The sequence below is a fragment of the Pseudophryne corroboree genome, unplaced genomic scaffold, assembly GCF_028390025.1.
Source record: "Pseudophryne corroboree isolate aPseCor3 unplaced genomic scaffold, aPseCor3.hap2 scaffold_306, whole genome shotgun sequence".
NCBI lineage: Eukaryota > Metazoa > Chordata > Amphibia > Anura > Myobatrachidae > Pseudophryne > Pseudophryne corroboree.
Genome location: NW_026969736.1, coordinates 472,529 through 544,617, shown reverse-complemented (window position 1 = coordinate 544,617; position 72,089 = coordinate 472,529). Strand labels below are relative to the sequence as shown.

At 35.4% G+C, this 72,089-nt stretch overlaps 7 non-coding genes and 1 pseudogene across 7 annotated transcripts; 1 reads left to right on the top strand and 7 right to left on the bottom strand.

The window, feature by feature from the left end:
* Positions 1-36,584: 36,584 nt before the first annotated feature.
* On the bottom strand, positions 36,585-36,712 carry LOC135016942 (U1 spliceosomal RNA; annotated as a pseudogene).
* A 671-nt stretch (positions 36,713-37,383) lies between these two features.
* On the bottom strand, positions 37,384-37,545 carry LOC135016941 (U1 spliceosomal RNA). The gene has a single exon (XR_010214909.1). It is a non-coding gene; the product is annotated as a U1 spliceosomal RNA (small nuclear RNA).
* Positions 37,546-37,697: 152 nt separating this feature from the next.
* Positions 37,698-37,861, bottom strand: LOC135016957 (U1 spliceosomal RNA). Its single transcript, XR_010214923.1, has one exon. It is a non-coding gene; the product is annotated as a U1 spliceosomal RNA (small nuclear RNA).
* A 646-nt stretch (positions 37,862-38,507) lies between these two features.
* Positions 38,508-38,670, bottom strand: LOC135016966 (U1 spliceosomal RNA). Its single transcript, XR_010214931.1, has one exon. It is a non-coding gene; the product is annotated as a U1 spliceosomal RNA (small nuclear RNA).
* A 152-nt stretch (positions 38,671-38,822) lies between these two features.
* On the bottom strand, positions 38,823-38,986 carry LOC135016960 (U1 spliceosomal RNA). The gene has a single exon (XR_010214926.1). It is a non-coding gene; the product is annotated as a U1 spliceosomal RNA (small nuclear RNA).
* A 671-nt stretch (positions 38,987-39,657) lies between these two features.
* LOC135016936 (U1 spliceosomal RNA) lies at positions 39,658-39,820 on the bottom strand. Its single transcript, XR_010214904.1, has one exon. It is a non-coding gene; the product is annotated as a U1 spliceosomal RNA (small nuclear RNA).
* Positions 39,821-39,972: 152 nt separating this feature from the next.
* On the bottom strand, positions 39,973-40,136 carry LOC135016955 (U1 spliceosomal RNA). Its single transcript, XR_010214921.1, has one exon. It is a non-coding gene; the product is annotated as a U1 spliceosomal RNA (small nuclear RNA).
* Positions 40,137-69,949: 29,813 nt separating this feature from the next.
* Positions 69,950-70,023, top strand: TRNAN-AUU (transfer RNA asparagine (anticodon AUU)). Its single transcript has one exon. It is a non-coding gene; the product is annotated as a tRNA-Asn (tRNA).
* Positions 70,024-72,089: the final 2,066 nt, after the last annotated feature.

Here is a 72,089-nt window from a genome sequence, read left to right as displayed (position 1 = left end):
GAGAACAAATTTGTTAGCATAAAAATAAAGCCAGAAAATGAAGAGCTGTTTAATCACTCAATCGGATTTTTTTGCCAGCATTTTTATTTTTCTCTGCAACCCACTGCTAAATTGTGCTTCCTAGCTGTTTTTATAAAATCACTGAATCAAATCTAACTCTGATTACATCAGAGAAGGCCAGGTACCCTACACTATAACAGGGGGTTTGAAATTTTGACTTGTCTATGTAAAGATCACCAAAATCTGATAACAAGGTCAATTAGGTCCCTGGGTGGGATTGAACCACCAACCTTTTGGTTAATAGCCGTACATACTAACTGATTGTGCCACAGAGACACTTTGCAAAAGTCTATACTGACAAAGGCTAATAAGCATTCATCTAAAACGTTTCCTAGAAAAACTTTAAAAAGTCAATAATCTGGAGAGTTTTTGTAAGATTTTTCTTCCATCAACCAACGAAGAAACACATTGGTACTTTCCCATGATGAGTAAGTGCTTCAGGATCTCTTGCACTTACATGTGCAGCAGAGTACTGCAATGGAAGCATGCTGGACCCATAAACCAGAAGTAGGCAGATTGAAACTATCCTTTGCTATATGCATTTTTTTTGTTAATTTAAGTAATCAAAACTGGGATTGATATTTTTGCTCTTTTATTTTTACTTAAAGTACAATAACTTTTACCATTTTAATTTGTTTTAATAGTATATTGACAGTATAGTTTTCTTTCAAAAATCCACTTAATTTTCTTTACCCTTTTATTAAAATGGTAATTGACAAAAACAAACTACATTGTCACCAGAAGAGCAATACAAAATGTACAAGTGATATATTAAAATCATCTTTCCAGCTTGAATTTCAATGATGCATTGGGGCAACGATTTTGTGAGAAACATCTTCACCCTTAAATAAAGATTTTCTTAATTCCTTACCTGTGTGCTAATTAGATATCACCTTGTTTTCACATTAAACAGACTTCCACATGAGAAAGCAGCAAGGATGCAGTGGCGTTAATGTTTCCTGGTGTCAACCTGTATTATTTCAGTAGACATTGAAATGAGGATGCATCTTGCTGCCTTTCCAATGAAGCAAGTTTAATTTAGTAATAGGTGAAAAACCATCCTTACAAAGGTGTTAATCAGAGACTTGGCTTTGTGGACACTTTTCAGAGAACAAATTTGTTAGCATAAAAATAAAGCAAGAAAATAAAGAGCTGTTTAATCACTCAATTGGATTTTTCTGCCAGCATATTTTTTTTCTCTGCAACCCACTGCTAAATTGTGCTTCCTAGCTGTTTTTATAAAATCACTGAATCAAATCTAACTCTGATTACATCAGAGAAGGCCAGGTACCCAACACCATAACAGAGGGTTTGAAATTTTGACTTGTCTACTTAAAGATCACCAAAATCTGATAACAAGGTCAATTAGGTCCCTGGGTGGGATTGAACCACCAACCTTTTGGTTAATAGCCGTACATACTAACTGATTGCGCCACAGAGACACTTTGCAAAATTCCATACTGACAAAGGCTAATAAGCATTCATCTAAAACGTTTCCTAGCAAAACTTTAAAAAGTCAATAATCTGGAGAGTTTTTGTAAGATGTTTCTTCCATCAACCAACGAAGAAACACATTGGTACTTTCCCATGATGAGTGAGTGCTTCAGGATCTCTTGCACTTACATGTGCAGCAGAGTACTGCAATGGAAGCATGCTGGGCCCATAACCCAGAAGTAGGCAGATTGAAACTATCCTCTGCTATATGCATTTTTTTTTTGTTAATTAAAGTAATCCAAAACTGGGATTGATATTTTGTCTCTTTTATTTTTACTTAAAGTACAATAACTTTTACCATTTTAATTTGTTTTAATAGTATATTGACAGTATTGTTTTCTTTCAAAAATCCACTTCATTTTCTTTACCATATTATTAAAATGGTAATTGACAAAAACAAACTACATTGTTACCAGAAGAGCAATACAAAATGTACAAGTGATATATTAAATTCATCTTTCCAGCTTGAATTTCAATGATGCATTGGGGCAACAATTTTGTGAGAAACATCTTCACCCTTAAATAAAGATTTTCTTAATTCCTTACCTGTGTGCTAATTAGATATCACCTTGTTTTCACATTAAACAGACTTCCACATGAGAAAGCAGCAAGGATGCAGTGGCGTTAATGTTTCCTGGTGTCAACTTGTATTATTTCAGTAGACATTGAAATGAGGATGCATCTTGCTGCCTTTCCAATGAAGCAAGTTTAATTTAGTAATAGGTGAAAAACCATCCTTACAAAGGTGTTAATCAGAGACTTGGCTTTGTGGACACTTTTCAGAGAACAAATTTGTTAGCATAAAAATAAAGCCAGAAAATGAAGAGCTGTTTAATCACTCAATTGGATTTTTCTGCCAGCATATTTTTTTTCTCTGCAACCCACTGCTAAATTGTGCTTCCTAGCTGTTTTTTATAAAATCACTGAATCAAATCTAACTCTGATTACATCAGAGAAGGCCAGGTACCCTACACAATAAGAGGGGGTTTGAAATTTTGACTTGTCTACTTAAATATCACCAAAATCTGATCACAAGGTCAATTACGTCCCTGGGTGGGATTGAACCACCAACCTTTTGGTTAATAGTCGAACACACTAACCGATTGCGCCACAGAGACACTTTGCAAAATGCACATACTGACAAAGGCTAATAAGCATACATCTAGAACGTTTCCTAGAAAAACATTAAAAAATCAATAATCTGGAGAGTTTTTGTAAGATGTTTCTTCCATCAACCAACGAATAAACACATTGGTACTTTCCCATGATGAGTGAGTGCTTCAGGATCTCTTGCACTTACATGTGCAGCAGAGTACTGCAATGGAAGCATGCTGGACCCATAACCCAGAGGTAGGCAGATTGAAACTATCCTTTGCTATATGCATTTTTTTTTGTTAATTTAAGTAATCAAAACTGGGATTGATATTTTTGCTCTTTTATTTTTACTTAAAGTACAATAACTTTTACCATTTTAATTTGTTTTAATAGTATATTGACAGTATAGTTTTCTTTCAAAAATCCACTTAATTTTCTTTACCCTATTATTAAAATGGTAATTGACAAAAAAAAAACTACATTGTCACCAGAAGAGCAATACAAAATGTACAAGTGATATATTAAAATCATCTTTCCAGCTTGAATTTCAATGATGCATTGGGGCAACAATTTTGTGAGAAACATCTTCACCCTTAAATAAAGATTTTCGTAATTCCTTACCTGTGTGCTAATTAGATATCACCTTGTTTTCACATTAAACAGACTTCCACATGAGAAAGCAGCAAGGATGCAGTGGCGTTAATGTTTCCTGGTTTCAACCTGTATTATTTCAGTAGACATTGAAATGAGGATGCATCTTGCTGCTTTTCCAATGAAGCAAGTTTAATTTAGTAATAGGTGAAAAACCATCCCTACAAAGGTGTTAATCAGAGACTTGGCTTTGTGGACACTTTTCAGAGAACAAATTTGTTAGCATAAAAATAAAGCCAGAAAATGAACAGCTGTTTAATCACGCAATTTGATTTTTTTGCCAGCATATTTCTTTTTCTCTGCAACCCACTGCTAAATTGTGCTTCCTAGATGTTTTTATAAAATCATTGAATCAAATCTAACTCTGATTACATCAGAGAAGGCCAGGTACCCTACACAATAACAGGGGGTATGAAATTTGACTTGTCTACTTAAAGATCACCAAAATCTGATAACAAGGTCAATTACGTCCCTGGGTGGGATTGAACCACCAACCTTTTGGTTAATAGCCGTACACACTAACTGATTGCGCCACAGAGACACTTTGCAAAAGTACATACTGACAAATGCTAATAAGCATTCATCTAAAACGTTTCCTAGAAAAACTTAAAAAAGTCAATAATCTGGAGAGTTTTTGTAAGATGTTTCTTCTATCAACCAACGAAGAAACACATTGGTACTTTCCCATGATGAGTGAGTGCTTCAGGATCTCTTGCACTAACATGTGCAGCAGAGTACAGCAATGGAAGCATGCTGGGCCCATAACCCAGAGGTAGGCAGATTGAAACTATCCTCTGCTATATGCATTTTTTTTTTGTTAATTAAAGTAATCCAAAACTGGGATTGATATTTTGGCTCTTTTATTTTTACTTAAAGTACAATAACTTTTACCATTTTAATTTGTTTTAATAGTATATTGACAGTATTGTTTTCTTTCAAAAATCCACTTCATTTTCTTTACCCTATTATTAAAATGGTAATTGACAAAAACAAACTACATTGTCACCAGAAGAGCAATACAAAATGTACAAGTGATATATTAAAATCATCTTTCCAGCTTGAATTTCAATGATGCATTGGGGCAACGATTTTGTGAGAAACATCTTCACCCTTAAATAAAGATTTTCTTAATTCCTTACCTGTGTGCTAATTAGATATCACCTTGTTTTCACATTAAACAGACTTCCACATGAGAAAGCAGCAAGGATGCAGTGGCGTTAATGTTTCCTGGTGTCAACCTGTATTATTTCAGTAGACATTGAAATGAGGATGCATCTTGCTGCCTTTCCAATGAAGCAAGTTTAATTTAGTAATAGGTGAAAAACCATCCCTACAAAGGTGTTAATCAGAGACTTTGCTTTGTGGACACTTTTCAGAGAACAAATTTGTTAGCATAAAAATAAAGCCAGAAAATGAAGAGCTGTTTAATCACTCAATTGGATTTTTCTGCCAGCATATTTCTTTTTCTCTGCAACCCACTGCTAAATTTTGCTTCCTAGCTGTTTTTATAAAATCACTGAATCAAATCTAACTCTGATTACATCAGAGAAGGCCAGGTACCCTACACCATAACAGGGGGTTTGAAATTTTGACTTGTCTACTTAAAGATCACCAAAATCTGATAACAAGGTCAATTACGTACCTGGGTGGGATTGAACCACCAACCTTTTGGTTAATAGCCGTACACACTAACTAATTGCGCCACAGAGACACATTGCAAAAGTATATACTGACAAGGGCTAATAAGCATTCATCTAAAACGTTTCCTAGAAAAACTTTAAAAAGTCAATAATCTGGAGAGTTTTTGTAAGATGTTTCTTCCATCAACCAACGAAGAAACACATTGGTACTTTCCCATGATGAGTGAGTGCTTCAGGATCTCTTGCACTTACATGTGCAGCAGAGTACAGCAATGGAAGCATGCTGGGCCCATAACCCAGAGGTAGGCAGATTGAAACTATCCTCTGCTATATGCATTTTTTTTTTGTTAATTAAAGTAATCCAAAACTGGGATTGATATTTTGTCTCTTTTATTTTTACTTAAAGTACAATAACTTTTACCATTTTAATTTGTTTTAATAGTATATTGACAGTATTGTTTTCTTTCAAAAATCCACTTCATTTTCTTTACCCTATTATTAAAATGGTAATTGACAAAAACAAACTACATTGTCACCAGAAGAGCAATACAAAATGTACAAGTGATATATTAAATTCATCTTTCCAGCTTGAATTTCAATGATGCATTGTGTCAACAATTTTGTGAGAAACATCTTCACCCTTAAATAAAGATTTTCTTAATTCCTTACCTGTGTGCTAATTAGATATCACCTTGTTTTCACATTAAACAGACTTCCACATGAGAAAGCAGCAAGGATGCAGTGGCGTTAATGTTTCCTGGTGTCAACTTGTATTATTTCAGTAGACATTGAAATGAGGATGCATCTTGCTGCCTTTCCAATGAAGCAAGTTTAATTTAGTAATAGGTGAAAAACCATCCTTACAAAGGTGTTAATCAGAGACTTGGCTTTGTGGACACTTTTCAGAGAACAAATTTGTTAGCATAAAAATAAAGCCAGAAAATGAAGAGCTGTTTAATCACTCAATTGGATTTTTCTGCCAGCATATTTTTTTTCTCTGCAACCCACTGCTAAATTGTGCTTCCTAGCTGTTTTTTATAAAATCACTGAATCAAATCTAACTCTGATTACATCAGAGAAGGCCAGGTACCCTACACAATAAGAGGGGGTTTGAAATTTTGACTTGTCTACTTAAATATCACCAAAATCTGATCACAAGGTCAATTACGTCCCTGGGTGGGATTGAACCACCAACCTTTTGGTTAATAGTCAAGCACACTAACCGATTGCGCCACAGAGACACTTTGCAAAATGTACATACTGACAAAGGCTAATAAGCATACATCTAGAACGTTTCCTAGAAAAACATTAAAAAATAAATAATCTGGAGAGTTTTTGTAAGATGTTTCTTCCATCAACCAACGAATAAACACATTGGTACTTTCCCATGATGAGTGAGTGCTTCAGGATCTCTTGCACTTACATGTGCAGCAGAGTACTGCAATGGAAGCATGCTGGACCCATAACCCAGAGGTAGGCAGATTGAAACTATCCTTTGCTATATGTATTTTTTTTTGTTAATTTAAGTAATCAAAACTGGGATTGATATTTTTGCTCTTTTATTTTTACTTAAAGTACAATAACTTTTACCATTTTAATTTGTTTTAATAGTATATTGACAGTATATTTTTCTTTCAAAAATCCACTTCATTTTCTTTACCCTATTATTAAAATGGTAATTGACAAAAAAACTACATTGTCACCAGAAGAGCAATACAAAATGTACAAGTGATATATTAAAATCATCTTTCCAGCTTGAATTTCAATGATGCATTGGGGCAACGATTTTGTGAGAAACATCTTCACCCTTAAATAAAGATTTTCTTAATTCCTTACCTGTGTGCTAATTAGATATCACCTTGTTTTCACATTAAACAGACTTCCACATGAGAAAGCAGCAAGGATGCAGTGGCGTTAATGTTTCCTGGTGTCAACCTGTATTATTTCAGTAGACATTGAAATGAGGATGCATCTTGCTGCCTTTCCAATGAAGCAAGTTTAATTTAGTAATAGGTGAAAAACCATCCCTACAAAGGTGTTAATCAGAGACTTTGCTTTGTGGACACTTTTCAGAGAACAAATTTGTTAGCATAAAAATAAAGCCAGAAAATGAAGAGCTGTTTAATCACTCAATTGGATTTTTCTGCCAGCATATTTGTTTTTCTCTGCAACCCACTGCTAAATTGTGCTTCCTAGCTGTTTTTATAAAATCACTGAATCAAATCTAACTCTGATTACATCAGAGAAGGCCAGGTACCCTACACCATAACAGGGGGTTTGAAATTTTGACTTGTCTACTTAAAGATCACCAAAATCTGATAACAAGGTCAATTACGTACCTGGGTGGGATTGAACCACCAACCTTTTGGTTAATAGCCGTACACACTAACTAATTGCGCCACAGAGACACATTGCAAAAGTATATACTGACAAGGGCTAATAAGCATTCATCTAAAACGTTTCCTAGAAAAACTTTAAAAAGTCAATAATCTGGAGAGTTTTTGTAAGATGTTTCTTCCATCAACCAACGAAGAAACACATTGGTACTTTCCCATGATGAGTGAGTGCTTCAGGATCTCTTGCACTTACATGTGCAGCAGAGTACAGCAATGGAAGCATGCTGGGCCCATAACCCAGAGGTAGGCAGATTGAAACTATCCTTTGCTATATGCTTTTTTTTTTGTTAATTAAAGTAATCCAAAACTGGGATTGATATTTTGGCTCTTTTATTTTTACTTAAAGTACAATAACTTTTACCATTTTAATTTGTTTTAATAGTATATTGACAGTATTGTTTTCTTTCAAAAATCCACTTCATTTTCTTTACCCTATTATTAAAATGGTAATTGACAAAAACAAACTACATTGTCACCAGAAGAGCAATACAAAATGTACAAGTGATATATTAAAATCATCTTTCCAGCTTGAATTTCAATGATGCATTGGGGCAACGATTTTGTGAGAAACATCTTCACCCTTAAATAAAGATTTTCTTAATTCCTTACCTGTGTGATAATTAGATATCACCTTGTTTTCGCATTAAACAGACTTCCACATGAGAAAGCAGCAAGGATGCAGTGGCGTTAATGTTTCCTGGTGTCAACTTGTATTATTTCAGTAGACATTGAAATGAGGATGCATCTTGCTGCCTTTCCAATGAAGCAAGTTTAATTTAGTAATAGGTGAAAAACCATCCTTACAAAGGTGTTAATCAGAGACTTGGCTTTGTGGACACTTTTCAGAGAACAAATTTGTTAGCATAAAAATAAAGCAAGAAAATGAAGAGCTGTTTAATCACTCAATTGGATTTTTCTGCCAGCATATTTTTTTTCTCTGCAAACCACTGCTAAATTGTGCTTCCTAGCTGTTTTTATAAAATCAATGAATCAAATCTAACTCTGATTACATCAGAGAAGGCCAGGTACCCTACACCATAAGAGGGGGTATGAAATTTTGACTTGTCTACTTAAAGATCACCAAAATCTGATAGCAAGATCAATTACATCCCTGGGTGGGATTGAACCACCAACTTTTTAGTTAATAGCCATACACACTAACTGATTGCGCCACAAAGACACTTTGCGAAAGGGCATACTGACAAAGGCTAATAAGCATTCATCTAAAACGTTTCCTAGAAAAACTTTAAAAAGTCAATAATCTGGAGAGTTTTTGTAAGATGTTTCTTCCATCAACCAACGAAGAAACACATTGGTACTTTCCCATGATGAGTGAGTGCTTCAGGATCTCTTGCACTTACATGTGCAGCAGAGTACAGCAATGGAAGCATGCTGGGCCCTTAACCCAGAGGTAGGCAGATTGAAACTATCCTTTGCTATATGCTTTTTTTTTGTTAATTAAAGTAATCCAAAACTGGGATTGATATTTTGGCTCTTTTATTTTTACTTAAAGTACAATAACTTTTACCATTTTAATTTTCTTTTAATAGTATATTGACAGTATTGTTTTCTTTCAAAAATCCACTTAATTTTCTTTACCCTATTATTAAAATGGTAATTGACAAAAACAAACTACATTGTCACCAGAAGAGCAATACAAAATGTACAAGTGATATATTAAAATCATCTTTCCAGCTTGAATTTCAATGATGCATTGGGGCAACGATTTTGTGAGAAACATCTTCACCCTTAAATAAAGATTTTCTTAATTCCTTACCTGTGTGATAATTAGATATCACCTTGTTTTCGCATTAAACAGACTTCCACATGAGAAAGCAGCAAGGATGCAGTGGCGTTAATGTTTCCTGGTGTCAACTTGTATTATTTCAGTAGACATTGAAATGAGGATGCATCTTGCTGCCTTTCCAATGAAGCAAGTTTAATTTAGTAATAGGTGAAAAACCATCCCTACAAAGGTGTTAATCAGAGACTTGGCTTTGTGGACACTTTTCAGAGAACAAATTTGTTAGCATAAAAATAAAGCCAGAAAATGAAGAGCTGTTTAATCACTCAATTGGATTTTTTTTGCCAGCATATTTTTTTTCTCTGCAACCCACTGCTAAATTGTGCTTCCTAGCTGTTTTTTATAAAATCACTGAATCAAATCTAACTCTGATTACATCAGAGAAGGCCAGGTACCCTACACAATAAGAGGGGGTTTGAAATTTTGACTTGTCTACTTAAATATCACCAAAATCTGATCACAAGGTCAATTACGTCCCTGGGTGGGATTGAACCACCAACCTTTTGGTTAATAGTCGAACACACTAACCGATCGCGCCACAGAGACACTTTGCAAAAAGTACATACTGACAAAGGCTAATAAGCATACATCTAGAACGTTTCCTAGAAAAACATTAAAAAATAAATAATCTGGAGAGTTTTTGTAAGATGTTTCTTCCATCAACCAACGAATAAACACATTGGTACTTTCCCATGATGAGTGAGTGCTTCTGGATCTCTTGCACTTACATGTGCAGCAGAGTACTGCAATGGAAGCATGCTGGACCCATAACCCAGAGGTAGGCAGATTGAAACTATCCTTTGCTATATGCATTTTTTTTGTTAATTTAAGTAATCAAAACTGGGATTGATATTTTTGCTCTTTTATTTTTACTTAAAGTACAATAACTTTTACCATTTTAATTTGTTTTAATAGTTTATTGACAGTATAGTTTTCTTTCAAAAATCCACTTAATTTTCTTTACCCTATTATTAAAATGGTAATTGACAAAAAAAACTACATTGTCACCAGAAGAGCAATACAAAATGTACAAGTGATATATTAAAATCATCTTTCCAGCTTGAATTTCAATGATGCATTGGGGCAACAATTTTGTGAGAAACATCTTCACCCTTAAATAAAGATTTTCGTAATTCCTTACCTGTGTGCTAATTAGATATCACCTTGTTTTCACATTAAACAGACTTCCACATGAGAAAGCAGCAAGGATGCAGTGGCGTTAATGTTTCCTGGTTTCAACCTGTATTATTTCAGTAGACATTGAAATGAGGATGCATCTTGCTGCCTTTCCAATGAAGCAAGTTTAATTTAGTAATAGGTGAAAAACCATCCCTACAAAGGTGTTAATCAGAGACTTGGCTTTGTGGACACTTTTCAGAGAACAAATTTGTTAGCATAAAAATAAAGCCAGAAAATGAAGAGCTGTTTAATCACGCAATTTGATTTTTTTGCCAGCATATTTTTTTCTCTGCAACCCACTGCTAAATTGTGCTTCCTAGATGTTTTTATAAAATCATTGAATCAAATCTAACTCTGATTACATCAGAGAAGGCCAGGTACCCTACACAATAACAGGGGGTATGAAATTTGACATGTCTACTTAAAGATCACCAAAATCTGATAACAAGGTCAATTACGTCCCTGGGTGGGATTGAACCACCAACCTTTTGGTTAATAGCCGTACACACTAACTGATTGCGCCACAGAGACACTTTGCAAAAGTCTATACTGACAAATGCTAATAAGCATTCATCTAAAACGTTTCCTAGAAAAACTTAAAAAAAGTCAATAATCTGGAGAGTTTTTGTAAGATGTTTCTTCTATCAACCAACGAAGAAACACATTGGTACTTTCCCATGATGAGTGAGTGCTTCAGGATCTCTTGCACTTACATGTGCAGCAGAGTACAGCAATGGAAGCATGCTGGGCCCATAACCCAGAGGTAGGCAGATTGAAACTATCCTCTGCTATATGCATTTTTTGTTGTTAATTAAAGTAATCCAAAACTGGGATTGATATTTTGGCTCTTTTATTTTTACTTAAAGTACAATAACTTTTACCATTTTAATTTGTTTTAATAGTATATTGACAGTATTGTTTTCTTTCAAAAATCCACTTCATTTTCTTTACCCTATTATTAAAATGGTAATTGACAAAAATAAACTACATTGTCACCAGAAGAGCAATACAAAATGTACAAGTGATATATTAAAATCATCTTTCCAGCTTGAATTTCAATGATGCATTGGGGCAACGATTTTGTGAGAAACATCTTCACCCTTAAATAAAGATTTTCTTAATTCCTTACCTGTGTGCTAATTAGATATCACCTTGTTTTCACATTAAACAGACTTCCACATGAGAAAGTAGCAAGGATGCAGTGGCGTTAATGTTTCCTGGTGTCAACCTGTATTATTTCAGTAGACATTGAAATGAGGATGCATCTTGCTGCCTTTCCAATGAAGCAAGTTTAATTTAGTAATAGGTGAAAAACCATCCCTACAAAGGTGTTAATCAGAGACTTTGCTTTGTGGACACTTTTCAGAGAACAAATTTGTTAGCATAAAAATAAAGCCAGAAAATGAAGAGCTGTTTAATCACTCAATTGGATTTTTCTGCCAGCATATTTCTTTTTCTCTGCAACCCACTGCTAAATTGTGCTTCCTAGCTGTTTTTATAAAATCACTGAATCAAATCTAACTCTGATTACATCAGAGAAGGCCAGGTACCCTACACAATAAGAGGGGGTTTGAAATTTTGACTTGTCTACTTAAATATCACCAAAATCTGATCACAAGGTCAATTACGTCCCTGGGTGGGATTGAACCACCAACCTTTTGGTTAATAGTCGAACACACTAACCGATCGCGCCACAGAGACACTTTGCAAAAAGTACATACTGACAAAGGCTAATAAGCATACATCTAGAACGTTTCCTAGAAAAACATTAAAAAATAAATAATCTGGAGAGTTTTTGTAAGATGTTTCTTCCATCAACCAACGAATAAACACATTGGTACTTTCCCATGATGAGTGAGTGCTTCAGGATCTCTTGCACTTACATGTGCAGCAGAGTACTGCAATGGAAGCATGCTGGACCCATAACCCAGAGGTAGGCAGATTGAAACTATCCTTTGCTATATGCATTTTTTTTTGTTAATTTAAGTAATCAAAACTGGGATTGATATTTTTGCTCTTTTATTTTTACTTAAAGTACAATAACTTTTACCATTTTAATTTGTTTTAATAGTATATTGACAGTATAGTTTTCTTTCAAAAATCCACTTAATTTTCTTTACCCTATTATTAAAATGGTAATTGACAAAAAAAACTACATTGTCACCAGAAGAGCAATACAAAATGTACAAGTGATATATTAAAATCATCTTTCCAGCTTGAATTTCAATGATGCATTGGGGCAACAATTTTGTGAGAAACATCTTCACCCTTAAATAAAGATTTTTTGTAATTCCTTACCTGTGTGCTAATTAGATATCACCTTGTTTTCACATTAAACAGACTTCCACATGAGAAAGCAGCAAGGATGCAGTGGCGTTAATGTTTCCTGGTTTCAACCTGTATTATTTCAGTAGACATTGAAATGAGGATGCATCTTGCTGCCTTTCCAATGAAGCAAGTTTAATTTAGTAATAGGTGAAAAACCATCCCTACAAAGGTGTTAATCAGAGACTTGGCTTTGTGGACACTTTTCAGAGAACAAATTTGTTAGCATAAAAATAAAGCCAGAAAATGAAGAGCTGTTTAATCACGCAATTTGATTTTTTTGCCAGCATATTTTTTTCTCTGCAACCCACTGCTAAATTGTGCTTCCTAGATGTTTTTATAAAATCATTGAATCAAATCTAACTCTGATTACATCAGAGAAGGCCAGGTACCCTACACAATAACAGGGGGTATGAAATTTGACATGTCTACTTAAAGATCACCAAAATCTGATAACAAGGTCAATTACATCCCTGGGTGGGATTGAACCACCAACCTTTTGGTTAATAGCCGTACACACTAACTGATTGCGCCACAGAGACACTTTGCAAAAGTCTATACTGACAAATGCTAATAAGCATTCATCTAAAACGTTTCCTAGAAAAACTTAAAAAAAGTCAATAATCTGGAGAGTTTTTGTAAGATGTTTCTTCTATCAACCAACGAAGAAACACATTGGTACTTTCCCATGATGAGTGAGTGCTTCAGGATCTCTTGCACTTACATGTGCAGCAGAGTACAGCAATGGAAGCATGCTGGGCCCATAACCCAGAGGTAGGCAGATTGAAACTATCCTCTGCTATATGCATTTTTTGTTGTTAATTAAAGTAATCCAAAACTGGGATTGATATTTTGGCTCTTTTATTTTTACTTAAAGTACAATAACTTTTACCATTTTAATTTGTTTTAATAGTATATTGACAGTATTGTTTTCTTTCAAAAATCCACTTCATTTTCTTTACCCTATTATTAAAATGGTAATTGACAAAAATAAACTACATTGTCACCAGAAGAGCAATACAAAATGTACAAGTGATATATTAAAATCATCTTTCCAGCTTGAATTTCAATGATGCATTGGGGCAACGATTTTGTGAGAAACATCTTCACCCTTAAATAAAGATTTTCTTAATTCCTTACCTGTGTGCTAATTAGATATCACCTTGTTTTCACATTAAACAGACTTCCACATGAGAAAGCAGCAAGGATGCAGTGGCGTTAATGTTTCCTGGTGTCAACCTGTATTATTTCAGTAGACATTGAAATGAGGATGCATCTTGCTGCCTTTCCAATGAAGCAAGTTTAATTTAGTAATAGGTGAAAAACCATCCCTACAAAGGTGTTAATCAGAGACTTTGCTTTGTGGACACTTTTCAGAGAACAAATTTGTTAGCATAAAAATAAAGCCAGAAAATGAAGAGCTGTTTAATCACTCAATTGGATTTTTCTGCCAGCATATTTCTTTTTCTCTGCAACCCACTGCTAAATTTTGCTTCCTAGCTGTTTTTATAAAATCACTGAATCAAATCTAACTCTGATTACATCAGAGAAGGCCAGGTACCCTACACCATAACAGGGGGTTTGAAATTTTGACTTGTCTACTTAAAGATCACCAAAATCTGATAACAAGGTCAATTACGTACCTGGGTGGGATTGAACCACCAACCTTTTGGTTAATAGCCGTACACACTAACTAATTGCGCCACAGAGACACATTGCAAAAGTATATACTGACAAGGGCTAATAAGCATTCATCTAAAACGTTTCCTAGAAAAACTTTAAAAAGTCAATAATCTGGAGAGTTTTTGTAAGATGTTTCTTCCATCAACCAACGAAGAAACACATTGGTACTTTCCCATGATGAGTGAGTGCTTCAGGATCTCTTGCACTTACATGTGCAGCAGAGTACAGCAATGGAAGCATGCTGGGCCCATAACCCAGAGGTAGGCAGATTGAAACTATCCTCTGCTATATGCATTTTTTTTTTGTTAATTAAAGTAATCCAAAACTGGGATTGATATTTTGTCTCTTTTATTTTTACTTAAAGTACAATAACTTTTACCATTTTAATTTGTTTTAATAGTATATTGACAGTATTGTTTTCTTTCAAAAATCCACTTCATTTTCTTTACCCTATTATTAAAATGGTAATTGACAAAAACAAACTACATTGTCACCAGAAGAGCAATACAAAATGTACAAGTGATATATTAAATTCATCTTTCCAGCTTGAATTTCAATGATGCATTGTGTCAACAATTTTGTGAGAAACATCTTCACCCTTAAATAAAGATTTTCTTAATTCCTTACCTGTGTGCTAATTAGATATCACCTTGTTTTCACATTAAACAGACTTCCACATGAGAAAGCAGCAAGGATGCAGTGGCGTTAATGTTTCCTGGTGTCAACTTGTATTATTTCAGTAGACATTGAAATGAGGATGCATCTTGCTGCCTTTCCAATGAAGCAAGTTTAATTTAGTAATAGGTGAAAAACCATCCTTACAAAGGTGTTAATCAGAGACTTGGCTTTGTGGACACTTTTCAGAGAACAAATTTGTTAGCATAAAAATAAAGCCAGAAAATGAAGAGCTGTTTAATCACTCAATTGGATTTTTCTGCCAGCATATTTTTTTTCTCTGCAACCCACTGCTAAATTGTGCTTCCTAGCTGTTTTTTATAAAATCACTGAATCAAATCTAACTCTGATTACATCAGAGAAGGCCAGGTACCCTACACAATAAGAGGGGGTTTGAAATTTTGACTTGTCTACTTAAATATCACCAAAATCTGATCACAAGGTCAATTACGTCCCTGGGTGGGATTGAACCACCAACCTTTTGGTTAATAGTCAAGCACACTAACCGATTGCGCCACAGAGACACTTTGCAAAATGTACATACTGACAAAGGCTAATAAGCATACATCTAGAACGTTTCCTAGAAAAACATTAAAAAATAAATAATCTGGAGAGTTTTTGTAAGATGTTTCTTCCATCAACCAACGAATAAACACATTGGTACTTTCCCATGATGAGTGAGTGCTTCAGGATCTCTTGCACTTACATGTGCAGCAGAGTACTGCAATGGAAGCATGCTGGACCCATAACCCAGAGGTAGGCAGATTGAAACTATCCTTTGCTATATGTATTTTTTTTTGTTAATTTAAGTAATCAAAACTGGGATTGATATTTTTGCTCTTTTATTTTTACTTAAAGTACAATAACTTTTACCATTTTAATTTGTTTTAATAGTATATTGACAGTATAGTTTTCTTTCAAAAATCCACTTCATTTTCTTTACCCTATTATTAAAATGGTAATTGACAAAAAAACTACATTGTCACCAGAAGAGCAATACAAAATGTACAAGTGATATATTAAAATCATCTTTCCAGCTTGAATTTCAATGATGCATTGGGGCAACGATTTTGTGAGAAACATCTTCACCCTTAAATAAAGATTTTCTTAATTCCTTACCTGTGTGCTAATTAGATATCACCTTGTTTTCACATTAAACAGACTTCCACATGAGAAAGCAGCAAGGATGCAGTGGCGTTAATGTTTCCTGGTGTCAACCTGTATTATTTCAGTAGACATTGAAATGAGGATGCATCTTGCTGCCTTTCCAATGAAGCAAGTTTAATTTAGTAATAGGTGAAAAACCATCCCTACAAAGGTGTTAATCAGAGACTTTGCTTTGTGGACACTTTTCAGAGAACAAATTTGTTAGCATAAAAATAAAGCCAGAAAATGAAGAGCTGTTTAATCACTCAATTGGATTTTTCTGCCAGCATATTTGTTTTTCTCTGCAACCCACTGCTAAATTGTGCTTCCTAGCTGTTTTTATAAAATCACTGAATCAAATCTAACTCTGATTACATCAGAGAAGGCCAGGTACCCTACACCATAACAGGGGGTTTGAAATTTTGACTTGTCTACTTAAAGATCACCAAAATCTGATAACAAGGTCAATTACGTACCTGGGTGGGATTGAACCACCAACCTTTTGGTTAATAGCCGTACACACTAACTAATTGCGCCACAGAGACACATTGCAAAAGTATATACTGACAAGGGCTAATAAGCATTCATCTAAAACGTTTCCTAGAAAAACTTTAAAAAGTCAATAATCTGGAGAGTTTTTGTAAGATGTTTCTTCCATCAACCAACGAAGAAACACATTGGTACTTTCCCATGATGAGTGAGTGCTTCAGGATCTCTTGCACTTACATGTGCAGCAGAGTACAGCAATGGAAGCATGCTGGGCCCATAACCCAGAGGTAGGCAGATTGAAACTATCCTTTGCTATATGCTTTTTTTTTTGTTAATTAAAGTAATCCAAAACTGGGATTGATATTTTGGCTCTTTTATTTTTACTTAAAGTACAATAACTTTTACCATTTTAATTTGTTTTAATAGTATATTGACAGTATTGTTTTCTTTCAAAAATCCACTTCATTTTCTTTACCCTATTATTAAAATGGTAATTGACAAAAACAAACTACATTGTCACCAGAAGAGCAATACAAAATGTACAAGTGATATATTAAAATCATCTTTCCAGCTTGAATTTCAATGATGCATTGGGGCAACGATTTTGTGAGAAACATCTTCACCCTTAAATAAAGATTTTCTTAATTCCTTACCTGTGTGATAATTAGATATCACCTTGTTTTCGCATTAAACAGACTTCCACATGAGAAAGCAGCAAGGATGCAGTGGCGTTAATGTTTCCTGGTGTCAACTTGTATTATTTCAGTAGACATTGAAATGAGGATGCATCTTGCTGCCTTTCCAATGAAGCAAGTTTAATTTAGTAATAGGTGAAAAACCATCCTTACAAAGGTGTTAATCAGAGACTTGGCTTTGTGGACACTTTTCAGAGAACAAATTTGTTAGCATAAAAATAAAGCAAGAAAATGAAGAGCTGTTTAATCACTCAATTGGATTTTTCTGCCAGCATATTTTTTTTCTCTGCAAACCACTGCTAAATTGTGCTTCCTAGCTGTTTTTATAAAATCAATGAATCAAATCTAACTCTGATTACATCAGAGAAGGCCAGGTACCCTACACCATAAGAGGGGGTATGAAATTTTGACTTGTCTACTTAAAGATCACCAAAATCTGATAGCAAGATCAATTACATCCCTGGGTGGGATTGAACCACCAACTTTTTAGTTAATAGCCATACACACTAACTGATTGCGCCACAAAGACACTTTGCGAAAGGGCATACTGACAAAGGCTAATAAGCATTCATCTAAAACGTTTCCTAGAAAAACTTTAAAAAGTCAATAATCTGGAGAGTTTTTGTAAGATGTTTCTTCCATCAACCAACGAAGAAACACATTGGTACTTTCCCATGATGAGTGAGTGCTTCAGGATCTCTTGCACTTACATGTGCAGCAGAGTACAGCAATGGAAGCATGCTGGGCCCTTAACCCAGAGGTAGGCAGATTGAAACTATCCTTTGCTATATGCTTTTTTTTTGTTAATTAAAGTAATCCAAAACTGGGATTGATATTTTGGCTCTTTTATTTTTACTTAAAGTACAATAACTTTTACCATTTTAATTTTCTTTTAATAGTATATTGACAGTATTGTTTTCTTTCAAAAATCCACTTAATTTTCTTTACCCTATTATTAAAATGGTAATTGACAAAAACAAACTACATTGTCACCAGAAGAGCAATACAAAATGTACAAGTGATATATTAAAATCATCTTTCCAGCTTGAATTTCAATGATGCATTGGGGCAACGATTTTGTGAGAAACATCTTCACCCTTAAATAAAGATTTTCTTAATTCCTTACCTGTGTGATAATTAGATATCACCTTGTTTTCGCATTAAACAGACTTCCACATGAGAAAGCAGCAAGGATGCAGTGGCGTTAATGTTTCCTGGTGTCAACTTGTATTATTTCAGTAGACATTGAAATGAGGATGCATCTTGCTGCCTTTCCAATGAAGCAAGTTTAATTTAGTAATAGGTGAAAAACCATCCCTACAAAGGTGTTAATCAGAGACTTGGCTTTGTGGACACTTTTCAGAGAACAAATTTGTTAGCATAAAAATAAAGCCAGAAAATGAAGAGCTGTTTAATCACTCAATTGGATTTTTTTTGCCAGCATATTTTTTTTCTCTGCAACCCACTGCTAAATTGTGCTTCCTAGCTGTTTTTTATAAAATCACTGAATCAAATCTAACTCTGATTACATCAGAGAAGGCCAGGTACCCTACACAATAAGAGGGGGTTTGAAATTTTGACTTGTCTACTTAAATATCACCAAAATCTGATCACAAGGTCAATTACGTCCCTGGGTGGGATTGAACCACCAACCTTTTGGTTAATAGTCGAACACACTAACCGATCGCGCCACAGAGACACTTTGCAAAAAGTACATACTGACAAAGGCTAATAAGCATACATCTAGAACGTTTCCTAGAAAAACATTAAAAAATAAATAATCTGGAGAGTTTTTGTAAGATGTTTCTTCCATCAACCAACGAATAAACACATTGGTACTTTCCCATGATGAGTGAGTGCTTCTGGATCTCTTGCACTTACATGTGCAGCAGAGTACTGCAATGGAAGCATGCTGGACCCATAACCCAGAGGTAGGCAGATTGAAACTATCCTTTGCTATATGCATTTTTTTTGTTAATTTAAGTAATCAAAACTGGGATTGATATTTTTGCTCTTTTATTTTTACTTAAAGTACAATAACTTTTACCATTTTAATTTGTTTTAATAGTTTATTGACAGTATAGTTTTCTTTCAAAAATCCACTTAATTTTCTTTACCCTATTATTAAAATGGTAATTGACAAAAAAAACTACATTGTCACCAGAAGAGCAATACAAAATGTACAAGTGATATATTAAAATCATCTTTCCAGCTTGAATTTCAATGATGCATTGGGGCAACAATTTTGTGAGAAACATCTTCACCCTTAAATAAAGATTTTCGTAATTCCTTACCTGTGTGCTAATTAGATATCACCTTGTTTTCACATTAAACAGACTTCCACATGAGAAAGCAGCAAGGATGCAGTGGCGTTAATGTTTCCTGGTTTCAACCTGTATTATTTCAGTAGACATTGAAATGAGGATGCATCTTGCTGCCTTTCCAATGAAGCAAGTTTAATTTAGTAATAGGTGAAAAACCATCCCTACAAAGGTGTTAATCAGAGACTTGGCTTTGTGGACACTTTTCAGAGAACAAATTTGTTAGCATAAAAATAAAGCCAGAAAATGAAGAGCTGTTTAATCACGCAATTTGATTTTTTTGCCAGCATATTTTTTTCTCTGCAACCCACTGCTAAATTGTGCTTCCTAGATGTTTTTATAAAATCATTGAATCAAATCTAACTCTGATTACATCAGAGAAGGCCAGGTACCCTACACAATAACAGGGGGTATGAAATTTGACATGTCTACTTAAAGATCACCAAAATCTGATAACAAGGTCAATTACGTCCCTGGGTGGGATTGAACCACCAACCTTTTGGTTAATAGCCGTACACACTAACTGATTGCGCCACAGAGACACTTTGCAAAAGTCTATACTGACAAATGCTAATAAGCATTCATCTAAAACGTTTCCTAGAAAAACTTAAAAAAAGTCAATAATCTGGAGAGTTTTTGTAAGATGTTTCTTCTATCAACCAACGAAGAAACACATTGGTACTTTCCCATGATGAGTGAGTGCTTCAGGATCTCTTGCACTTACATGTGCAGCAGAGTACAGCAATGGAAGCATGCTGGGCCCATAACCCAGAGGTAGGCAGATTGAAACTATCCTCTGCTATATGCATTTTTTGTTGTTAATTAAAGTAATCCAAAACTGGGATTGATATTTTGGCTCTTTTATTTTTACTTAAAGTACAATAACTTTTACCATTTTAATTTGTTTTAATAGTATATTGACAGTATTGTTTTCTTTCAAAAATCCACTTCATTTTCTTTACCCTATTATTAAAATGGTAATTGACAAAAATAAACTACATTGTCACCAGAAGAGCAATACAAAATGTACAAGTGATATATTAAAATCATCTTTCCAGCTTGAATTTCAATGATGCATTGGGGCAACGATTTTGTGAGAAACATCTTCACCCTTAAATAAAGATTTTCTTAATTCCTTACCTGTGTGCTAATTAGATATCACCTTGTTTTCACATTAAACAGACTTCCACATGAGAAAGTAGCAAGGATGCAGTGGCGTTAATGTTTCCTGGTGTCAACCTGTATTATTTCAGTAGACATTGAAATGAGGATGCATCTTGCTGCCTTTCCAATGAAGCAAGTTTAATTTAGTAATAGGTGAAAAACCATCCCTACAAAGGTGTTAATCAGAGACTTTGCTTTGTGGACACTTTTCAGAGAACAAATTTGTTAGCATAAAAATAAAGCCAGAAAATGAAGAGCTGTTTAATCACTCAATTGGATTTTTCTGCCAGCATATTTCTTTTTCTCTGCAACCCACTGCTAAATTGTGCTTCCTAGCTGTTTTTATAAAATCACTGAATCAAATCTAACTCTGATTACATCAGAGAAGGCCAGGTACCCTACACAATAAGAGGGGGTTTGAAATTTTGACTTGTCTACTTAAATATCACCAAAATCTGATCACAAGGTCAATTACGTCCCTGGGTGGGATTGAACCACCAACCTTTTGGTTAATAGTCGAACACACTAACCGATCGCGCCACAGAGACACTTTGCAAAAAGTACATACTGACAAAGGCTAATAAGCATACATCTAGAACGTTTCCTAGAAAAACATTAAAAAATAAATAATCTGGAGAGTTTTTGTAAGATGTTTCTTCCATCAACCAACGAATAAACACATTGGTACTTTCCCATGATGAGTGAGTGCTTCAGGATCTCTTGCACTTACATGTGCAGCAGAGTACTGCAATGGAAGCATGCTGGACCCATAACCCAGAGGTAGGCAGATTGAAACTATCCTTTGCTATATGCATTTTTTTTTGTTAATTTAAGTAATCAAAACTGGGATTGATATTTTTGCTCTTTTATTTTTACTTAAAGTACAATAACTTTTACCATTTTAATTTGTTTTAATAGTATATTGACAGTATAGTTTTCTTTCAAAAATCCACTTAATTTTCTTTACCCTATTATTAAAATGGTAATTGACAAAAAAAACTACATTGTCACCAGAAGAGCAATACAAAATGTACAAGTGATATATTAAAATCATCTTTCCAGCTTGAATTTCAATGATGCATTGGGGCAACAATTTTGTGAGAAACATCTTCACCCTTAAATAAAGATTTTTTGTAATTCCTTACCTGTGTGCTAATTAGATATCACCTTGTTTTCACATTAAACAGACTTCCACATGAGAAAGCAGCAAGGATGCAGTGGCGTTAATGTTTCCTGGTTTCAACCTGTATTATTTCAGTAGACATTGAAATGAGGATGCATCTTGCTGCCTTTCCAATGAAGCAAGTTTAATTTAGTAATAGGTGAAAAACCATCCCTACAAAGGTGTTAATCAGAGACTTGGCTTTGTGGACACTTTTCAGAGAACAAATTTGTTAGCATAAAAATAAAGCCAGAAAATGAAGAGCTGTTTAATCACGCAATTTGATTTTTTTGCCAGCATATTTTTTTCTCTGCAACCCACTGCTAAATTGTGCTTCCTAGATGTTTTTATAAAATCATTGAATCAAATCTAACTCTGATTACATCAGAGAAGGCCAGGTACCCTACACAATAACAGGGGGTATGAAATTTGACATGTCTACTTAAAGATCACCAAAATCTGATAACAAGGTCAATTACATCCCTGGGTGGGATTGAACCACCAACCTTTTGGTTAATAGCCGTACACACTAACTGATTGCGCCACAGAGACACTTTGCAAAAGTCTATACTGACAAATGCTAATAAGCATTCATCTAAAACGTTTCCTAGAAAAACTTAAAAAAAGTCAATAATCTGGAGAGTTTTTGTAAGATGTTTCTTCTATCAACCAACGAAGAAACACATTGGTACTTTCCCATGATGAGTGAGTGCTTCAGGATCTCTTGCACTTACATGTGCAGCAGAGTACAGCAATGGAAGCATGCTGGGCCCATAACCCAGAGGTAGGCAGATTGAAACTATCCTCTGCTATATGCATTTTTTGTTGTTAATTAAAGTAATCCAAAACTGGGATTGATATTTTGGCTCTTTTATTTTTACTTAAAGTACAATAACTTTTACCATTTTAATTTGTTTTAATAGTATATTGACAGTATTGTTTTCTTTCAAAAATCCACTTCATTTTCTTTACCCTATTATTAAAATGGTAATTGACAAAAATAAACTACATTGTCACCAGAAGAGCAATACAAAATGTACAAGTGATATATTAAAATCATCTTTCCAGCTTGAATTTCAATGATGCATTGGGGCAACGATTTTGTGAGAAACATCTTCACCCTTAAATAAAGATTTTCTTAATTCCTTACCTGTGTGCTAATTAGATATCACCTTGTTTTCACATTAAACAGACTTCCACATGAGAAAGTAGCAAGGATGCAGTGGCGTTAATGTTTCCTGGTGTCAACCTGTATTATTTCAGTAGACATTGAAATGAGGATGCATCTTGCTGCCTTTCCAGTGAAGCAAGTTTAATTTAGTAATAGGTGAAAAACCATCCCTACAAAGGTGTTAATCAGAGACTTTGCTTTGTGGACACTTTTCAGAGAACAAATTTGTTAGCATAAAAATAAAGCCAGAAAATGAAGAGCTGTTTAATCACTCAATTGGATTTTTCTGCCAGCATATTTCTTTTTCTCTGCAACCCACTGCTAAATTGTGCTTCCTAGCTGTTTTTATAAAATCACTGAATCAAATCTAACTCTGATTACATCAGAGAAGGCCAGGTACCCTACACAATAAGAGGGGGTTTGAAATTTTGACTTGTCTACTTAAATATCACCAAAATCTGATCACAAGGTCAATTACGTCCCTGGGTGGGATTGAACCACCAACCTTTTGGTTAATAGTCGAACACACTAACCGATCGCGCCACAGAGACACTTTGCAAAAAGTACATACTGACAAAGGCTAATAAGCATACATCTAGAACGTTTCCTAGAAAAACATTAAAAAATAAATAATCTGGAGAGTTTTTGTAAGATGTTTCTTCCATCAACCAACGAATAAACACATTGGTACTTTCCCATGATGAGTGAGTGCTTCAGGATCTCTTGCACTTACATGTGCAGCAGAGTACTGCAATGGAAGCATGCTGGACCCATAACCCAGAGGTAGGCAGATTGAAACTATCCTTTGCTATATGCATTTTTTTTTGTTAATTTAAGTAATCAAAACTGGGATTGATATTTTTGCTCTTTTATTTTTACTTAAAGTACAATAACTTTTACCATTTTAATTTGTTTTAATAGTATATTGACAGTATAGTTTTCTTTCAAAAATCCACTTAATTTTCTTTACCCTATTATTAAAATGGTAATTGACAAAAAAAACTACATTGTCACCAGAAGAGCAATACAAAATGTACAAGTGATATATTAAAATCATCTTTCCAGCTTGAATTTCAATGATGCATTGGGGCAACAATTTTGTGAGAAACATCTTCACCCTTAAATAAAGATTTTTTGTAATTCCTTACCTGTGTGCTAATTAGATATCACCTTGTTTTCACATTAAACAGACTTCCACATGAGAAAGCAGCAAGGATGCAGTGGCGTTAATGTTTCCTGGTTTCAACCTGTATTATTTCAGTAGACATTGAAATGAGGATGCATCTTGCTGCCTTTCCAATGAAGCAAGTTTAATTTAGTAATAGGTGAAAAACCATCCCTACAAAGGTGTTAATCAGAGACTTGGCTTTGTGGACACTTTTCAGAGAACAAATTTGTTAGCATAAAAATAAAGCCAGAAAATGAAGAGCTGTTTAATCACGCAATTTGATTTTTTTGCCAGCATATTTTTTTCTCTGCAACCCACTGCTAAATTGTGCTTCCTAGATGTTTTTATAAAATCATTGAATCAAATCTAACTCTGATTACATCAGAGAAGGCCAGGTACCCTACACAATAACAGGGGGTATGAAATTTGACATGTCTACTTAAAGATCACCAAAATCTGATAACAAGGTCAATTACATCCCTGGGTGGGATTGAACCACCAACCTTTTGGTTAATAGCCGTACACACTAACTGATTGCGCCACAGAGACACTTTGCAAAAGTCTATACTGACAAATGCTAATAAGCATTCATCTAAAACGTTTCCTAGAAAAACTTAAAAAAAGTCAATAATCTGGAGAGTTTTTGTAAGATGTTTCTTCTATCAACCAACGAAGAAACACATTGGTACTTTCCCATGATGAGTGAGTGCTTCAGGATCTCTTGCACTTACATGTGCAGCAGAGTACAGCAATGGAAGCATGCTGGGCCCATAACCCAGAGGTAGGCAGATTGAAACTATCCTCTGCTATATGCATTTTTTGTTGTTAATTAAAGTAATCCAAAACTGGGATTGATATTTTGGCTCTTTTATTTTTACTTAAAGTACAATAACTTTTACCATTTTAATTTGTTTTAATAGTATATTGACAGTATTGTTTTCTTTCAAAAATCCACTTCATTTTCTTTACCCTATTATTAAAATGGTAATTGACAAAAATAAACTACATTGTCACCAGAAGAGCAATACAAAATGTACAAGTGATATATTAAAATCATCTTTCCAGCTTGAATTTCAATGATGCATTGGGGCAACGATTTTGTGAGAAACATCTTCACCCTTAAATAAAGATTTTCTTAATTCCTTACCTGTGTGCTAATTAGATATCACCTTGTTTTCACATTAAACAGACTTCCACATGAGAAAGTAGCAAGGATGCAGTGGCGTTAATGTTTCCTGGTGTCAACCTGTATTATTTCAGTAGACATTGAAATGAGGATGCATCTTGCTGCCTTTCCAGTGAAGCAAGTTTAATTTAGTAATAGGTGAAAAACCATCCCTACAAAGGTGTTAATCAGAGACTTTGCTTTGTGGACACTTTTCAGAGAACAAATTTGTTAGCATAAAAATAAAGCCAGAAAATGAAGAGCTGTTTAATCACTCAATTGGATTTTTCTGCCAGCATATTTCTTTTTCTCTGCAACCCACTGCTAAATTGTGCTTCCTAGCTGTTTTTATAAAATCACTGAATCAAATCTAACTCTGATTACATCAGAGAAGGCCAGGTACCCTACACAATAAGAGGGGGTTTGAAATTTTGACTTGTCTACTTAAATATCACCAAAATCTGATCACAAGGTCAATTACGTCCCTGGGTGGGATTGAACCACCAACCTTTTGGTTAATAGTCGAACACACTAACCGATCGCGCCACAGAGACACTTTGCAAAAAGTACATACTGACAAAGGCTAATAAGCATACATCTAGAACGTTTCCTAGAAAAACATTAAAAAATAAATAATCTGGAGAGTTTTTGTAAGATGTTTCTTCCATCAACCAACGAATAAACACATTGGTACTTTCCCATGATGAGTGAGTGCTTCAGGATCTCTTGCACTTACATGTGCAGCAGAGTACTGCAATGGAAGCATGCTGGACCCATAACCCAGAGGTAGGCAGATTGAAACTATCCTTTGCTATATGCATTTTTTTTTGTTAATTTAAGTAATCAAAACTGGGATTGATATTTTTGCTCTTTTATTTTTACTTAAAGTACAATAACTTTTACCATTTTAATTTGTTTTAATAGTATATTGACAGTATAGTTTTCTTTCAAAAATCCACTTAATTTTCTTTACCCTATTATTAAAATGGTAATTGACAAAAAAAACTACATTGTCACCAGAAGAGCAATACAAAATGTACAAGTGATATATTAAAATCATCTTTCCAGCTTGAATTTCAATGATGCATTGGGGCAACAATTTTGTGAGAAACATCTTCACCCTTAAATAAAGTTTTTTGTAATTCCTTACCTGTGTGCTAATTAGATATCACCTTGTTTTCACATTAAACAGACTTCCACATGAGAAAGCAGCAAGGATGCAGTGGCGTTAATGTTTCCTGGTTTCAACCTGTATTATTTCAGTAGACATTGAAATGAGGATGCATCTTGCTGCCTTTCCAATGAAGCAAGTTTAATTTAGTAATAGGTGAAAAACCATCCCTACAAAGGTGTTAATCAGAGACTTGGCTTTGTGGACACTTTTCAGAGAACAAATTTGTTAGCATAAAAATAAAGCCAGAAAATGAAGAGCTGTTTAATCACGCAATTTGATTTTTTTGCCAGCATATTTCTTTTTCTCTGCAACCCACTGCTAAATTGTGCTTCCTAGATGTTTTTATAAAATCATTGAATCAAATCTAACTCTGATTACATCAGAGAAGGCCAGGTACCCTACACAATAACAGGGGGTTTGAAATTTTGACTTGTCTACTTAAAGATCACCAAAATCTGATAACAAGGTCAATTACGTACCTGGGTGGGATTGAACCACCAACCTTTTGGTTAATAGCCGTACACACTAACTAATTGCGCCACAGAGACACATTGCAAAAGTATATACTGACAAGGGCTAATAAGCATTCATCTAAAACGTTTCCTAGAAAAACTTTAAAAAGTCAATAATCTGGAGAGTTTTTGTAAGATGTTTCTTCCATCAACCAACGAAGAAACACATTGGTACTTTCCCATGATGAGTGAGTGCTTCAGGATCTCTTGCACTTACATGTGCAGCAGAGTACAGCAATGGAAGCATGCTGGGCCCATAACCCAGAGGTAGGCAGATTGAAACTATCCTTTGCTATATGCTTTTTTTTTGTTAATTAAAGTAATCCAAAACTGGGATTGATATTTTGTCTCTTTTATTTTTACTTAAAGTACAATAACTTTTACCATTTTAATTTGTTTTAATAGTATATTGACAGTATTGTTTTCTTTCAAAAATCCACTTAATTTTCTTTACCCTATTATTAAAATGGTAATTGACAAAAACAAACTACATTGTCACCAGAAGAGCAATACAAAATGTACAAGTGATATATTAAAATCATCTTTCCAGCTTGAATTTCAATGATGCATTGGGGCAACGATTTTGTGAGAAACATCTTCACCCTTAAATAAAGATTTTCTTAATTCATTACCTGTGTGCTAATTAGATATCACCTTGTTTTCACATTAAACAGACTTCCACATGAGAAAGCAGCAAGGATGCAGTGGCGTTAATGTTTCCTGGTGTCAACCTGTATTATTTCAGTAGACATTGAAATGAGGATGCATCTTGCTGCCTTTCCAATGAAGCAAGTTTAATTTAGTAATAGGTGAAAAACCATCCTTACAAAGGTGTTAATCAGAGACTTGGCTTTGTGGACACTTTTCAGAGAACAAATTTGTTAGCATAAAAATAAAGCCAGAAAATGAAGAGCTGTTTAATCACTCAATTGGATTTTTCTGCCAGCATATTTTTTTTCTCTGTAACCCACTGCTAAATTGTGCTTCCTAGCTGTTTTTTATAAAATCACTGAATCAAATCTAACTCTGATTACATCAGAGAAGGCCAGGTAGCCTACACAATAAGAGGGGGTTTGAAATTTTGACTTGTCTACTTAAATATCACCAAAATCTGATCACAAGGTCAATTACGTCCCTGGGTGGGATTGAACCACCAACCTTTTGGTTAATAGTCGAACACACTAACCGATCGCGCCACAGAGACACTTTGCAAAAAGTACATACTGACAAAGGCTAATAAGCATACATCTAGAACGTTTCCTAGAAAAACATTAAAAAATAAATAATCTGGAGAGTTTTTGTAAGATGTTTCTTCCATCAACCAACGAATAAACACATTGGTACTTTCCCATGATGAGTGAGTGCTTCAGGATCTCTTGCACTTACATGTGCAGCAGAGTACTGCAATGGAAGCATGCTGGACCCATAACCCAGAGGTAGGCAGATTGAAACTATCCTTTGCTATATGCATTTTTTTTTGTTAATTTAAGTAATCAAAACTGGGATTGATATTTTTGCTCTTTTATTTTTACTTAAAGTACAATAACTTTTACCATTTTAATTTGTTTTAATAGTATATTGACAGTATAGTTTTCTTTCAAAAATCCACTTAATTTTCTTTACCCTATTATTAAAATGGTAATTGACAAAAAAAACTACATTGTCACCAGAAGAGCAATACAAAATGTACAAGTGATATATTAAAATCATCTTTCCAGCTTGAATTTCAATGATGCATTGGGGCAACAATTTTGTGAGAAACATCTTCACCCTTAAATAAAGATTTTCGTAATTCCTTACCTGTGTGCTAATTAGATATCACCTTGTTTTCACATTAAACAGACTTCCACATGAGAAAGCAGCAAGGATGCAGTGGCGTTAATGTTTCCTGGTTTCAACCTGTATTATTTCAGTAGACATTGAAATGAGGATGCATCTTGCTGCCTTTCCAATGAAGCAAGTTTAATTTAGTAATAGGTGAAAAACCATCCCTACAAAGGTGTTAATCAGAGACTTGGCTTTGTGGACACTTTTCAGAGAACAAATTTGTTAGCATAAAAATAAAGCCAGAAAATGAAGAGCTGTTTAATCACGCAATTTGATTTTTTTGCCAGCATATTTCTTTTTCTCTGCAACCCACTGCTAAATTGTGCTTCCTAGATGTTTTTATAAAATCATTGAATCAAATCTAACTCTGATTACATCAGAGAAGGCCAGGTACCCTACACAATAACAGGGGGTATGAAATTTGACTTGTCTACTTAAAGATCACCAAAATCTGATAACAAGGTCAATTACGTCCCTGGGTGGGATTGAACCACCAACCTTTTGGTTAATAGCCGTACACACTAACTGATTGCGCCACAGAGACACTTTGCAAAAGTACATACTGACAAATGCTAATAAGCATTCATCTAAAACGTTTCCTAGAAAAACTTAAAAAAGTCAATAATCTGGAGAGTTTTTGTAAGATGTTTCTTCTATCAACCAACGAAGAAACACATTGGTACTTTCCCATGATGAGTGAGTGCTTCAGGATCTCTTGCACTTACATGTGCCGCAGAGTACAGCAATGGAAGCATGCTGGGCCCATAACCCAGAGGTAGGCAGATTGAAACTATCCTCTGCTATATGCATTTTTTTTTGTTAATTAAAGTAATCCAAAACTGGGATTGATATTTTGGCTCTTTTATTTTTACTTAAAGTACAATAACTTTTACCATTTTAATTTGTTTTAATAGTATATTGACAGTATTGTTTTCTTTCAAAAATCCACTTCATTTTCTTTACCCTATTATTAAAATGGTAATTGACAAAAACAAACTACATTGTCACCAGAAGAGCAATACAAAATGTACAAGTGATATATTAAAATCATCTTTCCAGCTTGAATTTCAATGATGCATTGGGGCAACGATTTTGTGAGAAACATCTTCACCCTTAAATAAAGATTTTCTTAATTCCTTACCTGTGTGCTAATTAGATATCACCTTGTTTTCACATTAAACAGACTTCCACATGAGAAAGCAGCAAGGATGCAGTGGCGTTAATGTTTCCTGGTGTAAACCTATATTATTTCAGTAGACATTGAAATGAGGATGCATCTTGCTGCCTTTCCAATGAAGCAAGTTTAATTTAGTAATAGGTGAAAAACCATCCCTACAAAGGTGTTAATCAGAGACTTTGCTTTGTGGACACTTTTCAGAGAACAAATTTGTTAGCATAAAAATAAAGCCAGAAAATGAAGAGCTGTTTAATCACTCAATTGGATTTTTCTGCCAGCATATTTCTTTTTCTCTGCAACCCACTGCTAAATTGTGCTTCCTAGCTGTTTTTATAAAATCACTGAATCAAATCTAACTCTGATTACATCAGAGAAGGCCAGGTACCCTACACCATAACAGGGGGTTTGAAATTTTGACTTGTCTACTTAAAGATCACCAAAATCTGATAACAAGGTCAATTACGTACCTGGGTGGGATTGAACCACTAACCTTTTGGTTAATAGCCGTACACACTAACTAATTGCGCCACAGAGACACATTGCAAAAGTATATACTGACAAGGGCTAATAAGCATTCATCTAAAACGTTTCCTAGAAAAACTTTAAAAAGTCAATAATCTGGAGAGTTTTTGTAAGATGTTTCTTCCATCAACCAACGAAGAAACACATTGGTACTTTCCCATGATGAGTGAGTGCTTCAGGATCTCTTGCACTTACATGTGCAGCAGAGTACAGCAATGGAAGCATGCTGGGCCCATAACCCAGAGGTAGGCAGATTGAAACTATCCTTTGCTATATGCTTTTTTTTTGTTAATTAAAGTAATCCAAAACTGGGATTGATATTTTGGCTCTTTTATTTTTACTTAAAGTACAATAACTTTTACCATTTTAATTTGTTTTAATAGTATATTGACAGTATTGTTTTCTTTCAAAAATCCACTTCATTTTCTTTACCCTATTATTAAAATGGTAATTGACAAAAACAAACTACATTGTCACCAGAAGAGCAATACAAAATGTACAAGTGATATATTAAAATCATCTTTCCAGCTTGAATTTCAATGATGCATTGGGGCAACGATTTTGTGAGAAACATCTTCACCCTTAAATAAAGACTTTCTTAATTCCTTACCTGTGTGATAATTAGATATCACCTTGTTTTCGCATTAAACAGACTTCCACATGAGAAAGCAGCAAGGATGCAGTGGCATTAATGTTTCCTGGTGTCAACTTGTATTATTTCAGTAGACATTGAAATGAGGATGCATCTTGCTGCCTTTCCAATGAAGCAAGTTTAATTTAGTAATAGGTGAAAAACCATCCTTACAAAGGTGTTAATCAGAGACTTGGCTTTGTGGACACTTTTCAGAGAACAAATTTGTTAGCATAAAAATAAAGCCAGAAAATGAAGAGCTGTTTAATCACTCAATTGGATTTTTCTGCCAGCATATTTTTTTTCTCTGCAAACCACTGCTAAATTGTGCTTCCTAGCTGTTTTTATAAAATCAATGAATCAAATCTAACTCTGATAACATCAGAGAAGGCCAGGTACCCTACACCATAAGAAGGGGTTTGAAATTTTGACTTGTCTACTTAAAGATCACCAAAATCTGATAACAAGATCAATTACATCCCTGGGTGGGATTGAACCACCAACCTTTTAGTTAATAGCCGTACACACTAACTGATTGCGCCACAGAGACACTTTGCGAAAGGGCATACTGACAAAGGCTAATAAGCATTCATCTAAAACGTTTCCTAGAAAAACTTTAAAAAGTCAATAATCTGGAGAGTTTTTGTAAGATGTTTCTTCCATCAACCAACGAAGAAACACATTGGTACTTTCCCATGATGAGTGAGTGCTTCAGGATCTCTTGCACTTACATGTGCAGCAGAGTACAGCAATGGAAGCATGCTGGGCTCATAACCCAGAGGTAGGCAGATTGAAACTATCCTCTGCTGTATGCTTTTTTTTTTAATTAAAGTAATCCAAAACTGGGATTGATATTTTGGCTCTTTTATTTTTACTTAAAGTACAATAACTTTTACCATTTTAATTTGTTTTAATAGTATATTGACAGTATTGTTTTCTTTCAAAAATCCACTTAATTTTCTTTACCCTATTATTAAAATGGTAATTGACAAAAACAAACTACATTGTCACCAGAAGAGCAATACAAAATGTACAAGTGATATATTAAAATCATCTTTCCAGCTTGAATTTCAATGATGCATTGGGGCAACGATTTTGTGAGAAACATCTTCACCCTTAAATAAAGATTTTCTTAATTCCTTACCTGTGTGCTAATTAGATATCACCTTGTTTTCGCATTAAACAGACTTCCACATGAGAAAGCAGCAAGGATGCAGTGGCGTTAATGTTTCCTGGTGTCAACTTGTATTATTTCAGTAGACATTGAAATGAGGATGCATCTTGCTGCCTTTCCAATGAAGCAAGTTTAATTTAGTAATAGGTGAAAAACCATCCCTACAAAGGTGTTAATCAGAGACTTGGCTTTGTGGACACTTTTCAGAGAACAAATTTGTTAGCTTAAAAATAAAGCCAGAAAATGAAGAGCTGTTTAATCACTCAATTGGATTTTTTTTTGCCAGCATATTTTTTTTCTCTGCAACCCACTGCTAAATTGTGCTTCCTAGCTGTTTTTTTTATAAAATCACTGAATCAAATCTAACTCTGATTACATCAGAGAAGGCCAGGTACCCTACACAATAAGAGGGGGTTTGAAATTTTGACTTGTCTACTTAAATATCACCAAAATCTGATCACAAGGTCAATTACGTTCCTGGGTGGGATTGAACCACCAACCTTTTGGTTAATAGCCTTACACACTAACCAATTGCACCACAGAGACACTTTGCAAAAAGTACATACTGACAAAGGCTAATAAGCATTCATCAAGAACGTTTCCTAGAAAAACTTTAAAAAGTCAATAATCTGGAGAGTTTTTGTAAGATGTTTCTTCCATCAACCAATGAAGAAACACATTGGTACTTTCCCATGATGAGTGAGTGCTTCAGGATCTCTTGCACTTACATGTGCAGCAGAGTACTGCAATGGAAGCATGCTGGGCCCATAACCCAGAGATAGGCAGATTGAAACTATCCTTTGCTATATGCATTTTTTTTTTGTTAATTAAAGTAATCCAAAACTGGGATTGATATTTTGGCTCTTTTATTTTTACTTAAAGTACAATAACTTTTACCATTTTAATTTGTTTTGATAGTATATTGACAGTATTGTTTTCTTTTAAAAATCCACTTAATTTTCTTTACCCTATTATTAAAATGGTAATTGACAAAAACAAACTACATTGTCACCAGAAGAGCAATACAAAATGTACAAGTGATATATTAAAATCATCTTTCCAGCTTGAATTTCAATGATGCATTGGGGCAACGATTTTGTGAGAAACATCTTCACCCTTAAATAAAGATTTTCTTAATTCCTTACCTGTGTGATAATTAGATATCACCTTGTTTTCACATTAAACAGACTTCCACATGAGAAAGCAGCAAGGATGCAGTGGCGTTAATGTTTCCTGGTGTCAACCTGTATTATTTCAGTAGACATTGAAATGAGGATGCATCTTGTTGCCTTTCCAATGAAGCAAGTTTAATTTAGTAATAGGTGAAAAACCATCCCTACAAAGGTGTTAATCAGAGACTTGGCTTTGTGGACACATTTCAGAGAACAAATTTGTTAGCATAAAAATAAAGCCAGAAAATGAAGAGCTGTTTAATCACTCAATTGTATTTTTTTGCCAGCATATTTTTTTATCTGCAACCCACTGCTAAATTGTGCTTCCTAGCTGTTTTTTTTTATAAAATCACTGAATCAAATCTAACTCTGATTACATCAGAGAAGGCCAGGTACCCTACACAATAAGAGGGGGTATGAAATTTTGACTTGTCTACTTAAATATCACCAAAATCTGATCACAAGGTCAATTACATTCCTGGGTGGGATTGAACCACCAACCTTTTGGTTAATAGTCTTACACACTAACCAATTGCACCACAGAGACACTTTGCAAAAGTACATACTGACAAAGGCTAATAAGCATTCATCTAGAACGTTTCCTAGAAAAACTTTAAAAAGTCAATAATCTGGAGAGTTTTTGTAAGATGTTTCTTCCATCAACCAACGAAGAAACACATTGGTACTTTCCCATTATGAGTGAGTGCTTCAGGATCTCTTGCACTTACATGTGCAGCAGAGTACTGCAATGGAAGCATGCTGGGCCCATAACCCAGAGGTAGGCAGATTGAAACTATCCTTTGCTATATGCATTTTTTTTTGTTAATTAAAGTAATCCAAAACTGGGATTGATATTTTTGCTCTTTTATTTTTACTTAAAGTACAATAACTTTTACCATTTTAATTTGTTTTAATAGTATATTGACAGTATTGTTTTCTTTCAAAAATCCACTTAATTTTCTTTACCCTATTATTAAAATGGTAATTGACAAAAACAAACTACATTGTCACCAGAAGAGCAATACAAAATGTACAAGTGATATATTAAAATCATCTTTCCAGCTTGAATTTCAATGATGCATTGGGGCAACGATTTTGTGAGAAACATCTTCACCCTTAAAGATTTTCTTAATTCCTTACCTGTGTGCTAATTAGATATCACCTTGTTTTCACATTAAACAGACTTCCACATGAGAAAGCAGCAAGGATGCAGTGGTGTTAATGTTTCCTGGTGTCAACCTGTATTATTTCAGTAGACATTGAAATGAGGATGCATCTTGCTGCCTTTCCAATGAAGCAAGTTTAATTTAGTAATAGGTGAAAAACCATCCCTACAAAGGTGTTAATCAGAGACTTGGCTTTGTGGACACTTTTCAGAGAACAAATTTGTTAGCATAAAAATAAAGCCAGAAAATGAAGAGCTGTTTAATCACTCAATTGGATTTTTTTGCAAGCATATTTCTTTTTCTCTGCAACCCACTGCTAAATTGTGCTTCCTAGCTGTTTTAATAAAATCACTGAATCAAATCTAACTCTGATTACATCAGAGAAGGCCAGGTAGCCTACACCATAACAGGGGGTTTGAAATTTTGACTTGTCTACTTAAAGATCACCAAAATCTGATCACAAGGTCAATTACGTCCCTGGGTGTGATTGAACCACCAACCTTTTGGTTAGTAGCCGTACACACTAACTAATTGCGCCACAGAGACACTTTGCAGAAGCAAATACTGACAAAGGCTAATAAGCATTCATCTAGAACGTTTCCTAGAAAAACTTTAAAAAGTCAATAATCTGGAGAGTTTTTGTAAGATGTTTCTTCCATCAACCAACGAAGAAACACATTGGTACTTTCCCATGATGAGCGAGTGCTTCAGGATCTCTTGCACTTACATGTGCAGCAGAGTACAGCAATGGAAGCATGCTGGGCCCATAACCCAGAGGTAGGCAGATTGAAACTATCCTTTGCTATATGCTTTTTTTTTGTTAATTAAAGTAATCCAAAACTGGGATTGATATTTTGGCTCTTTATTTTTACTTAAAGTACAATAACTTTTACCATTTTAATTTGTTTTAATAGTATATTGACAGTATTGTTTTCTTTCAAAAATCCACTTAATTTTCTTTACCCTATTATTAAAATGGTAATTGACAAAAACAAACTACATTGTCACCAGAAGAGCAATACAAAATGTACAAGTGATATATTAAAATCATCTTTCCAGCTTGAATTTCAATGATGCATTGGGGCAACGATTTTGTGAGAAACATCTTCACCCTTAAATAAAGATTTTCTTAATTCCTTACCTGTGTGATAATTAGATATCACCTTGTTTTCGCATTAAACAGACTTCCACATGAGAAAGCAGCAAGGATGCAGTGGCGTTAATGTTTCCTGGTGTCAACTTGTATTATTTCAGTAGACATTGAAATGAGGATGCATCTTGCTGCCTTTCCAATGAAGCAAGTTTAATTTAGTAATAGGTGAAAAACCATCCTTACAAAGGTGTTAATCAGAGACTTTGCTTTGTGGACACTTTTCAGAGAACAAATTTGTTAGCATAAAAATAAGCCAGAAAATGAAGAGCTGTTAAATCACTCAATTGGATTTTTCTGCCAGCATATTTTTTTTCTCTGCAAACCACTGCTAAATTGTGCTTCCTAGCTGTTTTTATAAAATCAATGAATCAAATCTAACTCTGATTACATCAGAGAAGGCCAGGTACCCTACACCATAAGAGGGGGTTTGAAATTTTGACTTGTCTACTTAAAGATCACCAAAATCTGATAACAAGATCAATTACATCCCTGGGTGGGATTGAACCACCAACCTTTTAGTTAATAGCCGTACACACTAACTGATTGCGCCACAGAGACACTTTGCGAAAGTCTGTTTAATGTCTGTTTAATGTGAAAATGCAGTCGAGTTTCCCACATTTGGGGAAATCATAGGGGTCAGCATACCCAGAATGCAATGAATGAACCTCACCCTGGGAGAACAATCTTCATGACCATGGTATCTCCTATGCAAAATAAGTATGATTTGGGATAGGGCAGGGGAGGGCCGCTGCTCAGGCACATCTCTGTCAAGTAAAGGAGATTCAACTGAGGCAGCACAAGGGAACTCTCATCTGGGGACAACAACTGCAGGGAGAACACATATTTTCAGATGAACATGGGAGGGCAGAAGGCTGCCTAATACTGAAGCACCCCCAAACAACAAACCAAATGCAACAACTAGTGCAAGCATTCCTGGGGGAAGGCCTGCAGCAGATGGATTTGCATATGGTGATGTCATCCAAGCAGTGGGTCAAAGTTGGCTTCAACCCTCGTCTGCATATGAAAAGAAAAAAGGGATGTGCAGGGCATGGCGGCCTTTTGCGGCGCTTGCATGACCCTTAGTTCGCATTAAACACCCCCACCCTCCTTCGGTGTGGGGCTCATGTTGGCTATGCCCCAGCACCTGAAGCATTCAAGCTGATTTCTTGCAGCAGCTGGGCACTGTAACAGCTCCAGAGCTGCTCTGTGAGGCAAGTAAAAGGGTGTGGGCCCTGCAGCACTACCTGTAGTTTGCATTGTGTGTTGGAAGGCACAAAGTAAGCAGACGGGAGAAGTCAGGATAGTGCGCAAGGGCATAGAAGGGAGCGGCTCAAGAAAAGAGAAGTGGAAACAGACAGCAAACTAGGCTGGAGAGAGACCTGAGACAAAGAGATCTGAATTATACGAGAGACGACCAGGGGAAACACAAATTATGCAGAAAGTTTCCCACATTTGGGGAAATCACAGGGGCAGCACACCCAGAGTGCAATGGGTGAGCCTTGCCCTGGGAGAAGCACCTACATGATCATAGTATCTCACCTGGCAGGTAAGTAGGAGTTGGGCTAGAGCTGGGGAGGGTCGCTGCTCGGGTACCCCCCTGTCAAGTGAAGGAGATCCAACTGAGGCAGCACAAGGGAACTCTCGAAAGAGGAACAAGGCTAGAGGAAGATCTGAGACAAAGAAATCTGATTTTTACCAGAGTTGACCAGAAGAAAGCACAAACACAGTCCCCCACTACCACAAATAATGCAGTCGAGTTTCCCACATTTGGGGAAATCACAGGGGTCAGCATACCCAGAATGCAATGAATGAACCTCACCCTGGGAGAACAATCTTCATGACCATGGTATCTCCTATGCAAAATAAGTATGATTTGGGATAGGGCTGGGGAGGGCCGCTGCTCAGGCACATCTCTGTCAAGTAAAGGAGATTCAACTGAGGCAGCACAAGGGAACTCTCATCTGGGGACAACAACTGCAGGGAGAACACATATTTTCAGATGAACATGGGAGGGCAGAAGGCTGCCTAATACTGAAGCACCCCCAAACAACAAACCAAATGCAACAACTAGTGCAAGCATTCCTGGGGGAAGGCCTGCAGCAGATGGATTTGCATATGGTGATGTCATCCAAGCAGTGGGTCAAAGTTGGCTTCAACCATCGTCTGCATATGAAAAGAAAAAAGGGATGTGCAGGGCATGGTGTCCTTTTGTGGCGCTTGGATGACCCCTCCTTCGGTGTGGGGCTCATGTTGGCTATGCCCCAGCCCCTGAAGCATTCAAGATGATTTCTTGCAGCAGCTGGGCACTGTAACAGCTCCAGAGCTGTTCTGTAAAGCATGTAAAAGGGTGTGGGCCCTGCAGCACTACCTGTAGTATGCATTGTGCGTTGGAAGGCACAAAGTAAGCAGACGGGAGAGGTCAGGATAGTGCGCAAGGGCATAGAAGGGAGCGGCTCAAGAAAAGAGAAGTGGAAACAGACAGCAAACTAGGCTGGAGAAAGACCTGAGACAAAGAGATCTGAATTATACGAGAGCCGACCAGAGGAAACACAAATTATGCAGTCAAGTTTCCCACATTTGGGGAAATCGCAGGAGCAGCACACCCAGAGTGCAATGGGTGAGCCTTGCCCTGGGAGAAGCACCTTCCTGATCATAGTATCTCACCTGGCAGGTAAGTAGGAGTTGGGCTAGAGCTGGGGAGGGTCGCTGCTCGGGCACCCCCCTGTCAAGTGAAGGAGATCCAACTGAGGCAGCACAAGGGAACTCTCGAAAGAAGAACAAGGCTAGAGGAATATCTGAGACAAAGAAATCTGACTTTTACCAGAGCTGAGCAGAGGAAAGCACAAACACAGTCCCCCACTACCACAAATAATGCAGTCGAGTTTCCCACATTTGGGGAAATCACAGGGGTCAGCATACCCAGAATGCAATGAATGAACCTCACCCTGGGAGAACAATCTTCATGACCATGGTATCTCTTATGCAAAATAAGTATGATTTGGGATAGGGCTGGGGAGGGCCGCTGCTCAGGCACATCTCTGTCAAGTAAAGGAGATTCAACTGAGGCAGCACAAGGGAACTCTCATCTGGGGACAACAACTGCAGGGAGAACACATATTTTCAGATGAACATGGGAGGGCAGAAGGCTGCCTAATACTGAAGCACCCCCAAACAACAAACCAAATGCAACAACTAGTGCAAGCATTCCTGGGGGAAGGCCTGCAGCAGATTGATTTGCATATGGTAATGCCATCCAAGCAGTGGGTCAAAGTTGGCTTCAACCCTCGTCTGCATATGAAAAGAGAAAAGGGGCGTGCAGGGCATGGCGGCCTTTTGCGGCGCTTGGGTGACCCTTAGTTCGCATTAAACACCCCCACCCTCCTTCGGTGTGGGGCTCATGTTGGCAATGCCCAAGCCCCTGAAGCATTCAAGCTGATTTCTTGCAGCAGCTGGGTACTGTAACAGCTCCAGAGCTGCTCTGTGAGGCAAGTAAAAGGGTGTGGGCCCTGCAGCACTACCTGTAGTTTGCATTGTGTGTTGGAAGGCACAAAGTAAGCAGACGGGAGAAGTCAGGATAGTGCGCAAGGGCATAGAAGGGAGCGGCTCAAGAAAAGAGAAGTGGAAACAGACAGCAAACTAGGCTGGAGAGAGACCTGAGACAAAGAGATCTGAATTATACGAGAGACGACCAGGGGAAACACAAATTATGCAGTCAAGTTTCCCACATTTGGGGAAATCACAGGGGCAGCACACCCAGAGTGCAATGGGTGACCCTTGCCCTGGGAGAAGCACCTACATGATCATAGTATCTCACCTGGCAGGTAAGTAGGAGTTGGGCTAGAGCTGGGGAGGGTCGCTACTCGGGTACCCCCCTGTCAACTTAAGGAGATCCAACTGAGGCAGCACAAGGGAACTCTCGAAAGAGGAACAAGGCTAGAGGAAGATCTGAGACAAAGAAATCTGACTTTTACCAGAGCTGACCAGAGGAAAGCACAAACACAGTCCCCCACTACCACAAATAATGCAGTCGAGTTTCCCACATTTGGGGAAATCATAGGGGTCAGCATACCCAGAATGCAATGAATGAACCTCACCCTGGGAGAACAATCTTCATGACCATGGTATCTCCTATGCAAAATAAGTATGATTTGGGATAGAGCTGGGGAGGGCCGCTGCTCAGGCACATCTCTGTCAAGTAAAGGAGATTCAACTGAGGCAGCACAAGGGAACTCTCATCTGGGGACAACAACTGCAGGGAGAACACATATTTTCAGATGAACATGGGAGGGCAGAAGGCTGCCTAATACTGAAGCACCCCCAAACAACAAACCAAATGCAACAACTAGTGCAAGCATTCCTGGGTGAAGGCCTGCAGCAGATAGATTTGCATATGGTGATGTCATCCAAGCAGTGGGTCAAAGTTGGCTTCAACCCTCGTCTGCATATGAAAAGAGAAAAGGGGCGTGCAGGGCATGGCAGGCCTTTTGCGGCGCTTGGATGACCCCTAGTTCGCATTAAACACCTCCACCCTCCTTCGGTGTGGGGCTCATGTTGGCTATGCCCCAGCCCCTTAAGCATTCAAGCTGATTTCTTGCAGCAGCTGGGCACTGTAACAGCTCCAGAGCTGCTCTGTAAGGCAAGTAAAAGGGTCTCTGTGGCGCAATCAGTTAGTATGTACGGCTATTAACCGAAAGGTTGGTGGTTCAATCCCACCCAGGGATGTAATTGACCTTGTGATCAGATTTTGGTGATATTTAAGTAGACAAGTCAAAATTTCAAACCCCCGGTTATGGTGTGGGTACCTGGCCTTCCCTGATGTAATCAGAGTTAGATTTGATTCAGTGATTTTATAAAAACAGCTAGGAAGCACAATTTAGCGGTAGGTTGCAGAGAAAAAGAAATATGCTGGCAGAAAAATCCAATTGAGTGATTAAACAGCTCTTCATTTTCTGGCTTTATTTTTATGCTAACAAATTTGTTCTCTGAAAAGTGTCCACAAAGCCAAGTCTCTGATTAACACCTTTGTAAGGATGGTTTTTCACCTATTACTAAATTAAACTTGCTTCATTGGAAAGGCAGCAAGATGCATCCTCATTTCAATGTCTACTGAAATAATACAGGTTGACACCAGGAAACATTAACGCCACTGCATCCTTGCTGCTTTCTCATGTGGAAGTCTGTTTAATGTGAAAACAAGGTGATATCTAATTAGCACACAGGTAAGGAATTAAGAAAATCTTTATTTAAGGGTGAAGATGTTTCTCACAAAATTGTTGACCCAATGCATCATTGAAATTCAAGCTGGAAAGATGAATTTAATATATCACTTGTACATTTTGTATTGCTCTTCTGGTGACAATGTAGTTTGTTTTTGTCAATTACCATTTTAATAATAGGGTAAAGAAAATGAAGTGGATTTTTGAAAGAAAACAATACTGTCAATATACTATTAAAACAAATTAAAATGGTAAAAGTTATTGTACTTTAAGTAAAAATAAAAGAGACAAAATATCAATCCCAGTTTTGGATTACTTTAATTAACAAAAAAAAATGCATATAGCAGAGGATAGTTTCAATCTGCCTACCTCTGGGTTATGGGCCCAGCATGCTTCCATTGCAGTACTCTGCTGCACATGTAAGTGCATGAGATCCTGAAGCACTCACTCATCATGGGAAAGTACCAATGTGTTTCTTCGTTGGTTGATGGAAGAAACATCTTACAAAAACTCTCCAGATTATTGACTTTTTAAAGTTTTGCTAGGAAACGTTTTAGATGAATGCTTATTAGCCTTTGTCAGTATGGACTTTTGCAAAGTGTCTCTGTGGCGCAATCAGTTAGTATGTACGGCTATTAACCAAAAGCACTGTTTGCAAAGTGTCTCGGTGGCGCAATCGGTTAGTGTGTTCGGCTATTAACCAAAAGGTTGGTGGTTCAATCCCACCCAGGGACGTAATTGACCTTGTGATCAGATTTTGGTGATATTAAAGTAGACAAGTCAAAATTTCAAACCCCCTCTTATTGTGTAGGGTACCTGGCCTTCTCTGATGTAATCAGAGTTAGATTTGATTCAGTGATTTTATAAAAAACAGCTAGGAAGCACAATTTAGCAGTGGGTTGCAGAGAAAAAAAATATGCTGGCAGAAAAATCCAATTGAGTGATTAAACAGCTCTTCATTTTCTGGCTTTATTTTTATGCTAACAAATTTGTTCTCTGAAAAGTGTCCACAAAGCCAAGTCTCTGATTAACACCTTTGTAGGGATGGTTTTTCACCTATTACTAAATTAAACTTGCTTCATTGGAAAGGCAGAGAGATGCATCCTCATTTCAATGTCTACTGAAATAATACAGGTTGACACCAGGAAACATTAACGCCACTGCATCCTTGCTGCTTTCTCATGTGGAAGTCTGTTTAATGTGAAAACAAGGTGATATCTAATTAGCACACAGGTAAGGAATTAAGAAAATCTTTATTTAAGGGTGAAGATGTTTCTCACAAAATTGTTGCCCCAATGCATCATTGAAATTCAAGCTGGAAAGATGATTTTAATATATCACTTGTACATTTTGTATTGCTCTTCTGGTGACAATGTAGTTTTTTTTGTCAATTACCATTTTAATAATAGGGTAAAGAAAATTAAGTGGATTTTTGAAAGAAAACTATACTGTCAATATACTATTAAAACAAATTAAAATGGTAAAAGTTATTGTACTTTAAGTAAAAATAAAAGAGCCAAAATATCAATCCCAGTTTTGGATTACTTTAATTAACAAACAAAAAAATGCATATAGCAGAGGATAGTTTCAATCTGCCTACCTCTGGGTTATGGGCCCAGCATTCTTCCATTGCTGTACTCTGCTGCACATGTAAGTGCAAGAGATCCTGAAGCACTCACTCATCATGGGAAAGTACCAATGTGTTTCTTCGTTGGTTGATGGAAGAAACATCTTACAAAAACTCTCCAGATTATTGACTTTTTTAAGTTTTTCTAGGAAACGTTTTAGATGAATGCTTATTAGCATTTGTCAGTATGTACTTTCGCAAAGTGTCTCTGTGGCGCAATCAGTTAGTGTGTACGGCTATTAACCAAAAGGTTGGTGGTTCAATCCCACCCAGGGATGTAATTGACCTTGTTATCAGATTTTGGTGATCTTTAAGTAGACAAGTCAAATTTCAAACCCCCTGTTATGGTGTAGGGTACCTGGCCTTCTCTGATGTAATCAGAGTTAGATTTGATTCAGTGATTTTATAAAAACATCTAGGAAGCACAATTTAGCCGTGGGTTGCAGAGAAAAAGAAATATGCTGGCAAAAAAATCAAATTGCGTGATTAAACAGCTCTTCATTTTCTGGCTTTATTTTTATGCTAACAAATTTGTTCTCTGAAAAGTGTCCACAAAGCCAAGTCTCTGATTAACACCTTTGTAGGGATGGTTTTTCACCTATTACTAAATTAAACTTGCTTCATTGGAAAGGCAGCAAGATGCATCCTCATTTCAATGTCTACTGAAATAATACAAGTTGACACCAGGAAACATTAACGCCACTGCATACTTGCTGCTTTCTCATGTGGAAGTCTGTTTAATGTGAAAACAAGGTGATATCTAATTAGCACACAGATAAGGAATTAAGAAAATCTTTATTTAAGGGTGAAGATGTTTCTCACAAAATTATTGACCCAATGCATCATTGAAATTCAAGCTGGAAAGATGATTTTAATATATCACTTGTACATTTTGTATTGCTCTTCTGGTGACAATGTAGTTTGTTTTTGTCAATTACCATTTTAATAATAGGGTAAAGAAAATGAAGTGGATTTTTGAAAGAAAACAATACTGTCAATATACTATTAAAACAAATTAAAATGGTAAAAGTTATTGTACTTTAAGTAAAAATAAAAGAGCCAAAATATCAATCCCAGTTTTGGATTACTTTAATTAACAAAAAAAAAAAGCATACAGCAGAGAATAGTTTCAATCTGCCTACCTCTGGGTTATGGGTCGAGCATGCTTCCATTGCTGTACTCTGCTGCACATGTTAGTGCAAGAGATCCAGAAGCACTCACTCATCATGGGAAAGTACCAATGTGTTTCTTCGTTGGTTGATGGAAGAAACATCTTACAAAAACTCTCCAGATTATTGACTTTTTAAAGTTTTTCTAGGAAACGTTTTAGATGAATGCTTATTAGCCTTTGCAGTATGAACTTTTGCAAAGTGTCTCTGTGGCGCAATCAGTTAGTATGTACGGCTATTAACCAAAAGGTTGGTGGTTCAATCCCACCCAGGGACCTAATTGACCTTGTTATCAGATTTTGCTGATCTTTAAGTAGACAAGTCAAAATTTCAAACCCCCTGTTATGGTGTAGGGTACTTGGCCTTCTCTGATGTAATCAGAGTTAGATTTGATTCAGTGATTTTATAAAAACAGCTAGGAAGCACAATTTAGCAGTGGGTTGCAGAGAAAAAAAATATGCTGGCAGAAAAATCCAATTGAGTGATTAAACAGCTCTTTATTTTCTGGCTTTATTTTTATGCTAACAAATTTGTTCTCTGAAAAGTGTCCACAAAGCCAAGTCTCTGATTAACACCTTTGTAAGGATGGTTTTTCACCTATTACTAAATTAAACTTGCTTCATTGGAAAGGCAGCAAGATGCATCCTCATTTCAATGTCTACTGAAATAATACAGGTTGACACCAGGAAACATTAACGCCACTGCATCCTTGCTGCTTTCTCATGTGGAAGTCTGTTTAATATGAAAACAAGGTGATATCTAATTAGCACACAGGTAAGGAATTAAGAAAATCTTTATTTAAGGGTGAAGATGTTTCTCACAAAATCGTTGCCCCAATGCATCATTGAAATTCAAGCTGAAAGGTGATTTTAATATATCACTTGTACATTTTGTATTGCTCTTCTGGTGACAATGTAGTTTGTTTTTGTCAATTACCATTTTAATAATAGGGTAAAGAAAATGAAGTGGATTTTTGAAAGAAAACAATACTGTCAATATACTATTAAAACAAATTAAAATGGTAAAAGTTATTGTACTTTAAGTAAAAATAAAAGAGACAAAATATCAATCCCAGTTTTGGATTACTTTAATTAACAAAAAAAAATGCATATAGCAGAGGATAGTTTCAATCTGCCTACCTCTGGGTTATAGGCCCAGCATGCTTCCATTGCAGTACTCTGCTGCACATGTAAGTGCAAGAGATCCTGAAGCACTCACTCATCATGGGAAAGTACCAATGTGTTTCTTCGTTGGTTGATGGAAGAAACATCTTACAAAAACTCTCCAGATTATTGACTTTTTAAAGTTTTTCTAGGAAACGTTTTAGATGAATGCTTATTAGCCTTTGCAGTATGAACTTTTGCAAAGTGTCTCTGTGGCGCAATCAGTTAGTATGTACGGCTATTAACCAAAAGGTTGGTGGTTCAATCCCACCCAGGGACCTAATTGACCTTGTTATCAGATTTTGGTGATCTTTAAGTAGACAAGTCAAATTTCATACCCCCTGTTATGGTGTAGGGTACCTGGCCTTCTCTGATGTAATCAGAGTTAGATTTGATTCAGTGATTTTATAAAAACATCTAGGAAGCACAATTTAGCAGTGGGTTGCAGAGAAAAAGAAATATGCTGGCAAAAAAATCAAATTGCGTGATTAAACAGCTCTTTATTTTCTGGCTTTATTTTTATGCTAACAAATTTGTTCTCTGAAAAGTGTCCACAAAGCCAAGTCTCTGATTAACACCTTTGTAGGGATGGTTTTTCACCTATTACTAAATTAAACTTGCTTCATTGGAAAGGCAGCAAGATGCATCCTCATTTCAATGTCTACTGAAATAATACAGGTTGACACCAGGAAACATTAACGCCACTGCATCCTTGCTGCTTTCTCATGTGGAAGTCTGTTTAATGTGAAAACAAGGTGATATCTAATTAGCACACAGGTAAGGAATTAAGAAAATCTTTATTTAAGGGTGAAGATGTTTCTCACAAAATTGTTGACCCAATGCATCATTGAAATTCAAGCTGGAAAGATGATTTTAATATATCACTTGTACATTTTGTATTGCTCTTCTGGTGACAATGTAGTTTTTTTTGTCAATTACCATTTTAATAATAGGGTAAAGAAAATTAAGTGGATTTTTGAAAGAAAACTATACTGTCAATATACTATTAAAACAAATTAAAATGGTAAAAGTTATTGTACTTTAAGTAAAAATAAAAGAGCAAAAATATCAATCCCAGTTTTGATTACTTAAATTAACAAAAAAAAATGCATATAGCAAAGGATAGTTTCAATCTGCCTACCTCTGGGTTATGGGTCCAGCATGCTTCCATTGCAGTACTCTGCTGCACATGTAAGTGCAAGAGATCCTGAAGCACTCACTCATCATGGGAAAGTACCAATGTGTTTATTCATTGGTTGATGGAAGAAACATCTTACAAAAACTCTCCAGATTATTGATTATTTAATGTTTTTCTAGGAAACGTTCTAGATGTATGCTTATTAGCCTTTGTCAGTATGTACTGTTTGCAAAGTGTCTCAGTGGCGCAATCGGTTAGTGTGTTCGGCTATTAACCAAAAGGTTGGTGGTTCAATACCACCCAGGGACATAATTGACCTTGTGATCACATTTTGGTGATATTTAAGTAGACAAGTCAAAATTTCAAACCCCCTCTTATTGTGTAGGGTACCTGGCCTTCTCTGATGTAATCAGAGTTAGATTTGATTCAGTGATTTTATAAAAAACAGCTAGGAAGCACAATTTAGCAGTGGGTTGCAGAGAAAAAAAATATGCTGGCAGAAAAATCCAATTGAGTGATTAAACAGCTCTTCATTTTCTGGCTTTATTTTTATGCTAACAAATTTGTTCTCTGAAATCTGTCCACAAAGCCAAGTCTCTGATTAACACCTTTGTAAGGATGGTTTTTCACCTATTACTAAATTAAACTTGCTTCATTGGAAAGGCAGCAAGATGCATCCTCATTTCAATGTCTACTGAAATAATACAGGTTGACACCAGGAAACATTAACGCCACTGCATGCTTGCTGCTTTCTCATGTGGAAGTCTGTTTAATGTGAAAACAAGGTGATATCTAATTAGCACACAGGTAAGGAATTACGAAAATCTTTATTTAAGGGTGAAGATGTTTCTCACAAAATTGTTGCCCCAATGCATCATTGAAATTCAAGCTGGAAAGATGATTTTAATATATCACTTGTACATTTTGTATTGCTCTTCTGGTGACAATGTAGTTTTTTTTGTCAATTACCATTTTAATAATAGGGTAAAGAAAATTAAGTGGATTTTTGAAAGAAAACTATACTGTCAATATACTATTAAAACAAATTAAAATGGTAAAAGTTATTGTACTTTAAGTAAAAATAAAAGAGCCAAAATATCAATCCCAGTTTTGGATTACTTTAATTAACAAACAAAAAAATGCATATAGCAGAGGATAGTTTCAATCTGCCTACCTCTGGGTTATGGGCCCAGCATTCTTCCATTGCTGTACTCTGCTGCACATGTAAGTGCAAGAGATCCTGAAGCACTCACTCATCATGGGAAAGTACCAATGTGTTTCTTCGTTGGTTGATGGAAGAAACATCTTACAAAAACTCTCCAGATTATTGACTTTTTTAAGTTTTTCTAGGAAACGTTTTAGATGAATGCTTATTAGCATTTGTCAGTATGTACTTTCGCAAAGTGTCTCTGTGGCGCAATCAGTTAGTGTGTACGGCTATTAACCAAAAGGTTGGTGGTTCAATCCCACCCAGGGATGTAATTGACCTTGTTATCAGATTTTGGTGATCTTTAAGTAGACAAGTCAAATTTCAAACCCCCTGTTATGGTGTAGGGTACCTGGCCTTCTCTGATGTAATCAGAGTTAGATTTGATTCAGTGATTTTATAAAAACATCTAGGAAGCACAATTTAGCCGTGGGTTGCAGAGAAAAAGAAATATGCTGGCAAAAAAATCAAATTGCGTGATTAAACAGCTCTTCATTTTCTGGCTTTATTTTTATGCTAACAAATTTGTTCTCTGAAAAGTGTCCACAAAGCCAAGTCTCTGATTAACACCTTTGTAGGGATGGTTTTTCACCTATTACTAAATTAAACTTGCTTCATTGGAAAGGCAGCAAGATGCATCCTCATTTCAATGTCTACTGAAATAATACAAGTTGACACCAGGAAACATTAACGCCACTGCATACTTGCTGCTTTCTCATGTGGAAGTCTGTTTAATGTGAAAACAAGGTGATATCTAATTAGCACACAGATAAGGAATTAAGAAAATCTTTATTTAAGGGTGAAGATGTTTCTCACAAAATTATTGACCCAATGCATCATTGAAATTCAAGCTGGAAAGATGATTTTAATATATCACTTGTACATTTTGTATTGCTCTTCTGGTGACAATGTAGTTTGTTTTTGTCAATTACCATTTTAATAATAGGGTAAAGAAAATGAAGTGGATTTTTGAAAGAAAACAATACTGTCAATATACTATTAAAACAAATTAAAATGGTAAAAGTTATTGTACTTTAAGTAAAAATAAAAGAGCCAAAATATCAATCCCAGTTTTGGATTACTTTAATTAACAAAAAAAAAAAGCATACAGCAGAGAATAGTTTCAATCTGCCTACCTCTGGGTTATGGGTCGAGCATGCTTCCATTGCTGTACTCTGCTGCACATGTTAGTGCAAGAGATCCTGAAGCACTCACTCATCATGGGAAAGTACCAATGTGTTTCTTCGTTGGTTGATGGAAGAAACATCTTACAAAAACTCTCCAGATTATTGACTTTTTAAAGTTTTTCTAGGAAACGTTTTAGATGAATGCTTATTAGCCTTTGCAGTATGAACTTTTGCAAAGTGTCTCTGTGGCGCAATCAGTTAGTATGTACGGCTATTAACCAAAAGGTTGGTGGTTCAATCCCACCCAGGGACCTAATTGACCTTGTTATCAGATTTTGCTGATCTTTAAGTAGACAAGTCAAAATTTCAAACCCCCTGTTATGGTGTAGGGTACTTGGCCTTCTCTGATGTAATCAGAGTTAGATTTGATTCAGTGATTTTATAAAAACAGCTAGGAAGCACAATTTAGCAGTGGGTTGCAGAGAAAAAAAATATGCTGGCAGAAAAATCCAATTGAGTGATTAAACAGCTCTTTATTTTCTGGCTTTATTTTTATGCTAACAAATTTGTTCTCTGAAAAGTGTCCACAAAGCCAAGTCTCTGATTAACACCTTTGTAAGGATGGTTTTTCACCTATTACTAAATTAAACTTGCTTCATTGGAAAGGCAGCAAGATGCATCCTCATTTCAATGTCTACTGAAATAATACAGGTTGACACCAGGAAACATTAACGCCACTGCATCCTTGCTGCTTTCTCATGTGGAAGTCTGTTTAATATGAAAACAAGGTGATATCTAATTAGCACACAGGTAAGGAATTAAGAAAATCTTTATTTAAGGGTGAAGATGTTTCTCACAAAATCGTTGCCCCAATGCATCATTGAAATTCAAGCTGAAAGGTGATTTTAATATATCACTTGTACATTTTGTATTGCTCTTCTGGTGACAATGTAGTTTGTTTTTGTCAATTACCATTTTAATAATAGGGTAAAGAAAATGAAGTGGATTTTTGAAAGAAAACAATACTGTCAATATACTATTAAAACAAATTAAAATGGTAAAAGTTATTGTACTTTAAGTAAAAATAAAAGAGACAAAATATCAATCCCAGTTTTGGATTACTTTAATTAACAAAAAAAAATGCATATAGCAGAGGATAGTTTCAATCTGCCTACCTCTGGGTTATAGGCCCAGCATGCTTCCATTGCAGTACTCTGCTGCACATGTAAGTGCAAGAGATCCTGAAGCACTCACTCATCATGGGAAAGTACCAATGTGTTTCTTCGTTGGTTGATGGAAGAAACATCTTACAAAAACTCTCCAGATTATTGACTTTTTAAAGTTTTTCTAGGAAACGTTTTAGATGAATGCTTATTAGCCTTTGCAGTATGAACTTTTGCAAAGTGTCTCTGTGGCGCAATCAGTTAGTATGTACGGCTATTAACCAAAAGGTTGGTGGTTCAATCCCACCCAGGGACCTAATTGACCTTGTTATCAGATTTTGGTGATCTTTAAGTAGACAAGTCAAATTTCATACCCCCTGTTATGGTGTAGGGTACCTGGCCTTCTCTGATGTAATCAGAGTTAGATTTGATTCAGTGATTTTATAAAAACATCTAGGAAGCACAATTTAGCAGTGGGTTGCAGAGAAAAAGAAATATGCTGGCAAAAAAATCAAATTGCGTGATTAAACAGCTCTTTATTTTCTGGCTTTATTTTTATGCTAACAAATTTGTTCTCTGAAAAGTGTCCACAAAGCCAAGTCTCTGATTAACACCTTTGTAGGGATGGTTTTTCACCTATTACTAAATTAAACTTGCTTCATTGGAAAGGCAGCAAGATGCATCCTCATTTCAATGTCTACTGAAATAATACAGGTTGACACCAGGAAACATTAACGCCACTGCATCCTTGCTGCTTTCTCATGTGGAAGTCTGTTTAATGTGAAAACAAGGTGATATCTAATTAGCACACAGGTAAGGAATTAAGAAAATCTTTATTTAAGGGTGAAGATGTTTCTCACAAAATTGTTGACCCAATGCATCATTGAAATTCAAGCTGGAAAGATGATTTTAATATATCACTTGTACATTTTGTATTGCTCTTCTGGTGACAATGTAGTTTTTTTTGTCAATTACCATTTTAATAATAGGGTAAAGAAAATTAAGTGGATTTTTGAAAGAAAACTATACTGTCAATATACTATTAAAACAAATTAAAATGGTAAAAGTTATTGTACTTTAAGTAAAAATAAAAGAGCAAAAATATCAATCCCAGTTTTGATTACTTAAATTAACAAAAAAAAATGCATATAGCAAAGGATAGTTTCAATCTGCCTACCTCTGGGTTATGGGTCCAGCATGCTTCCATTGCAGTACTCTGCTGCACATGTAAGTGCAAGAGATCCTGAAGCACTCACTCATCATGGGAAAGTACCAATGTGTTTATTCATTGGTTGATGGAAGAAACATCTTACAAAAACTCTCCAGATTATTGATTATTTAATGTTTTTCTAGGAAACGTTCTAGATGTATGCTTATTAGCCTTTGTCAGTATGTACTGTTTGCAAAGTGTCTCAGTGGCGCAATCGGTTAGTGTGTTCGGCTATTAACCAAAAGGTTGGTGGTTCAATACCACCCAGGGACATAATTGACCTTGTGATCACATTTTGGTGATATTTAAGTAGACAAGTCAAAATTTCAAACCCCCTCTTATTGTGTAGGGTACCTGGCCTTCTCTGATGTAATCAGAGTTAGATTTGATTCAGTGATTTTATAAAAAACAGCTAGGAAGCACAATTTAGCAGTGGGTTGCAGAGAAAAAAAATATGCTGGCAGAAAAATCCAATTGAGTGATTAAACAGCTCTTCATTTTCTGGCTTTATTTTTATGCTAACAAATTTGTTCTCTGAAATCTGTCCACAAAGCCAAGTCTCTGATTAACACCTTTGTAAGGATGGTTTTTCACCTATTACTAAATTAAACTTGCTTCATTGGAAAGGCAGCAAGATGCATCCTCATTTCAATGTCTACTGAAATAATACAGGTTGACACCAGGAAACATTAACGCCACTGCATGCTTGCTGCTTTCTCATGTGGAAGTCTGTTTAATGTGAAAACAAGGTGATATCTAATTAGCACACAGGTAAGGAATTACGAAAATCTTTATTTAAGGGTGAAGATGTTTCTCACAAAATTGTTGCCCCAATGCATCATTGAAATTCAAGCTGGAAAGATGATTTTAATATATCACTTGTACATTTTGTATTGCTCTTCTGGTGACAATGTAGTTTTTTTGTCAATTACCATTTTAATAACAGGGTAAAGAAAATTAAGTGGATTTTTGAAAGAAAACTATACTGTCAATATACTATTAAAACAAATTAAAATGGTAAAAGTTATTGTACTTTAAGTAAAAATAAAAGAGCAAAATATCAATCCCAGTTTTGATTACTTAAATTAACAAAAAAAATGCATATAGCAAAGGATAGTTTCAATCTGCCTACCTCTGGGTTATGGGTCCAGCATGCTTCCATTGCAGTACTCTGCTGCCCATGTAAGTGCAAGAGATCCTGAAGCACTCACTCATCATGGGAAAGTACCAATGTGTTTATTCGTTGGTTGATGGAAGAAACATCTTACAAAAACTCTCCAGATTATTGATTTTTTAATGTTTTTCTAGGAAACGTTCTAGATGTATGCTTATTAGCCTTTGTCAGTATATACTTTTTGCAAAGTGTCTCTGTGTCGCAATCGGTTAGTGTGTTTGGCTATTAACCAAAAGGTTGGTGGTTCAATCCCACCCAGGGACGTAATTAACCTTGTGATCAGATTTTGGTGATATTTAAGTAGACAAGTCAAAATTTCAAACCTCCTCTTATGGTTTAGGGTACATGGCCTTCTCTGATGTAATCAGAGTTAGATTTGATTCAGTGATTTTATAAAAAACAGCTAGGAAGCACAATTTAGCAGTGGGTTGCAGAGAAAAAAAATATGCTGGCAAAAAAAATCCAATTGAGTGATTAAACAGCTCTTCATTTTCTGGCTTTATTTTTATGCTAACAAATTTGTTCTCTGAAAAGTGTCCACAAAGCCAAGTCTCTGATTAACACCTTTGTAAGGATGGTTTTTCACCTATTACTAAATTAAACTTGCTTCATTGGAAAGGCAGCAAGATGCATCCTCATTTCAATGTCTACTGAAATAATACAGGTTGACACCAGGAAACATTAACGCCACTGCATCCTTGCTGCTTTCTCATGTGGAAGTCTGTTTAATGTGAAAACAAGGTGATATCTAATTAGCACACAGGTAAGGAATTACGAAAATCTTTATTTAAGGGTGAAGATGTTTCTCACAAAATCGTTGCCCCAATGCATCATTGAAATTCAAGCTGGAAAGATGATTTTAATATATCACTTGTACATTTTGTATTGCTCTTCTGGTGACAATGTAGTTTGTTTTTGTCAATTACCATTTTAATAATAGGGTAAAGAAAATGAAGTGGATTTTTGAAAGAAAACAATACTGTCAATATACTATTAAAACAAATTAAAATGGTAAAAGTTATTGTACTTTAAGTTAAAATAAAAGAGACAAAATATCAATCCCAGTTTTGGATTACTTTAATTAACAAAAAAAAATGCATATAGCAGAGGATAGTTTCAATCTGCCTACCTCTGGGTTATGGGCCCAGCATGCTTCCATTGCAGTACTCTGCTGCACATGTAAGTGCAAGAGATCCTGAAGCACTCACTCATCATGGGAAAGTACCAATGTGTTTCTTCGTTGGTTGATGGAAGAAACATCTTACAAAAACTCTCCAGATTATTGACTTTTTAAAGTTTTGCTAGGAAACGTTTTAGATGAATGCTTATTAGCCTTTGCAGTATGAACTTTTGCATAGTGTCTCTGTGGCGCAATCAGTTAGTGTGTACAGCTATTAACCAAAAGGTTGGTGGTTCAATCCCACCCAGGGACCTAATTGACCTTGTTATCAGATTTTGGTGATCTTTAAGTAGACAAGTCAAATTTCATACCCCCTGTTATGGTGTAGGGTACCTGGCCTTCTCTGATGTAATCAGAGTTAGATTTGATTCAGTGATTTTATAAAAACATCTAGGAAGCACAATTTAGCAGTGGGTTGCAGAGAAAAAGAAATATGCTGGCAAAAAAATCAAATTGCGTGATTAAACAGCTCTTTATTTTCTGGCTTTATTTTTATGCTAACAAATTTGTTCTCTGAAAAGTGTCCACAAAGCCAAGTCTCTGATTAACACCTTTGTAGGGATGGTTTTTCACCTATTACTAAATTAAACTTGCTTCATTGGAAAGGCAGCAAGATGCATCCTCATTTCAATGTCTTCTGAAATAATACAGGTTGACACCAGGAAACATTAACGCCACTGCATCCTTGCTGCTTTCTCATGTGGAAGTCTGTTTAATGTGAAAACAAGGTGATATCTAATTAGCACACAGGTAAGGAATTAAGAAAATCTTTATTTAAGGGTGAATATGTTTCTCACAAAATTGTTGACCCAATGCATCATTGAAATTCAAGCTGGAAAGATGATTTTAATATATCACTTGTACATTTTGTATTGCTCTTCTGGTGACAATGTAGTTTTTTTTGTCAATTACCATTTTAATAATAGGGTAAAGAAAATTAAGTGGATTTTTGAAAGAAAACTATACTGTCAATATACTATTAAAACAAATTAAAATGGTAAAAGTTATTGTACTTTAAGTAAAAATAAAAGAGCAAAAATATCAATCCCAGTTTTGATTACTTAAATTAACAAAAAAAAAATGCATATAGCAAAGGATAGTTTCAATCTGCCTACCTCTGGGTTATGGGCCCAGCATGCTTCCATTGCAGTACTCTGCTGCACATGTAAGTTCAAGAGATCCTGAAGCACTCACTCATCATGGGAAAGTACCAATGTGTTTCTTCGTTGGTTGATGGAAGAAACATCTTACAAAAACTCTCCAGATTATTGACTTTTTAAAGTTTTTCTAGGAAACGTTTTAGATGAATGCTTATTAGCCTTTGTCAGTACGGACTTTTGCAAAGTGTCTCTGTGGCGCAATCAGTTAGTATGTACGGCTATTAACCAAAAGGTTGGTGGTTCAATCCCACCCAGGGACCTAATTGACCTTGTTATCAGATTTTGGTGATCTTTAAGTAGACAAGTCAAATTTCATACCCCCTGTTATGGTGTAGGGTACCTGGCCTTCTCTGATGTAATCAGAGTTAGATTTGATTCAGTGATTTTATAAAAACATCTAGGAAGCACAATTTAGCAGTGGGTTGCAGAGAAAAAGAAATATGCTGGCAAAAAAATCAAATTGCGTGATTAAACAGCTCTTTATTTTCTGGCTTTATTTTTATGCTAACAAATTTGTTCTCTGAAAAGTGTCCACAAAGCCAAGTCTCTGATTAACACCTTTGTAGGGATGGTTTTTCACCTATTACTAAATTAAACTTGCTTCATTGGAAAGGCAGCAAGATGCATCCTCATTTCAATGTCTACTGAAATAATACAGGTTGACACCAGGAAACATTAACGCCACTGCATCCTTGCTGCTTTCTCATGTGGAAGTCTGTTTAATGTGAAAACAAGGTGATATCTAATTAGCACACAGGTAAGGAATTAAGAAAATCTTTATTTAAGGGTGAAGATGTTTCTCACAAAATTGTTGACCCAATGCATCATTGAAATTCAAGCTGGAAAGATGATTTTAATATATCACTTGTACATTTTGTATTGCTCTTCTGGTGACAATGTAGTTTTTTTTGTCAATTACCATTTTAATAATAGGGTAAAGAAAATTAAGTGGATTTTTGAAAGAAAACTATACTGTCAATATACTATTAAAACAAATTAAAATGGTAAAAGTTATTGTACTTTAAGTAAAAATAAAAGAGCAAAAATATCAATCCCAGTTTTGATTACTTAAATTAACAAAAAAAAATGCATATAGCAAAGGATAGTTTCAATCTGCCTACCTCTGGGTTATGGGTCCAGCATGCTTCCATTGCAGTACTCTGCTGCACATGTAAGTGCAAGAGATCCTGAAGCACTCACTCATCATGGGAAAGTACCAATGTGTTTATTCATTGGTTGATGGAAGAAACATCTTACAAAAACTCTCCAGATTATTGATTATTTAATGTTTTTCTAGGAAACGTTCTAGATGTATGCTTATTAGCCTTTGTCAGTATGTACTGTTTGCAAAGTGTCTCGGTGGCGCAATCGGTTAGTGTGTTCGGCTATTAACCAAAAGGTTGGTGGTTCAATACCACCCAGGGACATAATTGACCTTGTGATCACATTTTGGTGATATTTAAGTAGACAAGTCAAAATTTCAAACCCCCTCTTATTGTGTAGGGTACCTGGCCTTCTCTGATGTAATCAGAGTTAGATTTGATTCAGTGATTTTATAAAAAACAGCTAGGAAGCACAATTTAGCAGTGGGTTGCAGAGAAAAAAAATATGCTGGCAGAAAAATCCAATTGAGTGATTAAACAGCTCTTCATTTTCTGGCTTTATTTTTATGCTAACAAATTTGTTCTCTGAAATGTGTCCACAAAGCCAAGTCTCTGATTAACACCTTTGTAAGGATGGTTTTTCACCTATTACTAAATTAAACTTGCTTCATTGGAAAGGCAGCAAGATGCATCCTCATTTCAATGTCTACTGAAATAATACAGGTTGACACCAGGAAACATTAACGCCACTGCATGCTTGCTGCTTTCTCATGTGGAAGTCTGTTTAATGTGAAAACAAGGTGATATCTAATTAGCACACAGGTAAGGAATTACGAAAATCTTTATTTAAGGGTGAAGATGTTTCTCACAAAATTGTTGCCCCAATGCATCATTGAAATTCAAGCTGGAAAGATGATTTTAATATATCACTTGTACATTTTGTATTGCTCTTCTGGTGACAATGTAGTTTTTTTGTCAATTACCATTTTAATAACAGGGTAAAGAAAATTAAGTGGATTTTTGAAAGAAAACTATACTGTCAATATACTATTAAAACAAATTAAAATGGTAAAAGTTATTGTACTTTAAGTAAAAATAAAAGAGCAAAATATCAATCCCAGTTTTGATTACTTAAATTAACAAAAAAAATGCATATAGCAAAGGATAGTTTCAATCTGCCTACCTCTGGGTTATGGGTCCAGCATGCTTCCATTGCAGTACTCTGCTGCCCATGTAAGTGCAAGAGATCCTGAAGCACTCACTCATCATGGGAAAGTACCAATGTGTTTATTCGTTGGTTGATGGAAGAAACATCTTACAAAAACTCTCCAGATTATTGATTTTTTAATGTTTTTCTAGGAAACGTTCTAGATGTATGCTTATTAGCCTTTGTCAGTATATACTTTTTGCAAAGTGTCTCTGTGTCGCAATCGGTTAGTGTGTTTGGCTATTAACCAAAAGGTTGGTGGTTCAATCCCACCCAGGGACGTAATTAACCTTGTGATCAGATTTTGGTGATATTTAAGTAGACAAGTCAAAATTTCAAACCTCCTCTTATGGTTTAGGGTACATGGCCTTCTCTGATGTAATCAGAGTTAGATTTGATTCAGTGATTTTATAAAAAACAGCTAGGAAGCACAATTTAGCAGTGGGTTGCAGAGAAAAAAAATATGCTGGCAAAAAAAATCCAATTGAGTGATTAAACAGCTCTTCATTTTCTGGCTTTATTTTTATGCTAACAAATTTGTTCTCTGAAAAGTGTCCACAAAGCCAAGTCTCTGATTAACACCTTTGTAAGGATGGTTTTTCACCTATTACTAAATTAAACTTGCTTCATTGGAAAGGCAGCAAGATGCATCCTCATTTCAATGTCTACTGAAATAATACAGGTTGACACCAGGAAACATTAACGCCACTGCATCCTTGCTGCTTTCTCATGTGGAAGTCTGTTTAATGTGAAAACAAGGTGATATCTAATTAGCACACAGGTAAGGAATTACGAAAATCTTTATTTAAGGGTGAAGATGTTTCTCACAAAATCGTTGCCCCAATGCATCATTGAAATTCAAGCTGGAAAGATGATTTTAATATATCACTTGTACATTTTGTATTGCTCTTCTGGTGACAATGTAGTTTGTTTTTGTCAATTACCATTTTAATAATAGGGTAAAGAAAATGAAGTGGATTTTTGAAAGAAAACAATACTGTCAATATACTATTAAAACAAATTAAAATGGTAAAAGTTATTGTACTTTAAGTTAAAATAAAAGAGACAAAATATCAATCCCAGTTTTGGATTACTTTAATTAACAAAAAAAAATGCATATAGCAGAGGATAGTTTCAATCTGCCTACCTCTGGGTTATGGGCCCAGCATGCTTCCATTGCAGTACTCTGCTGCACATGTAAGTGCAAGAGATCCTGAAGCACTCACTCATCATGGGAAAGTACCAATGTGTTTCTTCGTTGGTTGATGGAAGAAACATCTTACAAAAACTCTCCAGATTATTGACTTTTTAAAGTTTTGCTAGGAAACGTTTTAGATGAATGCTTATTAGCCTTTGCAGTATGAACTTTTGCATAGTGTCTCTGTGGCGCAATCAGTTAGTATGTACAGCTATTAACCAAAAGGTTGGTGGTTCAATCCCACCCAGGGACCTAATTGACCTTGTTATCAGATTTTGGTGATCTTTAAGTAGACAAGTCAAATTTCATACCCCCTGTTATGGTGTAGGGTACCTGGCCTTCTCTGATGTAATCAGAGTTAGATTTGATTCAGTGATTTTATAAAAACATCTAGGAAGCACAATTTAGCAGTGGGTTGCAGAGAAAAAGAAATATGCTGGCAAAAAAATCAAATTGCGTGATTAAACAGCTCTTTATTTTCTGGCTTTATTTTTATGCTAACAAATTTGTTCTCTGAAAAGTGTCCACAAAGCCAAGTCTCTGATTAACACCTTTGTAGGGATGGTTTTTCACCTATTACTAAATTAAACTTGCTTCATTGGAAAGGCAGCAAGATGCATCCTCATTTCAATGTCTTCTGAAATAATACAGGTTGACACCAGGAAACATTAACGCCACTGCATCCTTGCTGCTTTCTCATGTGGAAGTCTGTTTAATGTGAAAACAAGGTGATATCTAATTAGCACACAGGTAAGGAATTAAGAAAATCTTTATTTAAGGGTGAAGATGTTTCTCACAAAATTGTTGACCCAATGCATCATTGAAATTCAAGCTGGAAAGATGATTTTAATATATCACTTGTACATTTTGTATTGCTCTTCTGGTGACAATGTAGTTTTTTTTGTCAATTACCATTTTAATAATAGGGTAAAGAAAATTAAGTGGATTTTTGAAAGAAAACTATACTGTCAATATACTATTAAAACAAATTAAAATGGTAAAAGTTATTGTACTTTAAGTAAAAATAAAAGAGCAAAAATATCAATCCCAGTTTTGATTACTTAAATTAACAAAAAAAAAATGCATATAGCAAAGGATAGTTTCAATCTGCCTACCTCTGGGTTATGGGCCCAGCATGCTTCCATTGCAGTACTCTGCTGCACATGTAAGTTCAAGAGATCCTGAAGCACTCACTCATCATGGGAAAGTACCAATGTGTTTCTTCGTTGGTTGATGGAAGAAACATCTTACAAAAACTCTCCAGATTATTGACTTTTTAAAGTTTTTCTAGGAAACGTTTTAGATGAATGCTTATTAGCCTTTGTCAGTACGGACTTTTGCAAAGTGTCTCTGTGGCGCAATCAGTTAGTATGTACGGCTATTAACCAAAAGGTTGGTGGTTCAATCCCACCCAGGGACCTAATTGACCTTGTTATCAGATTTTGGTGATCTTTAAGTAGACAAGTCAAAATTTCAAACCCCCTGTTATGGTGTAGGGTACCTGGCCTTCTCTGATGTAATCAGAGTTAGATTTGATTCAGTGATTTTATAAAAACAGCTAGGAAGCACAATTTAGCAGTGGGTTGCAGAGAAAAAAAATATGCTGGCAGAAAAATCCTATTGAGTGATTAAACAGCTCTTTATTTTCTGGCTTTATTTTTATGCTAACAAATTTGTTCTCTGAAAAGTGTCCACAAAGCCAAGTCTCTGATTAACACCTTTGTAAGGATGGTTTTTCACCTATTACTAAATTAAACTTGCTTCATTGGAAAGGCAGCAAGATGCATCCTCATTTCAATGTCTACTGAAATAATACAGGTTGACACCAGGAAACATTAACGCCACTGCATCCTTGCTGCTTTCTCATGTGGAAGTCTGTTTAATGTGAAAACAAGGTGATATCTAATTAGCACACAGGTAAGGAATTAAGAAAATCTTTATTTAAGGGTGAAGATGTTTCTCACAAAATCGTTGCCCCAATGCATCATTGAAATTCAAGCTGGAAAGATGATTTTAATATATCACTTGTACATTTTGTATTGCTCTTCTGGTGACAATGTAGTTTGTTTTTGTCAATTACCATTTTAATAATAGGGTAAAGAAAATGAAGTGGATTTTTGAAAGAAAACAATACTGTCAATATACTATTAAAACAAATTAAAATGGTAAAAGTTATTGTACTTTAAGTAAAAATAAAAGAGACAAAATATCAATCCCAGTTTTGGATTACTTTAATTAACAAAAAAAATGCATATAGCAGAGGATAGTTTCAATCTGCCTACCTCTGGGTTATGGGCCCAGCATGCTTCCATTGCAGTACTCTGCTGCACATGTAAGTGCAAGAGATCCTGAAGCACTCACTCATCATGGGAAAGTACCAATGTGTTTCTTCGTTGGTTGATGGAAGAAACATCTTACAAAAACTCTCCAGATTATTGATTTTTTAATGTTTTTCTAGGAAACGTTCTAGATGTATGCTTATTAGCCTTTGTCAGTATGGACTTTTCGCAAAGTGTCTCTGTGGCGCAATCGGTTAGTGTGTTTGGCTATTAACCAAAAGTTTGGTGGTTCAATCCCACCCAGGGACCTAATTGACCTTGTTATCAGATTTTGGTGATCTTTAAGTAGACAAGTCAAAATTTCAAACCCCCTGTTATGGTGTAGGGTACCTGGCCTTCTCTGATGTAATCAGAGTTAGATTTGATTCAGTGATTTTATAAAAATAGCTAGGAAGCACAATTTAGCAGTGGGTTGCAGAGAAAAAAAATATGCTGGCAGAAAAATCCAATTGAGTGATTAAACAGCTCTTTATTTTCTGGCTTTATTTTTATGCTAACAAATTTGTTCTCTGAAAAGTGTCCACAAAGCCAAGTCTCTGATTAACACCTTTGTAAGGATGGTTTTTCACCTATTACTAAATTAAACTTGCTTCATTGGAAAGGCAGCAAGATGCATCCTCATTTCAATGTCTACTGAAATAATACAAGTTGACACCAGGAAACATTAACGCCACTGCATCCTTGCTGCTTTCTCATGTGGAAGTCTGTTTAATGTGAAAACAAGGTGATATCTAATTAGCACACATGTAAGGAATTAAGAAAATCTTTATTTAAGGGTGAAGATGTTTCTCACAAAATCGTTGCCCCAATGCATCATTGAAATTCAAGCTGGAAAGATGATTTTAATATATCACTTGTACATTTTGTATTGCTCTTCTGGTGACAATGTAGTTTGTTTTTGTCAATTACCATTTAATAATAGGGTAAAGAAAATTAAGTGGATTTTTGAAAGAAAACAATACTGTCAATATACTATTAAAACAAATTAAAATGGTAAAAGTTATTGTACTTTAAGTAAAAATAAAAGAGACAAAATATCAATCCCAGTTTTGGATTACTTTAATTAACAAAAAAAAAAAGCATACAGCAGAGGATAGTTTCAATCTGCCTACCTCTGGGTTATGGGTCCAGCATGCTTCCATTGCTGTACTCTGCTGCACATGTAAGTGCAAGAGATCCTGAAGCACTCACTCATCATGGGAAAGTACCAATGTGTTTCTTCGTTGGTTGATGGAAGAAACATCTTACAAAAACTCTCCAGATTATTGACTTTTTAAAGTTTTGCTAGGAAACGTTTTAGATGAATGCTTATTAGCCTTTGTCAGTATGGACTTTTGCAAAGTGTCTCTGTGGCGCAATCAGTTAGTATGTACGGCTATTAACCAAAAGGTTGGTGGTTCAATCCCACCCAGGGACCTAATTGACCTTGTTATCAGATTTTGCTGATCTTTAAGTAGACAAGTCAAAATTTCAAACCCCCTGTTATGGTGTAGGGTACTTGGCCTTCTCTGATGTAATCAGAGTTAGATTTGATTCAGTGATTTTATAAAAACAGCTAGGAAGCACAATTTAGCAGTGGGTTGCAGAGAAAAAAAATATGCTGGCAGAAAAATCCAATTGAGTGATTAAACAGCTCTTTATTTTCTGGCTTTATTTTTATGCTAACAAATTTGTTCTCTGAAAAGTGTCCACAAAGCCAAGTCTCTGATTAACACCTTTGTAAGGATGGTTTTTCACCTATTACTAAATTAAACTTGCTTCATTGGAAAGGCAGCAAGATGCATCCTCATTTCAATGTCTACTGAAATAATACAGGTTGACACCAGGAAACATTAACGCCACTGCATCCTTGCTGCTTTCTCATGTGGAAGTCTGTTTAATATGAAAACAAGGTGATATCTAATTAGCACACAGGTAAGGAATTAAGAAAATCTTTATTTAAGGGTGAAGATGTTTCTCACAAAATTGTTGCCCCAATGCATCATTGAAATTCAAGCTGAAAGGTGATTTTAATATATCACTTGTACATTTTGTATTGCTCTTCTGGTGACAATGTAGTTTGTTTTTGTCAATTACCATTTTAATAATAGGGTAAAGAAAATGAAGTGGATTTTTGAAAGAAAACAATACTGTCAATATACTATTAAAACAAATTAAAATGGTAAAAGTTATTGTACTTTAAGTAAAAATAAAAGAGACAAAATATCAATCCCAGTTTTGGATTACTTTAATTAACAAAAAAAAATGCATATAGCAGAGGATAGTTTCAATCTGCCTACCTCTGGGTTATGGGCCCAGCATGCTTCCATTGCAGTACTCTGCTGCACATGTAAGTGCAAGAGATCCTGAAGCACTCACTCATCATGGGAAAGTACCAATGTGTTTCTTCGTTGGTTGATGGAAGAAACATCTTACAAAAACTCTCCAGATTATTGACTTTTTAAAGTTTTTCTAGGAAACGTTTTAGATGAATGCTAATTAGCCTTTGCAGTATGAACTTTTGCAAAGTGTCTCTGTGGCGCAATCAGTTAGTATGTACGGCTATTAACCAAAAGGTTGGTGGTTCAATCCCACCCAGGGACCTAATTGACCTTTTTATCAGATTTTGGTGATCTTTAAGTAGACAAGTCAAATTTCATACCCCCTGTTATGGTGTAGGGTACCTGGCCTTCTCTGATGTAATCAGAGTTAGATTTGATTCAGTGATTTTATAAAAACATCTAGGAAGCACAATTTAGCAGTGGGTTGCAGAGAAAAAGAAATATGCTGGCAAAAAAATCAAATTGCGTGATTAAACAGCTCTTTATTTTCTGGCTTTATTTTTATGCTAACAAATTTGTTCTCTGAAAAGTGTCCACAAAGCCAAGTCTCTGATTAACACCTTTGTAGGGATGGTTTTTCACCTATTACTAAATTAAACTTGCTTCATTGGAAAGGCAGCAAGATGCATCCTCATTTCAATGTCTACTGAAATAATACAGGTTGACACCAGGAAACATTAACGCCACTGCATCCTTGCTGCTTTCTCATGTGGAAGTCTGTTTAATGTGAAAACAAGGTGATATCTAATTAGCACACAGGTAAGGAATTAAGAAAATCTTTATTTAAGGGTGAAGATGTTTCTCACAAAATTGTTGACCCAATGCATCATTGAAATTCAAGCTGGAAAGATGATTTTAATATATCACTTGTACATTTTGTATTGCTCTTCTGGTGACAATGTAGTTTTTTTTGTCAATTACCATTTTAATAATAGGGTAAAGAAAATTAAGTGGATTTTTGAAAGAAAACTATACTGTCAATATACTATTAAAACAAATTAAAAATGGTAAAAGTTATTGTACTTTAAGTAAAAATAAAAGAGAAAAAATATCAATCCCAGTTTTGATTACTTAAATTAACAAAAAAAAAATGCATATAGCAAAGGATAGTTTCAATCTGCCTACCTCTGGGTTATGGGTCCAGCATGCTTCCATTGCAGTACTCTGCTGCACATGTAAGTGCAAGAGATCCTGAAGCACTCACTCATCATGGGAAAGTACCAATGTGTTTATTCATTGGTTGATGGAAGAAACATCTTACAAAAACTCTCCAGATTATTGATTTTTTAATGTTTTTCTAGGAAACGTTCTAGATGTATGCTTATTAGCCTTTGTCAGTATGTACTGTTTGCAAAGTGTCTCGGTGGCGCAATCGGTTAGTGTGTTCGGCTATTAACCAAAAGTTTGGTGGTTCAATCCCACCCAGGGACATAATTGACCTTGTGATCACATTTTGGTGATATTTAAGTAGACAAGTCAAAATTTCAAACCCCCTCTTATTGTGTAGGGTACCTGGCCTTCTCTGATGTAATCAGAGTTAGATTTGATTCAGTGATTTTATAAAAAACAGCTAGGAAGCACAATTTTACAGTGGGTTGCAGAGAAAAAAAATATGCTGGCAGAAAAATCCAATTGAGTGATTAAACAGCTCTTCATTTTCTGGCTTTATTTTTATGCTAACAAATTTGTTCTCTGAAAAGTGTCCACAAAGCCAAGTCTCTGATTAACACCTTTGTAAGGATGGTTTTTCACCTATTACTAAATTAAACTTGCTTCATTGGAAAGGCAGCAAGATGCATCCTCATTTCAATGTCTACTGAAATAATACAGGTTGACACCAGGAAACATTAACGCCACTGCATCCTTGCTGCTTTCTCGTGTGGAAGTCTGTTTAATGTGAAAACAAGGTGATATCTAATTAGCACACAGGTAAGGAATTACGAAAATCTTTATTTAAGGGTGAAGATGTTTCTCACAAAATTGTTGCCCCAATGCATCATTGAAATTCAAGCTGGAAAGATGATTTTAATATATCACTTGTACATTTTGTATTGCTCTTCTGGTGACAATGTAGTTTTTTTGTCAATTACCATTTTAATAACAGGGTAAAGAAAATTAAGTGGATTTTTGAAAGAAAACTATACTGTCAATATACTATTAAAACAAATTAAAATGGTAAAAGTTATTGTACTTTAAGTAAAAATAAAAGAGCAAAAATATCAATCCCAGTTTTGATTACTTAAATTAACAAAAAAAAATGCATATAGCAAAGGATAGTTTCAATCTGCCTACCTCTGGGTTATGGGTCCAGCATGCTTCCATTGCAGTACTCTGCTGCACATGTAAGTGCATGAGATCCTGAAGCACTCACTCATCATGGGAAAGTACCAATGTGTTTCTTCGTTGGTTGATGGAAGAAACATCTTACAAAAACTCTCCAGATTATTGACTTTTTAAAGTTTTGCTAGGAAACGTTTTAGATGAATGCTTATTAGCCTTTGTCAGTATGGACTTTTGCAAAGTGTCTCTGTGGCGCAATCAGTTAGTATGTACGGCTATTAACCAAAAGCACTGTTTGCAAAGTGTCTCGGTGGCGCAATCGGTTAGTGTGTTCGGCTATTAACCAAAAGGTTGGTGGTTCAATCCCACCCAGGGACGTAATTGACCTTGTGATCAGATTTTGGTGATATTAAAGTAGACAAGTCAAAATTTCAAACCCCCTCTTATTGTGTAGGGTACCTGGCCTTCTCTGATGTAATCAGAGTTAGATTTGATTCAGTGATTTTATAAAAAACAGCTAGGAAGCACAATTTAGCAGTGGGTTGCAGAGAAAAAAAATATGCTGGCAGAAAAATCCAATTGAGTGATTAAACAGCTCTTCATTTTCTGGCTTTATTTTTATGCTAACAAATTTGTTCTCTGAAAAGTGTCCACAAAGCCAAGTCTCTGATTAACACCTTTGTAAGGATGGTTTTTCACCTATTACTAAATTAAACTTGCTTCATTGGAAAGGCAGCAAGATGCATCCTCATTTCAATGTCTACTGAAATAATACAAGTTGACACCAGGAAACATTAACGCCACTGCATCCTTGCTGCTTTCTCATGTGGAAGTCTGTTTAATGTGAAAACAAGGTGATATATAATTAGCACACAGGTAAGGAATTAAGAAAATCTTTATTTAAGGGTGAAGATGTTTCTCACAAAATTGTTGACCCAATGCATCATTGAAATTCAAGCTGGAAAGATGATTTTAATATATCACTTGTACATTTTGTATTGCTCTTCTGGTGACAATGTAGTTTGTTTTTGTCAATTACCATTTTAATAATAGGGTAAAGAAAATGAAGTGGATTTTTGAAAGAAAACAATACTGTCAATATACTATTAAAACAAATTAAAATGGTAAAAGTTATTGTACTTTAAGTAAAAATAAAAGAGACAAAATATCAATCCCAGTTTTGGATTACTTTAATTAACAAAAAAAAAAATGCATATAGCAGAGGATAGTTTCAATCTGCTTACCTCTGGGTTATGGGCCCAGCATGCTTCCATTGCAGTACTCTGCTGCACATGTAAGTTCAAGAGATCCTGAAGCACTCACTCATCATGGGAAAGTACCAATGTGTTTCTTCGTTGGTTGATGGAAGAAACATCTTACAAAAACTCTCCAGATTATTGACTTTTTAAAGTTTTTCTAGGAAACGTTTTAGATGAATGCTAATTAGCCTTTGCAGTATGAACTTTTGCAAAGTGTCTCTGTGGCGCAATCAGTTAGTATGTACGGCTATTAACCAAAAGGTTGGTGGTTCAATCCCACCCAGGGACCTAATTGACCTTGTTATCAGATTTTGGTGATCTTTAAGTAGACAAGTCAAATTTCATACCCCCTGTTATGGTGTAGGGTACCTGGCCTTCTCTGATGTAATCAGAGTTAGATTTGATTCAGTGATTTTATAAAAACAGCTAGGAAGCACAATTTAGCAGTGGGTTGCAGAGAAAAAAAATATGCTGGCAGAAAAATCCAATTGAGTGATTAAACAGCTCTTTATTTTCTGGCTTTATTTTTATGCTAACAAATTTGTTCTCTGAAAAGTGTCCACAAAGCCAAGTCTCTGATTAACACCTTTGTAAGGATGGTTTTTCACCTATTACTAAATTAAACTTGCTTCATTGGAAAGGCAGCAAGATGCATCCTCATTTCAATGTCTACTGAAATAATACAGGTTTACACCAGGAAACATTAACGCCACTGCATCCTTGCTGCTTTCTCATGTGGAAGTCTGTTTAATGTGAAAACAAGGTGATATCTAATTAGCACACAGGTAAGGAATTAAGAAAATCTTTATTTAAGGGTGAAGGTGTTTCTCACAAAATCGTTGCCCCAATGCATCATTGAAATTCAAGCTGGAAAGATGATTTTAATATATCACTTGTACATTTTGTATTGCTCTTCTGGTGACAATGTAGTTTGTTTTTGTCAATTACCATTTTAATAATAGGGTAAAGAAAATTAAGTGGATTTTTGAAAGAAAACAATACTGTCAATATACTATTAAAACAAATTAAAATGGTAAAAGTTATTGTACTTTAAGTAAAAATAAAAGAGCCAAAATATCAATCCCAGTTTTGGATTACTTTAATTAACAAACAAAAAAATGCATATAGCAGAGGATAGTTTCAATCTGCCTACCTCTGGGTTATGGGCCCAGCATGCTTCCATTGCTGTACTCTGCTGCACATGTAAGTGCAAGAGATCCTGAAGCACTCACTCATCATGGGAAAGTACCAATGTGTTTCTTCATTGGTTGATAGAAGAAACATCTTACAAAAACTCTCCAGATTATTGACTTTTTTAAGTTTTTCTAGGAAACGTTTTAGATGAATGCTTATTAGCATTTGTCAGTATGTACTTTTAGCAAAGTGTCTCTGTGGCGCAATCAGTTAGTGTGTACGGCTATTAACCAAAAGGTTGGTGGTTCAATCCCACCCAGGGACGTAATTGACCTTGTTATCAGATTTTGGTGATCTTTAAGTAGACAAGTCAAATTTCATACCCCCTGTTATGGTGTAGGGTACCTGGCCTTCTCTGATGTAATCAGAGTTAGATTTGATTCAGTGATTTTATAAAAACATCTAGGAAGCACAATTTAGCAGTGGGTTGCAGAGAAAAAGAAATATGCTGGCAAAAAAACCAAATTGCGTGATTAAACAGCTCTTCATTTTCTTGCTTTATTTTTATGCTAACAAATTTGTTCTCTGAAAAGTGTCCACAAAGCCAAGTCTCTGATTAACACCTTTGTAAGGATGGTTTTTCACCTATTACTAAATTAAACTTGCTTCATTGGAAAGGCAGCAAGATGCATCCTCATTTCAATGTCTACTGAAATAATACAAGTTGACACCAGGAAACATTAACGCCACTGCATCCTTGCTGCTTTCTCATGTGGAAGTCTGTTTAATGCGAAAACAAGGTGATATCTAATTAGCACACAGGTAAGGAATTAAGAAAATCTTTATTTAAGGGTGAAGATGTTTCTCACAAAATCGTTGCCCCAATGCATCATTGAAATTCAAGCTGGAAAGATGATTTTAATATATCACTTGTACATTTTGTATTGCTCTTCTGGTGACAATGTAGTTTGTTTTTGTCAATTACCATTTTAATAATAGGGTAAAGAAAATGAAGTGGATTTTTGAAAGAAAACAATACTGTCAATATACTATTAAAACAAATTAAAATGGTAAAAGTTATTGTACTTTAAGTAAAAATAAAAGAGACAAAATATCAATCCCAGTTTTGGATTACTTTAATTAACAAAAAAAATGCATATAGCAGAGGATAGTTTCAATCTGCCTACCTCTGGGTTATGGGCCCAGCATGCTTCCATTGCAGTACTCTGCTGCACATGTAAGTGCAAGAGATCCTGAAGCACTCACTCATCATGGGAAAGTACCAATGTGTTTCTTCGTTGGTTGATGGAAGAAACATCTTACAAAAACTCTCCAGATTATTGACTTTTTAAAGTTTTTCTAGGAAACGTTTTAGATGAATGCTTATTAGCCTTTGTCAGTATGGACTTTTGCAAAGTGTCTCTGTGGCGCAATCAGTTAGTATGTACGGCTATTAACCATAAGGTTGGTGGTTCAATCCCACCCAGGGACCTAATTGACCTTGTTATCAGATTTTGGTGATCTTTAAGTAGACAAGTCAAAATTTCAAACTCCCTGTTATGGTGTAGGGTACCTGGCCTTCTCTGATGTAATCAGAGTTAGATTTGATTCAGTGATTTCATAAAAACAGCTAGGAAGCACAATTTAGCAGTGGGTTGCAGAGAAAAAAAATATGCTGGCAGAAAAATCCAATCGAGTGATTAAACAGCTCTTCATTTTCTGGCTTTATTTTTATGCTAACAAATTTGTTCTCTGAAAAGTGTCCACAAAGCCAAGTCTCTGATTAACACCTTTGTAAGGATGGTTTTTCACCTATTACTAAATTAAACTTGCTTCATTGGAAAGGCAGCAAGATGCATCCTCATTTCAATGTCTACTGAAATAATACAGGTTGACACCAGGAAACATTAACGCCACTGCATCCTTGCTGCTTTCTCATGTGGAAGTCTGTTTAATATGAAAACAAGGTGATATCTAATTAGCACACAGGTAAGGAATTAAGAAAATCTTTATTTAAGGGTGAAGATGTTTCTCACAAAATCGTTGCCCCAATGCATCATTGAAATTCAAGCTGGAAAGATGATTTTAATATATCACTTGTACATTTTGTATTGCTCTTCTGGTGACAATGTCGTTTTTTTGTCAATTACCATTTTAATAACAGGGTAAAGAAAATTAAGTGGATTTTTGAAAGAAAACTATACTGTCAATATACTATTAAAACAAATTAAAATGGTAAAAGTTATTGTACTTTAAGTAAAAATAAAAGAGCAAAAATATCAATCCCAGTTTTGATTACTTAAATTAACAAAAAAAATGCATATAGCAAAGGATAGTTTCAATCTGCCTACCTCTGGGTTATGGGTCCAGCATGCTTCCATTGCAGTACTCTGCTGCCCATGTAAGTGCAAGAGATCCTGAAGCACTCACTCATCATGGGAAAGTACCAATGTGTTTATTCGTTGGTTGATGGAAGAAACATCTTACAAAAACTCTCCAGATTATTGATTTTTTAATGTTTTTCTAGGAAACGTTCTAGATGTATGCTTATTAGCCTTTGTCAGTATGTACTTTTTGCAAAGTGTCTCTGTGGCGCAATCGGTTAGTGTGTTTGGCTATTAACCAAAAGGTTGGTGGTTCAATCCCACCCAGGGACGTAATTAACCTTGTGATCAGATTTTGGTGATATTTAAGTAGACAAGTCAAAATTTCAAACCTCCTCTTATGGTGTAGGGTACATGGCCTTCTCTGATGTAATCAGAGTTAGATTTGATTCAGTGATTTTATAAAAAACAGCTAGGAAGCACAATTTAGCAGTGGGTTGCAGAGAAAAAAAATATGCTGGCAGAAAAATCCAATTGAGTGATTAAACAGCTCTTCATTTTCTGGCTTTATTTTTATGCTAACAAATTTGTTCTCTGAAAAGTGTCCACAAAGCCAAGTCTCTGATTAACACCTTTGTAAGGATGGTTTTTCACCTATTACTAAATTAAACTTGCTTCATTGGAAAGGCAGCAAGATGCATCCTCATTTCAATGTCTACTGAAATAATACAAGTTGACACCAGGAAACATTAACGCCACTGCATCCTTGCTGCTTTCTCATGTGGAAGTCTGTTTAATGTGAAAACAAGGTGATATCTAATTAGCACACAGGTAAGGAATTAAGAAAATCTTTATTTAAGGGTGAAGATGTTTCTCACAAAATCGTTGCCCCAATGCATCATTGAAATTCAAGCTGGAAAGATGATTTTAATATATCACTTGTACATTTTGTATTGCTCTTCTGGTGACAATGTAGTTTGTTTTTGTCAATTACCATTTAATAATAGGGTAAAGAAAATTAAGTGGATTTTTGAAAGACAACAATACTGTCAATATACTATTAAAACAAATTAAAATGGTAAAAGTTATTGTACTTTAAGTAAAAATAAAAGAGCCAAAATATCAATCCCAGTTTTGGATTACTTTAATTAACAAAAAAAAAAAGCATACAGCAGAGGATAGTTTCAATCTGCCTACCTCTGGGTTATGGGTCCAGCATGCTTCCATTGCTGTACTCTGCTGCACATGTAAGTGCAAGAGATCCTGAAGCACTCACTCATCACGGGAAAGTACCAATGTGTTTCTTCGTTGGTTGATGGAAGAAACATCTTACAAAAATTCTCCAGATTATTGACTTTTTAAAGTTTTGCTAGGAAACGTTTTAGATGAATGCTTATTAGCCTTTGTCAGTATGGACTTTTGCAAAGTGTCTCTGTGGCGCAATCAGTTAGTATGTACGGCTATTAACCAAAAGGTTGGTGGTTCAATCCCACCCAGGGACCTAATTGACCTTGTTATCAGATTTTGGTGATCTTTAAGTAGACAAGTCAAAATTTCAAACCCCCTGTTATGGTGTAGGGTACTTGGCCTTCTCTGATGTAAACAGAGTTAGATTTGATTCAGTGATTTTATAAAAACATCTAGGAAGCACAATTTAGCAGTGGGTTGCAGAGAAAAAAAATATGCTGGCAGAAAAATCCAATTGAGTGATTAAACAGCTCTTTATTTTCTGGCTTTATTTTTATGCTAACAAATTTGTTCTCTGAAAAGTGTCCACAAAGCCAAGTCTCTGATTAACACCTTTGTAAGGATGGTTTTTCACCTATTACTAAATTAAACTTGCTTCATTGGAAAGGCAGCAAGATGCATCCTCATTTCAATGTCTACTGAAATAATACAGGTTGACACCAGGAAACATTAACGCCACTGCATCCTTGCTGCTTTCTCATGTGGAAGTCTGTTTAATATGAAAACAAGGTGATATCTAATTAGCACACAGGTAAGGAATTAAGAAAATCTTTATTTAAGGGTGAAGATGTTTCTCACAAAATCGTTGCCCCAATGCATCATTGAAATTCAAGCTGGAAAGATGATTTTAATATATCACTTGTACATTTTGTATTGCTCTTCTGGTGACAATGTAGTTTGTTTTTGTCAATTACCATTTTAATAATAGGGTAAAGAAAATGAAGTGGATTTTTGAAAGAAAACAATACTGTCAATATACTATTAAAACAAATTAAAATGGTAAAAGTTATTGTACTTTAAGTAAAAATAAAAGAGACAAAATATCAATCCCAGTTTTGGATTACTTTAATTAACAAAAAAAAAATGCATATAGCAGAGGATAGTTTCAATCTGCTTACCTCTGGGTTATGGGCCCAGCATGCTTCCATTGC